We start from the raw sequence: 57,500 nt of genomic DNA on the forward strand, positions 1-57,500 counted from the left end.
ATTTAATGAGGGTGGGGGGGGGGATACCAACCTCCCCCGATTGACAAGACTAGAGGAGAAACTTGATAAGATGATCGAACATTGGGAAGACAGGTTCGGTAACGTAACCAACATTGCGCAGAGAGTTGAAAATTTGGAAGAACCAGAGAAGGCGAACAAAAATTTAACTAATGAAATAGAAGAATTAAAAAGACAGTTAAAAGAAGTAAAAGAGGAGAATGAAGAATTAAAGAGGAATAATAAAGACAATAAAGAGGCCATAGCAAAAGAAGCACAGGGTTGGAAAAAAATCCAGGAAAACAGTAAAGTTGCATTTACTGACATAATTAAACAGCAAATGAAAGAACAAACTGAAGACTCAGTTATCAAAGTGATGAGACAGAAGGAGAATATAGTAAGAGACTTAGCAGATATAAAGAAATGTATAATTATATTGGGAATGGAAGAGAAATATAACCTAGGTAGAACTTCAAGAATCAGTGAGGAAAAAGAAAAAGTAAGCAGCTTACTAGAATTAGTTCAGGAAGATGAACCTGAAATAATGAAACAAATCGAAGAGATGTTTAGGCTCGGAAAATATAGTACAGATAAGACCAGACCAATTAAGATTAAATTCAGGTCACAAACAACAGCAGAGAATATCTTAGCAAAAACAGGGAAACTAGCAGCAAGTAAACAATATAAAAAGGTATGGATAAAAAGAGAAATGAATAAAGAGGAAAGAGAGGAAGAAAAAATGAAAAGGAAAGAAGCTAAAGAAAAAAAAAAACGAGACCAGAACGGAGTCAGAAAAAGAAGAATTCTACTGGAGAGTAGTGAATATGAAATTGAGGAAATGGACCATAACAGAGAGAAAAAAAAAAAAAAAAAAAAAAAACAGAGAATACAATGGAAATAACAGAAAGTTAAGAGTGTCCTACACAAATATAGATGGATTAATAACAGGACTGAATGAACTGAACGAGTATCTGAAGGAAAAAGAACCGGACATAATGGGAATTGTAGAGACAAAATTAAAAGGTCCACTACCACCCAACAGCATAGGACACAATGCATATAATTATTGGATTAGAAACAGAGAGATAAAACAAGGGGGTGGAGTTATGTTCCTGACTAAGAAGGATATAAACGTGAAGAGTGTCACATATGGAAAGAATAGAGTAGAGATGATTATGATAGAAGTAGAAGACAGAGATAAGAAGAGCAGAAAGTTTGTAATAAACTACGTGCCCCCAAAAACAGCCTCGTGGGAAGAGAGTGAACATAAAAGTATGTTAGAAGACACAAGAATAACATTAAACAAGATAATGGAAGATGGAGGAAGAATAGTTATGATGGGCGACTTTAATTGCAAAGAAATCTGCTGGGAAGAGATGACAATAATGGGTGGAGAAGACTCATGGGGAAATGTTCTACTTGAGATGATTATTGACCACACAATGACACAATGGATTCAGGAGAACACTAGGTATAGAAATGAAGAAGAACCATCGAGACTAGACCTAATAATCACATCAGAACCTGAAATAGTGGAAAAGATAGAATACCAGGCACCAATAAGTAAAAGTGACCACATATTGATAGAACTAGAACTAAATGAGAAAAAATACATGAAAAGAAATGAACAATATAGAAAAGGAAGATTGATGTATGATTTTTTTTTTTTTTTTATAAAATAAGAGAATTCTTTCAAAATGAAAACTGGGAAAGAATACACAAAGAAGATACACCAGTAGAAGAGAAATGGAATATTTGAAAAAAAAAAGGAGTGGAAAAGTATGTCCCAAGACAAAAACAAGAAAAAGAATATGTAAAGTGCTGCTACAACAAAAGTTGTAAGGAGTTAAAAGACAAAAGAGACAAAGCTTGGACCAAATAGAAGAAATACAAAAGACCTGAAAAAGCCGTCATAGAAAAATGTAAAGATCAACCAAAACTATTTTACAGATTTGTAAACAATAAACTGAAAAACAAACAAGATTTGGAGAAATTAAGACAAGGAGGAGTTGAATACACAGAGGAAATAGAAATGGCGGAAATTATGAACAGGCATTTTAAATCAGTGTTTACAGGGGAGAATATATAACCGGAAGAGATCGAATGGAAGGAGAAAGTCCCCCCTATGAAAGAAATAGAAGTAACAGAGAATGAAATAATGAAACACTTGAGTAATCTTGATGTTAGAAAATCGCATGGACCAGATAAAATAGCAAACTGGATTTTGAAAGAATGCAGAAATGAACTGGCAGACAAAATGCATAGCATAATAAATAGTTCCTTGAAAGAAGGAAAAATTCCAGAAGATTGGAAAAAAGCAAATATAGTACCTATATATAAAGGGGGAAATAGAAGAAGACCCTACCAACTATAGACAAGTCTCTCCAACAAGTACAATAGCAAAAATTTGTGAAAGAATTATCAAAAGTAAATGGGTAAAATATTGAGAAAAAAAAAAAAAGCGTGCTAAATCCAAGGCAATTTGGATTCAGACAAGGACGATCATGCGTCACTAATTTAATATGTTTCTATTTAAGAAAGAGATGGATGGGCTGATTGTGCATTTCTAGACCTAAAAAAAGCTTTTGACAAAGTACCACATAAGAAGTTGCTTAAGAAATTAGAAACTGAAAGAGGAATACAGGGCAAACTGCTTAAATGGATGGAAGACTTTTTGCAAGAAAGAAAAATGAGAGTAGTGATAAGAGACAAACACTCAAAATGGGATGACGTAATAAGCGGTGTTCTACAAGGAACAGTTCTGGCCCCAATAATGTTTGCTATATATATTAATGATATGGATGAAGAAATTGAAAGTTATATGAGCTTCTTTGCAGATGATGCAAAACTATTAAAAAAAAAGTGAACACGGAAGAAGATTGTGAGTCACTACAGAGTGATCTAAATAAAGTATGGGAATGGAGTAGGAAGTGGGAGATGGAATTCAACACTAAAAAGTGTAGTATAATGGAATTTGGAAAAAGCAAAAACAGAATAACAGGATCATATAAATTGGGAGAAGAAGGGATAAAAAAGGTAGAAAATGAGAAGAACCTGGGAGTCATTGTTATGAATAATATGTCACCTGAGAAACATATAAATAAGATTTTTGGAAAGACTTATAATTTAATAAGAACAATCAAAGTGGCATTTACATACCTAGATGAAGAAATGGTGAAGAAAATTCTAATCACTCTGATAAGACTAAGATTGGAATATGCAGCAACGATGTCGTCACCAAGTACAAAAAAAAAAAAAATTGTATAAAAAACTTGAAAGAATACAAAGAGCAATTACAAGATTGGCACCAGCACTCTCAAAACTATCATATTAAGAGAGACTAGCAAAACTTGAACTACAGACACTAGAGCAAAGAAGAGAGAGAGGAGATTTTATAGCTATTTATAGAATCATGAAAGGCATAGAAATTATTGATAGAGAGAATCTGATAAAATGGGATGATAGAAATACAAGAGGGCACGGAAAGAAAATCAAGAAAGACAGCTATAGAAGAGATGTGAAAAAGAACAGCTTTCCTCACAGAGTAATAGACAGTTGGAACAAGTTAGATGAGAAAGTGGTGTGTACAAAAACAATACATGAATTTGAAAATAGTTTATATAAAATGAGGTATGAAGACGGGACACCACGAGCATAGCTCCCCTTCCCGTAAAATACAACTTGGTAAAATACACACACACACACACACACACACACACACACACACACACACACACACACACACACACACACACACACACTCCCACACACACACACATATATATATACAGTCGAACCTCGAAAGCCCGGACCCTCGCATGACCGGTCGAAATGAACAAAGGGCGGTTATTTCAAGCAACGTTTCCTATTTGTCCGGTAGGTGGCAGCGATGGCCGTATACGTGTACTCAAACCCGGCCCAGTCAAGCCGCCACAAGGGCTGCCGTTTCGTAGAATTTTGTACCAAAACGTAGTAAAATTGCGGCATGTGGCAACTGCACAAGGAAATGAGGAAATTTTTTCTACATAGCGGGCTGTTAAAACATTCAAAAACTCAAACTTTTGTTTAAAGATCATAGAACTAGCTAGCAAATAATAAATGGTACATCAAAATATGATTTTTATTGGTAATTGTGTTACTTATGAAATATTATACCCCAAAAGATACGTTTTTACGGTGTAGAAAAAATTCTACGCTAAAGTTTCAGCTTTCTTTTAGCACCAGGGCTGCCGTTTCGTAGAATTTTGTACCAAAACGTAATAAAATAGTGGCATGTGGCAACTGCACAAGGAGGTAAGGAATTTTTTCTACATATCAGCTGGCTGTTAAAAACATTCAAAAACTCAAACTTTTGTTTAAAAATCATAGAACTAGTTATCAAATAATAAATGGTACATCAAAATATGACTTTTGTTGGTAATTGTGTTACTTATAGAATATTATACCCCAAAAGATGTAAAAACATTCAAAAACTCAAACTTTTGTTTAAAAATCATAGAACCAGTTATCAAATAATAAATGGTACATCAAAATATGACTTTTGTTGGTAATTGTGTTACTTATAAAATATTATACCCCAAAAGATACGTTTTTACGGTGTAGAAAAAAATTCTACGCTAAAGTTTCAGCTTTCTTTTAGCGATCATATAAAAATATATATATATCTTACTGAATATGTTAGGGCATGGGGGCATTATATATATTCAAGAATAATAATAATAAAAAAATAGAACCAACATTTTGTCAAAGTTTGACAAGTATATATCTTGCTATGAAAGTCTGCACACGCCCGAGAAAAATGTATGCCCCGGTATGGCAACACTCCCATTCTACACGGCAGTGTAGAAAACGCGGCAACCCTGGCCGCCACCACTGTCCCGCGTGCATACCTTCCGATATTTACAGTGGACGTAATAAGAAATACAGTACAGTACACTTTATGTACAGTACATTAACATGCCTGTATTACAGTTGTTATTACAGAATTATTATTATTATTATTACAGTATTGTTATTATAACAGTGTTAGAGTATCATTCTTATGTGTTTCTATGCCATATCATACATTACCTATACGTATACCGCTACGAAAATCTACGGATGACAGGGCGACATTTTCAATTACCGGACTTTTGGCATGACCGGACCGCCCTTCCCCCCAATTAGTCCGGGTTTTCGAAGTTCGATATATATATATATATATATATATATATATATATATATATATGTGTGTGTGTGTGTGTGTATATATATTAACAACCATAATGCATTGTAATTCTAGGCCATCAAAGGCCAGTATGCTGAAATTGAAATGTGGTACTGCCCAGGACTCGAACCCGGCATCCTCATGACAAGTGCGACAGTGATATATATATATATATATATATATATATATATATATATATATATATATGTATATATATATTTGTGTTTGTGTGTGTATATGTATTTAACAAGTGTCTTACGGGAAGGGGAGCTGCGCTCGTATTGTCCCGTTTCTGTACCTCGCCATATCTAATTTGCTCTTAAATTCTTGTATTGTTTTGCACACATTATTGTTTCATCTAGTATGTTCCATACATCCACCACTCTGTGGAGAAAGCTGTTTTTTTCGGTCAACTGTCCTTTTTTAGCTCTCTCCCATGTCCTCTTGTGTTTCACTTATCCCAATTTATTAAGTCTTTACTATCAAGGGTTTCCATACCTCTCATAATTCTGTAGATGGTCAACAACTCACCTCCTTCTCTTCTTTGTTCCAGAGTCTGTAATTCTAGTTTTGACAATCTTTCAACATATGTCAGTTTTGATAGTATTGGGGACATCTCCGTAGTTTGTGTTTGTGTACATACAATATACATACATACATACATACATACATACATACATACATACATATATATATATATATATATATATATATATATATTATATATATATATATATATGTATGTATGTATGTATGTATGTATGTATTTATATGTATGTATATATATATAAATATGTATGTATATATATATATAAATATATATACATACATATATATATATATATATATATATATATATATATATATATATATATACTTATGTATATATGTATATATATATATATATATATATATATATATATGCATATATATATAAATATATATATATATATATATATATATATATATATATATATATACACACACACACAAAATTACAAAGGCTATTTTTTCTCTCCGTTTAAATAGACCTCCATTTCTGTGCCGGCGTAGACGACGCGACGCGACGTCGCGCTGTCTGGTCCTTCTTGAGTGGTGTGAAATGGAAAGTTGACCATATAAATACGAGTTTAACCTTTCGCTGATAAATATCAAAATCTGTATCGAGGTCGTAATAATTATATGTTTTTAAATGTAGTTCCTGACAGATATACATAAAATAATTTTTCTTGAGCATATATAATAACATGTTTATATATATTAAGGAGGCAGATCATCATAAATGTATGTATTAGAATATTTTGAAAATTAATCTGTTTTGCTTCTTAAGTTGAAAATTATCCAAAGAAAAATATTTGTTGGTTAAAACACAAACCTGCTTTGTCTACGCTTCGAAAGACACTTTGCACGGTGATGACATTCGGTGCATGGCATACTGGTTGAGAGCGATGTGGGAGTGGTGAAGGACCAAGCTGTGCAAAGTATACATGAGTTTAGTGTTCGTAGAAGTAGTGACAGTTTCTGTTTTGACAACAGACGATATCGTTCGGTTCTAAAGACTGTTTTAACTTGGAGTATACAAGATATAAACAGAAACTTTACTCACAATGACATACCAGCAGTGGGATTTAGTTAAGGAACCCCGTAAAGTGAACATCCCGAACTTCGACAAACTTACTGAACTAGATGGGTTGCTTAAGAGCTTCGAACCTGAAATCAAAAGAAGGTAAAACAAGATCTAGGATATTTAGTACTTGATAGATATATGGCACACATGACATTATCATGACAAAAGTAATATTGCAAGTTGTAATGGAAACCACGACCCAAGTCAAGTTGTTAGTTTTTTTCCATCTTTTAGCTTAGGTTGTTTCTGGAAGATCCAAAAGTTACTTATTATTCTATGTGTGATGAAAGTAGTATCATCATTGCTTTACTTATTAAGTACAAGTTTTAAGTTGTTTTCAAAAACTTCACCAAATATGTAAAGAGTCAGTTTAATTACCAAACTGCAGATGAGGGTGGTTACATTGCAGGTGTTCAAATATTATGGATGATATACAGCTGACCAAATTTTTTTTATTTTATTTTTTTAAACATTCAAAGAGTAATATGGACTGCCCACTTCAGTGAGGACAGAATATGAGTGTTTTCCTTGGGACCAGGAATAGGTAGCTACTTCAATAATTATAATCATAATGTGCTTCTCCTAGTCTAGGTCAACAACATAGGGCCTAGTCTTCCTGCTACCCATAATCAAATTCCTTCAGCTTCCTCATTTCTGTTTGGAGGTACAACCTTGAGGGGTTGACAATCAGTGTTCAGACTTGACCCAAGTCATGGATGTCTTGATTCTTGAAGGGTGCAGCTCAAGAGGGGTTAGTTGCCCACCCAACCCCACCCACCACCCCCTTCCCCTTCCCCCTCCCCCTCCAGTCTTGGGATATTTATGGGTTGTTTGTAAATGTCAGGAGTTGTTTAAAAAATTATTTGTACACTTCATATTTTACAGTACAAGAGATTCGTAAGCGTGTACAATGTTCTTGTAAGAGAAAAAGTCTGAAAACAGATTTGATGTTAAAGTGACAGGTAAATAGTGTACACTTATCTTCTCTCATGAAAAATTCCTTGGACATCCATGGGCCAAGGTCTATCTGTGTCAACTTTGTCTATATTATATCAATCTTTAAATAGAAGGAGAGTTGACAACTGGTAACTGCTCCTTTCCAACTGTCGGCTGGAGATAAAAAAAAAATATGATGCAAGACCGTGAGAAGATTGAAAATCGAAGAGAACTCTCAGCTGTTGCAAAAAGATGTAGATAGTATTATATGCACCAGGATCTATGAGTGGAAAGATTATTTTGATACAAGAAAATGAAAAGTATTGAAATTGGGCAATAGTTTAAAAAGACCATCATTGAATTCTTTGGGGAGAAAGTAAATTGGTTACAAAGGCAAAAGAAAAGAAAGATCTGGGAGTGCTCATTAAAGAAAACTTGTTATCTTACAAATATATCAACAAGATTGTGCGAGAGACCTATGGTTTGCAGGAAAACGTTTGAGTGGCTTTTTGATGCATAGATGGAGATAGTGAAAAAACTATACCCTAAACTGTACAAAACTAGATTATGCTTCAGTGGTATGGTCTTCCCATACTATAGTCAATCAATCTATTGCTCTAGGTTGCTCTTATAAGAGACCTTCAGCCCTAGGCTAGCACTACACAAAGTGAAAGATATAAACAGTATACAATGAATAGCAAATAAATTGGTTGCTCTGTGAATTTTTATACATTACTAATGATTCTTAATATGTATCCATGGCAAACTGCTGTTTGTTTCCAAACATACTAACCTAACTACATCTAACCTTGTTAAAAATGCCAAGGAATCTGAGGGAATTGTGGGAAAGGAGGAGTAAGATGCAAGGCGAATCTTGGCAGTCTGAATATGCATGACGGAGCAAAATGAGCGATAATATATTTTATTGTTTTGATGATTAAGATTCTGTTATTTGTTTGCAGTGATTTTATTATTAGGAACAATTTCCTGAAGAAAAAGAAATAAACATGCATACAGGGAGAAGTGAATGAAATTGTCAGTGCAGATGATTCCAGCAAACTGTCAAGTCCACCAGTGATTACATGTTATCCATAATCTTTTGTCATTCTTTAAGGGTTTCTAGTGTAATTTTGGGTACTTGTGAAGTTTCTTCTTGCCCACTTGCACAGCAATTTGTATATTTTTGCATCTATTGCAACATCTCCAACAACTTTTTCTTAGTAATATTTCTTGCAGAAATTAATATTAAAGGATGGTGAAAAATAATTCCTGCACTCTTTATGCTACCCTCCATTTTGTCTCACCCACTTGCACAGCAATTTATATATTTTTAGCATCTATACTACAAAACTCCAACACCTTTTCTTTGTAATGTTTTCCCCACAAACTAATATTAGGGGATAGTGAAAAAAGGATTCCTGCAACCTTCCCGCTAGGCTACCTGCCCTGAAGCAGCGTCATGGCTGTTGAACTTGCAAGTAGTTTGTCTGCCCAGTATGCATTGTTAGGTTGGGTTAGAAAGTGAGAAAAACATGTTTCACATAAGAATAGTGGGTGGTGCTCTCAACAGAAATGGAGCTTTGGTGCCGGGTAGTGGGAAGGTTGTGGGAATTATTTTTTCATCACCCCTTAATAGTAAGGGGTTGTAATATAGATACAAAAAATATACAAATTGTTATCCGAGCAGGTGAGACAAAACTTAACAAATTCCTAATTTTGCACTGTGGATGAAGCACACCCATGACAATTGATAGGCTTGGCTTCTCATAATCATAGCATTTCAGGAAAGCAGAACATCTTGGCATAATACATCCCTCCCTCTTGAAAGATGTGTGCATCACCTGTGGCAGTCTGCTACCATTTTACTATGCAAAAGATTATGGTAGCAGATTGGACTCTTAATCTTGAGGTCCTAAGATCGAGGTTCCAATTTTGCTGGTTATGATTATTTTTATATTTGTCTACATACTAATAGGCTTCTTCCCCTTGAAGGGAAAGCTAGCCAAAGTTATATGTGTGATTCACCATGGTCTTGGATCATGTGTTGAACTCATGATTGACAGCTATTACCCTCCCAGATGAGAGCTCAGAGCTCGTATGTGTGTGTGTGTGTATTATATATATATATTGTGTGTGTGTGTGTGTTCTAACTTGGCTTATATTTTTCTTACAGATATGGTGTCTTCAAGCACATCTGGAATGACATTGAGAAGAATGAAGGGAGTGTAGATGCCTTCACAAAGGGCTATGAACAGTTTGGATTGCATGTAAATGCAGATAACAGTGTCACCAGTCTTGAATGGGCTCCAGGTGCCACAGCACTTTATTTGAAAGGAGATTTTAGTAAGTGATTCTTTGTGAATTTTTTTAGTAATTACCATTAATATTAGTATTCGTGGATAATAAGATTAATATTAGTGATTAACAAATAACAATTCACCCCTTCCAGGGTGTGTGTATTTACCTAATTGTATATATACAGGAAAGGAACAGCATTTCTTGGATCTTGTCTCCTATTCCCTAATTTTTTTTTATCATACACATACCAAGGGTTTTTTCACCTTACAAGGGAGGTAGCCAAAGTCATATATACACATACCAAGAGTTTTTTCTCCCCTTACAAGGAAAGTGGTCAAAGTCAAAGTATATTCCCATCCATTTCATCCCCATATACTCCACTCCCATTTGCCACCCCACCCACCCTCCCTCTTTTCTTGGCTCCTCCTGCATGATGGGTCATCCCTGCATCTTACTCACTGCCCTGGTTCAGAAGCAATGCAGTAAGACCCAGCACATCCACAGCAAGGCCACTTCATTTCATAGGTGACCCCCCCCTCCTCTTTGTCCCCTCATGCAGGAAAAGAGAAGATGGGGAGCTGTCCCTTTGGACTGCATCAGAATATTCACATATACTTCCTAACCCCCACCACAACCCAATCCCTTCCATGCATTACAGCATCATCCATACACAACCATTTTCCACTCCTATCTTTTGTCTTCTCCCTTCCTCAACAGACATTCCCCTCTTTCTCAATGCCCCTTTTACCCCATCCATCCATCTTATTCCTAGTCATCCCCTCATGTTCACTTCATCCATCTCTGCCTTCCACACTTCTTTTACTAATCTTTCATCACTCCATCTTTCCATATGTCCAAACCATCCCAATACTGTTTCATCAGCCATATCTCTCAGCTCCTTTTCCACCCCAACTCTCCACCTCACCTCCTCATATCTCACTCTATCCAGCCTAGTAATCCCTGCAATGCGTCTCAGGCATTTCATCCCAAGCACAAAATCTTCCTCTCCTCCTCTTTTATGTTCCATGTTTCTGCCCATGCAGTGCTGTTGGCGCAATCACCCCTTCATACAATCTCCTCTTAGCATCCATTCCCAAATGTCTACTTCTCGCTACAATTTTTAATCCCCCAAGGCATTTACTTTTGTCTCTCAAACTGCATTCTACCTCCACTTCTACCTTTCCTGTCACATTCGCCCCCAAGTATCAAAAACCATCCACTTCCTGTAGCCTCGCTCCCTTAATACTCACTTCCAATATGCTGCCATCCTCTCCCCTTGTACATCTCATCACCTTACTTTTACCCACATTTATCTTTAACTTCCTTCTTTCACACACCTTCCCAAATTCTATCACTAACTTCTGTAATCCCTCCTCTGATCCTGCTACAAGCACAGTGTCGTCAGCAAACAACAACTAGCTTATCTTCCATTTTTCTCCATTTCCTTTAACCATCTCCAATCCCCAACCCATTATCCTTGCATTTACCTCTTGCACCACCCCATCCATGTATAAATTGAACAGCCATGGTGATGTGACACATCCCTGGTGAGATCCCACCTTTACCTCAAACCACTCACTCTCTCCATTTCTAATTCTAACACAGGCTCTATTACTCTTGTAAACTCTTGAGTGCTCTTAGCAGCTTTCCACCTATCCCATATACAGTTGAACCTCAAAAGCCCGGACTGATTGGGGGGAAGGGTGGTCTGGTCATGCCAAAAGTCTGGTTATCGAAAATATCCCCCTAACACCCTAGATTTTCATAGCGGTATACGTATAGGTAATGTATGATATGGCATAGAAACACAAGAATAATACTCTAACATTGTAATAATAATAATACTATAATACAGACGCTCTACTTACGTTTGAAGTGATTATAAAACAATTTTTGTATTTTTTTTTTTTTTTTAATTTTTGAGTTTAGCGCGCTCTCCATAGTACGAGACTTTCAAACGATACTTACGCATGACACTGCGTCCATTGTTTACATGGCACAAACGACAGACTGAACGTGCCTTGCCTCCTCCTCCCCCTCCTCCTTCTCCTCCACCCTCACTTTATGTTGCTTGAATTTATTTGAAATTAATGTTATTATTTTACAATGCTATGTTTATAATTAATTATTTAGGGGTGTTTTATAAGATACGGTAATATAATTTATGGATGTATAGTACAGTATGAACGGTCGTACATTACTGGAACGTACAGTAACAACTTACGTTCATTTTCACGTTACGTTCGGCCGTTCGGAATGTAACTAAAACATAAGTTGAGGAGCGTCTGTACTAATAATTCTGTAATAATAACTGTAATACAGGCATGTAAATGTACTGTATATACAGTGTACTGTACTGTACTGTACTGTATTTTTTATTACGTACACTGTAAATATCGGAAGGTATGCACGCGGGACAGTGGTGGCGGGCAGGGTTGCAGCGTTTTCTACTCTGCCGTGTAGAATGGGAGTGTTGCCATACCGGGGCATACATTTTTCTCGGGCGTGTGCAGACTTTCATAGCAAGATATACTTGTCAAACTTTGACAAAATGTTGGTTCTAGTTTTTTTATTCTTGAATGTATATAAGGCCCCCATGCCCTAACATATTCAGTAAGATATAAAAATAATTTTTTTTTATATTATTATCGCTAAAAGAAAGCTGAAACTTTAGCGTAGAATTTTTCTACACGGTAAAAACGTATATTTTATAAGTAACACAATTACCAATAAAAGTCATATTTTGATGTACCATTTATTATTTGATAACTAGTTCTATGATTTTTAAACAAAAGTTTGAGTTTTTGAATGCTTTTAACAGCCTGCTGATATTTTACTACATTTTGGTACAAAATTCTACGAAACAGCAGCCCTGGTGGCGGCTTGACTGGTCCGGGTTTGAGTACACGTGTACGGCCGTCACTGTCACCTACCGGACAAATAGGGAACTTTGCTTGAAAAGTCCGCCCTTTGTTCATTTCGACTGGTCATACGAGGGTTCGGGCATTCGAGGTTCGACTGTATTTGCAATACCTCCCACAGTGCCATCCTGTTTGGTCTGTCATAAGCCTTTTCCAAATACTTAAGGGTCCAAAAAAACATCCTTATCTTTTCCTAAAGCTTTCTCACATCTGCCTTACCACAAAAATCTGATCTACACTACTACCTGTCACCCACACTGTTCCTCATCAATTACTTCCTCTGTTTATCTCCTAATCCTCTCAAAACCCTCCCATAAGCCTTCCCAACTACACTTAACAAACGGATCCCTCTGAAACTACTACATTCACACTTGTCCACTTTTCACATGTAAAGTGGAACTAAACATGCAGTCCTTTGGCACTCTACCCTCTTTTAGACATTAAACAACTTAAACACCATATGAGGACGGAGCCTTTATTTATACAACGTTTCGCTTATTACAGCTTTTTCAAGTACCAAAATGTTGTACAAATAAAGGCTTCGTCCTCATATTGTGTTTAACTCATCAGTCTTGTTGGCAACTGCTACTTTCATAAAAATTAAACAACTTCACCGGCCAGTCCACCATCACTGTACCCTCCTTTTTTACACTCCACATGACACCCATCTAACCCAGGTGCCTTACCTGCTGTCATCTTAATAACTGCTTTCACCTCGTCTTTTCTTATTTCTCCTTCATTTTCCTCATTCATCACTGTCATTTTCTTAGTGCCTCCCACTGCAACTATCTCCTTCCCTATCCTTGTTCACATTTACCAACTTCCTAAAATACTTTGCCCATCATCCTCTTACTGCCATTTCTTCCATTATCATCTCTCCATTAGCACCTTTTACCTTTTCTTCTCTAATTGATTCGCCTCCCCTTCCTCCTAATTTCCTTCCAAAGCATCTTTTTGTTACTTTCATACTCTTCCCCTATTTCACATCTGCTCTCCTTTGCCTCCTTTATCTTACAATTTGCTTCTCTTTTCTTTGTACTTTTCAAATGATTTTCTTGTCCTATTTTGCAACCAATCTGTGAATAATTGTTTCTTCTCTTCTACAAACTCTTTTGCTTCATCATCCCACCTCTCACTACCTTTCCTTCTATTTCCTTATGTCCTCCTTGTCCCACACACCATCATTGCATACTGTGTGACTACCTCCTTAAAACCATCCCCATTCCCCCTCCACTCCTAGTTCTACTCTATCCTTCACTCCCTCCTACTCTTCTCTCAGCTTCTCCTTATACTCCTTTTCTTTCTCATTTAAGCAGTTTACCCTAAGCACCTCCTTACCTTCAGTCCTTTTCCTCTTTCTCCATCTATCCTCCAATTTCATCTTACCTTCCACCAAAAAATTGTCTGATATTCCACCACTCTCCCCTAAGAACTTGTATTTCCAAAATTCTTCCTACTATTTGTCTGGTTACCACTATATAGTCCATTAAAGCCCTATTTACCACCCTTCCATCCACCACCCTCTCCCATGTGTACTTTCTTCCTAAGCACTGTGTTAGCTATCATCAACTCTCTTTCTAGACACATCTCCACCTTCAACTCTCCATTACAATTTTTTCCTGGTTTTCCACACTTCCCAACCACTCTGTTGGTTCATCTCCTACCCTAGCATTGAGATCTCCCGATAGCCAAAGTCAAAAGGCATAATTCTGCTCCCACCCATTTCCTCCCCACCCACTCCCATGTACCACCCTTCCTTCCCGCTTATCTTGGCTCCTCTTAGATGATGGGTCATCCCTGCATCTCACCCATTGCCCTGGGTCAGAAGCAATGCAGCAAGACCAGCACATCCACAGCAAGGGCACTTCATTTAATTGGCAATTTCCCCCCCCACCCTCCTCTCCATTCTCTCATGTAGAAACATTGAAGACCTTCGGGCTGCATCAAAATATCATTCACATAATCACTCTCTAACCCCTCCCCATCCTCCATCCACTCCCTTCCATGCATCACATCATCATCCATACACAACAATTTTCCACTCACCCCTATCTCCTGCCTTCTCCCTTCCTTCGCCAACAGACATCCCCATCTTTCTCAATGTCCCATTTACCCTATCCATCCTTCTCATCCATAGTCAAGTAGAGGAGAAAAGGTAAAAGGTGCTAATGGAGAGATGATAATGGAAGAGACAGCAGTAAGAGGAAGATGGGCAGAGTATTTTTGGGAATAAATGTGAAAGAGGATAGGGAGGGAAGGGTAGTTGCAGTGGGAAGCACTAAGAAAATGACATGGATGATTGAGTAAAATGGAGGAGAAATAAGAAAAGATGAGGTGAAAGCAGTTATTAAAATGATGAGAACAGGTAAGGCACCTGGGTTAGATGGGTGACATGCAGAATGTCTAGAAAAGGTACAGTGATGGTGGACTGGCTGGTGAGTTTGTTTGATGTTTGTCTAAAAGATGATAGAGTGCCAGAGGACTGGAGGAGTGCATGTATATTTCCACTACAAGGGAAAAGGGGACAAGTGTGAGTGTAGTAGTTTCAAAGGGATCAGTTTGTAGCTCCTTGGAAGGATCTCATAGACCATGTGACGGCTCCCACACTCCTTCATCTCCTGAAGAAGGACCTTGTAATTCTGAACAAGTTCCTCTGATCTCACTCTCTCCATTTCATTACTTCCTGTATGAACAATTGTAATTGTGTTCATCCGCCTTTGCTCTGAGATGGTCTGGGTACAATCAGTGCTCCCACGGCCCGGTTGACATAAAAGCTTGCAACGTTGTTTAGTCTTCCGCTGCAGGATGTTGTCATAGCCTTGCACCATGGAGTCCCCCACCACCAAGAACTGATTTTCAGCCACCTCATCCTCTAGCAGAGCAAAACAATTGGCTAGAGCCAGTGGTTGCTTCGCAGGGCACCTGCTTACCAAATGCGGGCTTGACAAATGGGACCCCACGGAGCACCACCCGCTCATGGCAGTGACAGAAGTGGAAGAGGTGGTATGCTCTTTGGGTTGTGGGGAGGATTCACTCTTCTCTCAGAGCGCACTCTTGAGAAGACAAATCTCCTCCTCACACATCCTGAGATGGTCCTCCAGGTTCACACAACCTTCACAAGCCATTTTGCTCCTCCTTTGGCAATACAAATGGCAAAGAGAAAATATAAAACAACAAAAGCAGTCACTAAATAAACTAAATACATGAAGCTTACTCTGCTTACCTTATACTATTACGCCTACCTTTGGAGTACAGTAACAGACTACTGTTTTGATTCTAAATTACGAGAACACTACACTTTATCTTATGCCTATAACTGTGTAGTGCTATATGTATACAATTATAAAAACACAACACAATCACTTGTCACTATTCGAAGATATAAACTTCACAAGATGTACATACATACATATACCAAGGCTTATTCCCCCTTCCAAGGGAGGTAGCCAAAAAGGGAAAGGCATAAAAACACTCCCACCCATTTCATCCCTAAATACACTCCACACCCCTCCCACCCTTCCTCTCATCTGAGCACCTCCTGGATGACGGGTCATCCCTGCACCCTGCCCACCGCCCTGAGTCAGAAGCAGTGTCGCAAGACACAGTACATCCACAGCGAGGCCGCTTCATTTAATCGGCGACCCCCCCTCTCCGTCCCCCTTTGCATATAAGGCGAGGACGGGGAGAAATCCCTTCGGGCTGCGTCAAAATTTACTCACACATACTACCCCACCCCCCACTTCCCCGCCCATTCCTCCTCATGCAGTCACAACATCATCCATATACAACCATTCTCCACTCACCTCTGTCTTCCGTCCTCTCCCTTCCTTCCTCAACAGACATTCCCCTCTTCCCCAAAGCCCCCTTCACCCCATCCATCCACCTCATCCTAGGACGTCCCCTCATGTTCACTCCCTCCACATCTGCCTTCCATACCTCTTTTACTAGTCTTTCTTCACTCATTCTTTCCAAACCATCCTAATATTCTTTCATCAACCCTATCTCCCAAATCCTTTTTCACCCCTGTTCTCCTCCTCACCTCCTCATTTCTCACTCTATCTAGCCTAGTAACCCCCACCATACTTCTCAGACACCTCATCTCAAACACATTCAAACTCCTTCTCTCTTCTCTTATGTTCCACGTTTCTGCCCCATACAGTGCTGTTGGCACAATCACTCCTTCATACAGTCTCCTCTTCGCATCCATTCCCAAATGTCTATTCCTCATTACACTCTTTAACCCATTCAACTCCGATGACAAGATGTCTTGTCATTTGGTCAAATAAAACAAAAAATCATAAAACACCAAAATGTTTGATCAAACATTTTGGTGTTTTATGATTTTTTGTTTTATTTGACCAAATGACAAGACATCTTGTCATCGGAGTTGAATGGGTTAAACCACCAAGGCATTTACTCGCTTCTCTCAATCTACATTCTACCTCCACCTTCACTCCACCTTTTCCTGCTACACTTGCACCCAAGTATCTAAAACTATCCACTTCCTCCAGTCGCTCTCCCTTAATGTTCACTTCCAGTCTACTGCCACTTTCACCCCTTGTACATCTCATCACCTTACTTTCACCCACATTTATCTTTAGCTTTCTTCTATCACATACTCTCCCAAACTCTGCCACCAGCTTCCTCAATCCCTCCTCTGACCCTGCCACAAGCGCAGTGTCGTCCACAAACAACAGCTGGCTCACCTCCCACTTTTCTCCATTTTCTTTAACCATCTCCAATCCCTGACTCACTACCCTAGCATTCACCTCTCGCACCACCCCATCCATGTATAAGTTGAACAGCCAGGGCGACATAACGCATCCTTGACGAAGTCCCACCTTTACTTCAAACCACTCACTCTCTCCATTTCTAATCCTAACACATGCTCTACTACTCTCATAAAAACTCTTGACAGCTCCCAAAAACTTTCCTCCTATCCCATAAATCTGCATAACCTCCCACAGTGCCTTTCTGTCTACCCTATCATAGGCCTTTTCCAGATCCATGAAAGCCCAAAAAACATCCTTCCCCTTTCCTATAGCTTTCTCACATATCTGTCTTACCACAAAGATCTGATCTACACAACCTCTACCCGTCCTAAATCCACACTGTTCCTCACCAATTACTCCCTCTGTTCCTCTCCTAATCCTCTCAATTAAGTACTTCCCATAAGCCTTCCCTACTACACTCAACATTCCCTCTGAAATTACTACATTCACACTTGTCCCCTTTTCCCTTGTAAAGAGGAACTATACAGGTACTACTCCAGTCCTCCGGTACTCTACCCTCTCTCCAGTCACAAGATGTAATAAACTTTAAACAAGAGGTATTCACTAGCTGGTGTCTCGCCAGAAGACGAGTTCTCAAGCCGAGTTCACGGAGTGTTCCAACACGAGCCTGTGTGAACCTCTTTTTTTTTAAATCTTGAAGCATGTATCTTTTGTGAGATGGTATGTATATGGGACAATTGGCCCTGTAATCCCCCAAAAAACTAGGGATATACTGCACCTATAGATGGAGATTTTATACTTCTGATATTTGCAATAGGGATGATAATTTTTATAGAAACTCAGTAACTTGGTAGAGTCAAGGTATAGCAATGTTGTTGGGACCCAGTGTTTACTGTGTTTAGAGCTGGTAGTTACGTATAGTGTCATGGAACCTCTAATGGTGCTGTAAAAATGATACCATATAGGTATTGAAGATCCAAGTTTGGTTGTTATTCAGTATTATGATGTATTGTTTCTCACAAAATTGTTTTTCCTTGATCCCATTCTTTAGATGATTGGAATCCTGAGGAATATCCATATAGCAAGAAAGGATTCAGCAAGTGGGAAGTCACGATTCCTCCCAATAGTGATGGCACCTGTCGCATACCTCACTTATCGAAAGTCAAAGTAAGTTGATATTTTCCATGATTTGAGAATTTTGATTTATTGATTATTGTTTTGGGAGATTTATTGACATTATAAGCAAATTTTATTAATTGTGTGTCTTCTAAACTGAATTTTAATATTTTTGCTCACAAGTATACATTACTAATTACATTTTTGCTTATTTTCTTTTTATGTTTTATTTCTTACCTAATCTTAAATCATGAATACTTATATGAATATTATTTTCTTACAATTTTACATGAAAGTTTATTTACACTAACTGAGTTGAATTTTTTGTTTTAGATTGGTGTTGTTGTAGATGAAGAGAAGGTATATTTCTATTGTTTTAGTAGGTAGATAGTAGATGGGTATTAAAAGGGTTGCTTGGAAGTTGTTAGTGTTGTTTTTGGGTTGTGTGTATGTTAGTAGTTAGCTACGAACAGTATATTATTGTTGAATATTTGTATGACAAAGAATGGTAGTGTTGAAATACAAAGGATACATAGATATACTGAAAGCTCTTTACCCCTTGTAAGGGGGGTAATTGGGTTAAAGCATACACATGCTTAATATACTATTAAGACCCATTTAACACCCCTCCCATCTCAGCATCTTAAGGATGAAGGTGTCTTGTCCTCCACCATACCACTTGGTTGAAACGTAATGCAATGAATTCTTTTACAGGAGGTCCTGACAGCCAGAGCTGGTATACCTCCATCTCTTTATCATATGCCAACCCTCTTCCTCATCCACTTAGAAAGATTTATGAAGCAAATGAACTGATCCCTTTGGGCTGCATCATCCTTTCATCCTCTCCCTCTATTGCACTCTCTTCCCTGTTTATATGAAGCCCCCTTTCACCCTATCTACCTTGTTCTTGGTCTTCCTCTTACGCTCACCCCATCCACTTTTGCTTACTACACTTTTTTTTTTTCTTTCTTTCTCCCTTATGAGGGGTGGTGGTGGTCGCTGAGTCAAAGCACATATCCACTTCATACTCATTAAAACTGTAAGGTCTCCAGCAAGAGAAATCTGGGCCAGTAGATTGCATGACTGCAATTCAGATTTACCCCTCTCCCATCACAGCACATCATGGATGAATCATCATCCCTGTCCCTTGCCACAATGCTTGGGTCAAAGGCAATGTACTGAGACAGCATATGCAGCAGAGCCTGGCAGCTATAGCTGGGTGACCCCCACTGCTTCTTCATATGGTGACCCCCTACCTCCCATACAATCAAAATAAATTACAGAGCAGAGAAAGGCATCCTTTTATACCCTGTCAACTTTTTATCCATTCACAATCTCCCACCAATCACTCCGATCTTCTGCACTCTCTCTCCCCTGCACCAGAAGCATTTCTTCAACATTTCATCTTGGATGCATTCAAACTCCACCTGTCAGCCTCCCTTAAACTCAATAGTTTCTGCTCTATATGCACTGTGTACAGTTGCTCCTTCATACAAGCTTCTCTTTGCATTCATTTCTGAATGCCTATTTCTCATCACATTTTTTTTTTATTCCACCAATGCTCACCTCCACATCTTCTGCTGCCACATGGAACTAATACTTAAAATTCTGTCTTTGATCTCACCCCCTTCAAATACATATCAGACTTGCCACTGTCATCCCTTCTTGTTCATCTCATCACTTTGCTTTTGCCCACATTTACTCTTGACTTTATCTCACACACCCTTCCAAACTCAGTCACCAACTGCTTCAGTGTCTCCTCAGAATCTGCCACAAATGCAGAGACATCTGCTTACAAAAACTGCTCATCCCCTACATCCCTCCACCCTTACTTACCCACTCCTAAACATATGCCCAGCACTTGTTCATTCACCTCTCTCACCACTATGTCTGTATGTTGAACAACCAAGGTGACATCACAAATCCAAACACAGCCTCATATTCACCTTGAACAATTAATTCTATTCCTGATCCTCACATGTACACAGCTAATCATGTCAGAACTTTTGATCACCTTTAAGATGTGTTTTGCTCGGTGCAAATATCACACACTGATCGTTCATCTATCTATATACTTAGGGCTTTTTCCCCTTTACCAGGGAGGTACAGTCAGTACGGATCATATTGCATACTCGGGAAATATGCTTGAAAATTTTTGATATAATCGTTTTAAAAAAATACAAAAAATAATTAAACACTTATGCCATCAATGCTACTTCCTGATGAGGAAGCCCTTGGCTTTGATGACCTGCTGAAGTCTCTTGGGGACAGAATCAGCCAAATTCTGACAGTGGGAAGCAGGAATTTCCTCCCACACCTTCTGGATGGCTATCTCAAGCTTGAGAATTGTAGATGTGTCCTCCTGACGAAGGCACTTCATGATGCCCTGTAAGTTTTCTATGGAGGAAATATCGGGTGACTGACAAGGCCAATCCTCAATGTAGTTGACCTCACTATCACTGAGCCACTTTTTGGCCGCCCTTGAGGTGTGGCTGAAGGATCTCGCATCCAGTTTTTGTGAAACACTCCCCCAAATTCTCCTGCAGAAAGTTAATATAGTGCTCAGAGTTGACATTCTGGCCCTAAGGGAGTATCATAAAGTTCCCCAAACCACCATAGCCAAAGGCACCCCACACCATAGAATAGGACAGGTGCTTAATGCTCATCACCGTCAAGCGTGGCTCACATACTGATGCAGTAGGAGACTTGCACACCTTATTTCCCTTGCACTCATAAAAAAGGTCGCTTCATCAGTCCAAAGGACCTTATGCCACTGAATGAGGTCCCAGTCTTTATGATCCGTCTTCTCCTTTATCCATGGGGGAATTGAGAGGGGGGGTCGCCAATTTAATGAAGCGGCCTTGCTGTGGATGTGCTGTGTCTTGCGACACTGCTTCTGACCCAGGGCAGTGGACAAGGTGCAGGGATGACCCGTCATCCAGGAGGTGCTAAGATGATAGGGAGGGTGGAGGGGTGTGGAGTGTATTCAGGGATGGAATGGGTGGGAATGATTTTATGCCTTTTCCTTTTTGGCTACCTCCCTTGTAAGGGGGAAAAAGCCTTGGTATATGTATGTGCTTTCACTTTCAAGTAATTCAACCACTTCTGAATATTTTCCTGAATTGTCCTGATGAAGACGTCACCGAGAAGCTTAGGGTCCTTTTCCTTTAATTCCTTTGCAGTTGTAGAAGGGTTAAGGTCCAACTGATGTTTTACAAGCCTTAATGCCTTCAGGGAAATCTTTAGGGCCTTGCCCCCAGCATGTTTGTGGAGGGGTATGGTATCAACCCCTCTACCTGCATGCCATTTTGTTAGGAGTCGGGGCACAGTACGCTCAGTCACACCTGTTGCCTTGGCTGTTTCTTGATTATTCTTTCCCACTTTGTGTAGGTCAATCACTTTCACAATGTTATTATGTGCTGTGCGATTTCCAGGCATCACACAAAGGGCAGGGCACACCCCAAAAGTCCATGAACACCATGAGGAAAAGCAAAGAAACTGTGATAACGTGAAAAAAACACTTCCACTGAAGGACAGTCACACACTGACCAGTTTTGTCTCGCATGGCTATTGTGTGGGTGGATGGCTGAAGATTGCCAGTCAGTCACTTTCTCCCACACATTTTTTGTGAATGAGATATCACATGGGTCCCAAAAACATGGACTGTTATGCATACATGAAAATTTTGCAAAATAGTCCACGCTAACTGTAGCCAAGTGAAAAGGCATGTATCCACTCACACCCATTCCACTCGCATCCACCACCCTTTCTCCCTCTCATCTTAACTCCTCAACTCCTCAAGGATAATGGGTCATCCCTGTATTCCACCCACTGCCTTGGGTCAAAAGCAATGTAGCACGACACAGCACATCCACAGCAAGGCCAATCCACTTAATTGGTGACCCCCATCCCCAGCTCCCCTCATGCAGAGAAAGAGAAGACAGGGAGAAATACCTTCAGACTGTGTCAAAATATCATTCACACACAACCACTCCCTAACTCAAACCAACCCCCCATACCTCCTTTCCTTGCATCATGGTATCATCTGTACACAGCCATTTTCCATCCATCCCTATCTCCTGCCTTCTCCCTTCCTTGCTCAACAGACTTTCCCCTCTTGCTCAGTGCCCTTTACACTCCATCCATACACCCCTCAAGTTCACTCCCTCCGCCTCTGCCTTCCACACCTCCTTTAGTAATCTTTCTTCACTCATTCTTTCCATGTGTCCAAACCATGTGATTCATACCCCATTGATAATTGTCAAACAGTTGTTTAGAGGCTATTTTGCTTTGAGCTGCAAGTACGAGGCTGATAATTTTAATCAAACCTACCAACATGTTTACCCAAGTATGATGCCAGGTATGGTGCATGTCACCTTTCATCGGCTGTGGTAGGCTAATAATCACACCGAGCAAAATGTACCTTTAACAGACTACCCACTATTCTATACATCTGCAACACAATCCGCTACACTATCAACCCTTTCATGTGCCTTCTTCAAGTTCATGAAAAGCCTAAATCATCCTTATCCAATGCCAAAAGCTTCTTGCATATACACTTCATCAGCACCTGTTCTTTGTCTCCTAAACCCAATATACTATTCTACAGGTGGTACTTCCTTCATATACCTCTTAGTACTGTCATTCAGCATGCACCTATTTTTATTTATTTATTTATTTATTTATTTTTTTTGTAGTTAACTATGACACCCACCCTTTGCGTGCATCGCAATATAATTCTTCTTTCATAATTAACCTGTGTACCAAATATTAGATTTGTTATTTTATAGAATGGCAACAAATTTCAGGGTAGTTAACTAATATGTTGTTTGCATTTTATTTGTGCCTTGGTAAATAGGAAGCAGGATTGCTTGGGATGGTTCTATATATATTGATGGGTCAAGCATGAACACTGGATGCAGTTCCTTTAATGCAGTTACAATGATTTCAATGTATATATAAGTATAGTTATTACAGTCCTTTTGACCTTATTAATTTTTTTGAGTGTTTTTAGATTTTTTAAATGGTTTTGCTTTTTGTATATGTAGTATGAAAGGTGGACTACATAAAAAGGTGGTAGATATTACAATGTGTATATACTGTATATATATGACTAATTTCATACATTTGGTTTATTTTGAATGTGAACTGGGTTTCAGCTAATGATGAAAGTTGTTCTTGTTATTTTGTTTGGAAGATGTTTAATCAGTTGAACCAATAACTACTTAATCCCGAGAAAACCTTGGATTTCACAATTGTGAAAGTGACTTGTGATTTTTGTTTACATTGTATTGCTTTTCAAATATTCGGTTCCAAACAAATTAGTAATTCAGAGACATATCCCTGTACTTGTCTTACTTTCTTTCATAAGGAAAAAGCTTTAATAACATTGAAGAGGAGCAATTATTTCGTATTTTGGGAAAAGCGGCACAATTTGTAGCATAGCTGTATATAAGGTGGCTTGTTATGGCTTTTTATTTTTTAAGGTGAATTGAATAGTATTTGGAAATCGTGTTAAAACACGAAAAAACTTTTTTCATTTATATTCAATGAACTAGCTTTAGAGTCCCATTTGTTTTATTTTAATTTGATTTCTTTTGTGTGTTAAGTCTTTACGTATGTGTACCATAGTGCTCTAGCACAATTCAGTCAGATATTTGTTGACTTTGAAAATAGAATGACAAACCTTATGAGTACAATGTGCAACAATGTAAAGCATCTTAGTGTGCAAAAGAAATGTTTTTATGCCTTATTTATGTATTTAATAAAATTATTATAATGTATCTATTTATTCAATGCAGGTTCCATTTACTGTCATGTAATTGTATTGTCAGGAGTTTTATTGAGCTTATTTCTATTTATCTCTTTGCTCAAGTAAATTGAATAAAGAATTCACCATTTTGAGTGCATAGCCTAATTAAAAATCTAATAACAGATTAGCGTTCATACAGTGGAGGGGGACAATGGAGATCGTCTAAGCCCCTGGGCAACCTATGTTAAGCAGCCACCTAAGAGCGAAGGTGTTGCATATCAACAGCATTTCTGGAATCCTCCTCCAGAAGAGGTTAGTCTCCTTTTGCTCTCTCTCTCCCTCTCTCTCTCTCTCTCTCTCTCTCTCTCTCTCTCTCTCTCTCTCTCTCTCTCTCTCTCTCTCTCTCTCTCTCTCTCTCTCTCTCTCTCTCTCTCTCTCTCTCTCTCTCTCTCTCTCTCTCTCTCTCTCTCTCTCTCTCTCTCTCTCTCTCTCTCTCTCTCTCTCTCTCTCTCTCTCTCTCTCTCTCTCTCTCTCTCTCTCTCTCTCTCTCTCTCTCTCTCTCTCTCTCTCTCTCTCTCTCTCTCTCTCTCTCTCTCTCTCTCTCTCTCTCTCTCTCTGTATATATATGTATATATATATATATGTGTGTGTATATATATATATATATGTGTGTGTATATATATATGTATATATATATATATATATATATATGTTATATATATATATATATATATATATATATATATATCCACCTCAAGTTTCATCTTCATTTGAAGTTCTGCTTCCCACTTTTTTACTTGTCATTTCTCGCTCATTCTTTCCATATTTCTAAACCATCCATACTTACTGCCCTGTCTAACCTGTCTTTCCACCCCAGGTCTTTGCCCTACCTCCACATTTCTTATTCTATCCTTCATATTCATCTTACTTCAACGAAGAATCCCAAAATGCATTCATATTCAACCATACTTGACTACAGTGTGTGAAAATGAAACCTCCTAATTCTTACCATATTTTATGTTACAGAGATACAAATTCAAACATCCAAGACCACCAGTACAAAAAAGTCTAAAAATTTATGAATGTCATATTGGGATTGCCACCCCACACCCCAAAGTTGGTACATATAAAGAATTTCAGAGGGATGTCATTCCAAGAATTTTGAAGCTGGGTATGTATTTACTTGTTGATTTGTGATTTTGATACCAACATGGGGTACTTTCAAATGGTGGTCATGCAAGACAGGCCTTGAGAGGAATTCATCTCCTGCCTACCCATCTTTGAAATCTGCCAACACCCTAACCTTTATAAAAAAAAAAAAAAAAGACCACATGAAGACGGAGCCTTTATTAGTACGATATTTTGCTTGTAACAGCTTTATTGAGTACTAATAAATATGGAAAATGAAATGGGTGGGAGTGATTTCTATGCCTTTTTCTTTTTGGCTACCCCCCATGTAAGGGGGAAAAAGCCTTTGGTATATGTATGTATGTAATAAAGGCTCCGTCCTTACGTGGTATTCTTTTGATAGACTTGTCGGTAGTTGCCAATTACATCCCCTTACTTCTGTCTCAGGGCTGATACTTGGTCTTTGGATTGGGCCCAAGATTTCCTTTACCATTTCTGACTCCACTGCTTCAGCATAATGATATTCCCAGAGCTAGAACTGCTAGTATTGGCAATAAAATGGAATTCAATATAAAGGGAGTTGTGAACTGGGAACATAGAAAGAAATTTTGTATTAATTAATGATTTCTTTTCAGGTTATAATACTATTCAGATTATGGGAATCATGGAACATGCTTATTATGGTAGCTTTGGATATCAAGTCACCAGCTTCTTTGCTGTTTCCAGGTAAAAAAAAAAATATTTATAATTGTTTTACATGCCAAGATAGGAGGGTGGAGGGGAGTGGAATATATGGGAAATGAAATGGGTGGGAGTGATTTCTATGCCTTTTTCTTTTTGGCTACCCCCCGTGTAAGGGGGAAAAAGCCTTTGGTATATGTATGTACATGCAATTTAGACCCTGGTGGTGGGCAGGAAACCAGGATGACTCCTTGTTCACAAGGAGCCAAGATGACAAGGTAACAAGGGTGATAGATAGGGGTGGAATGGATGGGAGTGGGTGCTTATTTTGACTTTGTGCCTCCCTTATAAGAGGGAAGAAGACCTTCGTACGAGGCGTATATCCAAAAGTAATGCCTCCTATTTTTTTTTATTTTTTTTATTCTTAACTCGAAAGTTGAAGAGGTATGAAGACAAGTGTGGCACCATTAAAACGGGTGGACATTTTTGCTCCAGAATATATTTCTCCACATCATCATCCCCCCCTTCTCAGTGCACTTTTGCCAGCGATGAGCAAGAGCCTGTGCATGGCTGTCTGAAGTGTGGTTTGTCACCTGCATCTCTTTTGCCACTTTAGAATTGATGAACTCATCTCCTAATAGTGCTGACATCAACTGCCTCGGCTCCATAAGTGTTCACCAAGTGTCGACAAATGTTGATTGGTTCCACTTCTGCATGGAGGAATTCAGTAGTGCATCTTTGTCTGTGACACTCATTCATGACAAGGGTTACTTATTAGACCGTTACATTGTAAATATCTGCAACAGAAAGATGAAAATTTCAGGTTATGAGCACAAAGGTCCTGTCATCATAATAATGCCATAAACAATCCTCATGGATCCCTTGGTAAAGAATAAAGAATAGGAGGTTTTACTTTTGGAAGTACCCTGGTATATAGTCAGATAGCAATTTAGAAGACTTCTTATGAAAGGGGTGGCTGAATCAAGGTGTGCACCCATGCTACACTCATCTTACACCTGTTTCTCCTACCATCTTAACACCTCATGGATAAAGGGTCATCTCAGTCCCTAGCTACACTTCTCAGTTCGAAGACCCCACTGCCTCCACAGTGGGGCCTGGTCCATGTATCACATTACCATTCATATTTCATAAGGTCTTTCAAAAAAAGTATCTGACCATTGTTCACTAAAAAGTACTCGTACCCATGTACAACAAACTTACCCTAATGCCCTTCAAAGTAGTTCCCTTGGGTAGCCACATGCTTTTCCCAACAGTCCTGCCACTGTAGGAAGCAATGCTGGAACCCCTCTTTTGGGATGGCACACAGCTGGTCCATTGCATTAAACATAATTTCTTCCCTAGATGATATCTGGTCCCTTTCAGGGGCATTTTCAGCTTTGGGAAAAGCCAGGAGGCACAATGAGCCATGTCAGGAGAGTAGGGGGCCTGATGAAGCATTGTGTTTGGCCAGGAAACTCTTCAAATGTGAAGAATTGGCAGGTGCACTAACATGATGGAGCTGCCAATTGCCAGTTGTCCACAGGTCTGGCCATATGCATTGCACAGCATCAGGAAAGTGATGCAGAACATCTTGTAATGCTCCTTGGTGATAGTTTTACCATGTGGTGCATACTGGTGATGAACTATGCCACTGGAGTTGAAGAAGACTGTCGGCATGACTTTGACATTGCTGCTGACTTGCCTTGCTTTTTTTTTTTTGTCTCAGGAATATTGGATGCTTTCATTGTGATGATTGCAACTTGGTTTCTGGGTCACACCCATAAATGCAGGACTTATCACCAATGATCATTGTGTTGAGGAAGTTGGGATTGCTCAATTATAAGCAGTTTTGGTATGAACTTCACTGAGATTCTCCTGAAGCCTAAATCCTTCATCATAATGGAATGAATGGATCCAGTGCTGATGCCCACCTTGTTTGCAAGTTCTGTGATTGTAATTCGATGATCCTGCATCACCAGGGTCCTCATTTGGTTAATGATGATCTCGTTTCAGTATGTTGAGGGCCTACCAGAGTGTGATTCACTCTCCATTGATGTGCGGCCATCTTTGGAGTGGTTGTACCTCTCCTTTATCTGTGTGGTGCCCATTGCTTTGTCCTTGCAGGCCTGTTGGATCTTGCAGATTGTTTCCACTTGAGAATTGCCATGCTTTACACAAAATTTTATGTAGTAATGTGGTTAAAGTTTTTCTGTCATCTTGTCCCAAAACAAAAATCTGTGCTCTCTTACACATCCTCACTCATCGGCAGTCTGCCATCGACTGACAGCTTTTGCAGGTGGGAAAACATTCACACATACATATACAAAAGGCTCTTTTCCCTCTTAAATGGGAGGTAGCTAAAAGACAAAGGCATAGAAACCACTCCCACCCATTCCATCCCCTACATACTCCACTCCCCTCTACCCTCTTCTTTCCCTTTTATCTTGGCACCTCCTGGATGATGGGTTATCCCTGCATCTTGTCCACTGCTCTGGGTCAGAAGCAGTGTCGCAAGACTTGGCACATCCACAGTAAGGCCGCTTCATTAATTCGGCGACCACCCGCCTCTCCATCCCCTCATGCAGAAAAGGAGAAGACAGGGAGAAATCCCTTTGGACTGTGTCAATTTATTTCTCATGCTCCCTCATCCCCATCCCCCACCCACTCCCCCTCATGCATCACAGCATCATCCATACATGACCTTTCTCCATTCACCCCTGTCCTTCTTCAAGAGACCTTCCCCTCTTTCCCAGTGCCCCTTTTACCCCATCCATCCATCTCATCCTAGGTTGCCCCCTCATGTTCACTCCTTCCACCTCTGCCTTCAACACCTCTTTTACTAATCTTTCTTCACTCATTCTTTCCATGTGTCCAAACCATCCTAATACTCTTTCATCAACCCTATCTCCCTACTCCCTTTCCATCCCTGTTCTCCTCCTCACCTCCTCATTTCTCACTCTATCTAGCCTAGTAACCCTTATCATACATCTCCGGCATTTCATATCAAACACATTCAAACTCCTTCTCTCTTCCTCTCTTATGTTCCATGTTTCTGCCTCGTACATTAGGGTTGTCTACATATGTGCACCAAACCATGTTATTCTAACTTCATTTGTTTACACAGAAAAAATTGAGGTTGGATACTTTTTTAACAGACCTTGTATAACAAAGTAGAAGGAGGTCATCAATTGAACTATATTTTTCTAGAAGTATGTTAATGTGATTGCTTTTATTTTGCAGTCGTTTTGGTACACCAGAGGAGTTGAAGGAATTGGTGGACACAGCTCATGCAAACGGTATCACGGTACTGTTGGATGTAGTACATTCCCATGCTTCAAAAAATGTTCTTGATGGACTGAACCAATTTGATGGCACTGATGCTTGCTACTTTCATGATGGTGCCAGGGGTGTGCATGACCACTGGGATTCAAAACTCTTTAATTATTCAAGGTAAAAAATTTCTTTTGGACTTGTATGCTGTTAATCACAAAGGTGCTGAGGTATAGGAAAAAGATCAAGGATTCCCTAGTTGCTAGGAGTGTGAAGGAAAGAGTCAGAAGGAACTGATGAGGAATTTGAATGGAGTGAAGGGATTGGTCAATCTGTTCTGGGAGTGAATGAATTAAGGTTAAGACTATGAAGGAACCCTGGCAAAGAATTTGAAGACACTGATATAAGCTTGAGGGCACTTAAAGATGTCGGAATGAACTTCAGCAGTCAGTACCTGTTTGATGTTTTTTATGGGAGAACCAAATAGTTAATGCATTTTGCTACACATTTTTCAGGGGGAGAATTCATAAATTAGATAATGATTATTTTTTTTAGATGGAAGTTGATGTAAGAGTACTGGTCCTTTCAGTTATTCCTATGCATCAAAGACACTTGGGATATAGGTTTTGATACCATGTTGATAACGAGTATGTTAAGATGCATATTTAAATGAGTTTCTGCTTCCTATTACAGCTACGAAGTTTTGAGGTTTCTCCTCTCCAACCTCAGGTGGTATTTGGAAGAGTACAAGTTTGATGGCTTCAGGTAAATTCTGTATTTCAAGATGTGAATGAAGTTTGTTTATATATTTTCTCTCTACTACAACTTAGTTTGTATTATATCTAACTTCCTAGATTCATGCTTTTTTTATGTTTTGTACAGATTTGATGGAGTGACATCAATGATTTACCACTCACATGGTTTGGGTGAAGGTTTCTCTGGTGACTACATGGAGTATTTTGGACTTAATGTGGACACAGAGGCATTAGTGTACCTGATGTTGGCCAACCACATGATACATACATTGTATCCCAATGCAATCACAGTATCAGAGGTATATACAGTGGATAGATAGTATTATAAATCATAAGATTTTGTAGATTTTTTTTCTATTTTGTAAGAGAATTGTCATTAAACATTTACCAATTTCAGGATGTATCAGGAATGCCAGCAATGTGTCGACCGGTCGAAGAAGGCGGGATTGGTTTTGACTATCGCTTAGGTATGGCTATTCCTGATAAGTGGATTGAATTGCTCAAAGAACATGAGGATGATGAGTGGAGTATAGGGGACATAGTTCATACTTTAGAAAACAGAAGGTACAAGGAAAAAACCATTGCATATGCTGAATCCCATGACCAGGTAATTCAAAATCATTTAGTCTTGCATGAATGTTTAGAGAGACTATGATAATGACTACAGCATGTGATAATAGTGTGAAGTATGATTTTTTTTTTTTTTCTTATAAGTAATAAGGTGTAATTTAAAACTTAATATTTGATTCTGATATCAGGCACTAGTAGGAGACAAGACCATTGCATTTTGGTTAATGGACAAGGAAATGTACACAAATATGTCTGTGTTCTCGCCTCCATCACTTATTATTGACCGTGGTATTGCACTCCACAAAATGATTCGTCTTGTCACTCATGGTTTAGGTGGTGAGGCTTACCTGAATTTCATTGGTAAGTTTACAATCTTGTGTTGCTGCAATACTGTACTGTATTTGATCCACATAGTGTGGGAAACATTCAACCCACAATTGGAGCAAGCATCAGCACATGGAATGGGAGGGGGATGGGAAGTGCTGTGTAAGAACCTGGTGTGCTACATTTAATTCAATGAAAATAAATAACTTTAAACTGAAAGGGTGATCATTGCTTGAAGTCTTGCTGAAAGTTGATTACTCCGTCAATTGACATTAAAATCCAAGTTTAACTGTTTATGTTTAATGATATCTTTTCAAATAGGATAACTGTCAATTGATATTAAAATCCAAGTTTAACTGTATATGTTTAATGATATCTTTTAAAGTTGGATAACTTGCTGTATTTCTTTACATGGGGATTATTCATTGTTAGTTTTTAAATGTTTTTATTCTTTTCTTGTAAGGCAATGAGTTTGGTCACCCAGAGTGGTTGGATTTTCCAAGAATTGGTAACAATGAGAGCTACCATTATGCTAGAAGGCAGTTTAATCTTGTAGATGACGAGCTTCTCAAATACAAGTATCTAAATAACTTTGATTGTGCTATGAATGGCCTAGAAGAGAAATACGGATGGCTTCATGCTGAACCAGTAAGTATCTTGTGTTGTCAAAGTTTTTTTGGCATAGAAACCTGTCCATTTTACATGCGTAGAATCTATAAAGTTGGAACAAATTATGTCTCGGTGAAAAATAGCTTATTTAGAAAAAAAAAGCTTGGTTCTTCTTGTTTGATGAACAGGCAGAGAGCAGGATCCCGTACCTCATCAATGTTCCACTTTATTACCTTTTATGACTAAGATGAGAAACATGGTGACAGAATTCTTATCCATACTCCTCTTACTACAGAGTATAGAAAGTGGGAGTCACAGAAGTGGTAAATGACAGTTTCAAAGCAACATCATGAATGGGTGACAGTTGTAGAACCAAATTAACATCATTTGTTACTCTATCTATATACCAATAGCTTTTTCCTCTTATAAGGAAAGTAGCCAAGTCAAAAGGACATTCCCACTCCCACCCATTCCACTTCCATCCACCACCCTTTTCTCCCTCTCATCTTAGCCCCTCATGGATGAAGGGTCATCCCTGTATCCTGCCCTCTGCCCTGGGTCAGAAGCAATGCAGCAAGACTTGGTACATCCACAGCGAAGCCACTTCACTTAATCAATTACCCCCCCCTCTCTGTCCCCTCATTTGTCTATGTGTAGAGGTTTAACTCTAACATAGAGCAATGATGTGTGCCTCTAGTCCATAGGAGAGCCCCAAAACAGTCCATAAAGTATTGACTGCATACTACCTTGCTTGTTCTTGCATGATGATATGCAATACATAGATAGCTCAGTTCTTTTTTTTGCTTAAATAAAATGATGTTTACTTTTTATTACAGGGATATACAAGCACCAGACATGAAGGAGATAAGGTCATTGTTTTTGAACGAGCAGGACTTGTTTTCGTTTTCAACTTCCACTCAAATAGAAGTTTCCAAGACTATAAGGTAAGACAGACATTCAGGTTGCTTTATGGGATCTTGAGATATTTGTGTGTCTTAGGTGTTTCCATGTCCAATGTATGTTTGTGTGTGTGGAGGGGGGTCTGTGTTCCTGACCCTGTTACTGACCATCATCTTCAGGGGTTTTGGAGATTATTAGTGAGAGTGAAGGGACATGGAAAGTGAGCCAGTTGTTGTTTGTTGATGATACTCTGTGGTTAGGTCAGAGGAAGGTCTAATGCAGTTAGTGGCCTCTGGCTTCTTGTACAGAAAGAAGACAGCTTAAAGTAAATGTGGGAACAATTTTGTGTTTGTGATATCTAGATACCTGGTGGGAAAGCGAGGAGTGGAGATGGTGGGAAAATGAGGAGTGGAGGTGGAGGTAGAATGTAGATTGAGAGAAGCAAGTAAATGCCTTGGAGGATTAAAAAGTGTAATGAGAAATAGACATTTGGGAATGGATGCTAAGAGGAGATTGTATGAAGGAGTGATTGTGCCAGCAGCACTGTACAGGGCAGAAACATGGAACATAAGAGAGGAGGAGTTTGAATGTATTTGAGATAAGGTGCCTAAGAAATATGACAGGGGTTACTAGGCTGGATAGACTGAGGAATGAGGAGGTGAGGAGGAGAATGGGGTGTGGAAAGGGAGTTGGGAGATAGGGCTGATGAAAGAGTATTGGGATGGTTTGGACACGTGGAAAGACTGAGTGAAGAAAGACTAGTAAAAGAGGTGTGGAAGGCAGACGTGGCAGGAGTGAACATAAGGGGGCAACCTAGGATGAGATGGATGGATGGGGTAAAAGGGGCATTGAGAAAGAGGGGAATGTCTGTTGAGGAAGGATGGGAGAGGACAGAAGGTAGGGGTGAGTGGAGAATGGTTGTGTATGGATGATGCTGTGATGTATGAGGGGGAGTGGGTGGGGGATGGGGGGTGAGGTAGTATGTGTTAGAAATAAATTGACGCAGCATAAAAGGATTTCTCCTATCTTCTCCTTTTCTGCATGAGGGGACAGAGGTGGGTTGCCGATTTAATGAAGCAGCCTTGCTGTGGATGTGCTGTGTCTTGCAACACTGCTTCTGACCCAGGGCAGTGGACAAGATGCAGGGATGACCCAACATCTAGGAAGTGCCAAGATAAGAGAGAAGGAAGGGGGTGGATGGGAGTGGAGAATGTTGGGAATGGAATGGGTGGGAGTGGATTTTAAACCATTGTTTTTTGGCTACCTCCCTCGTAAAGGGGAAAAAGCCTTTGGCATATGTATGTATGTATGATATCTAGGAAGTATTTTTCATTCATGTTTTATGTTTGATTTTTTCTAGATTGGTGTCAGCTGTAGTGGGAAGTACAAAATAGTCTTAGATACTGATGACAGAGAATTTGGTGGATTTCATCGTTTAGATCATTCGACTGATTTTTTCACATCCCCTGAGGGATGGAATGGAAGGTCCTGTTCAACAATGGTGACTATTTTTATGTTTTACAATGTATTTCTTACAATAATTTTGAAAACTTGCAACTTTATTCTAAGGGGAGATACCTCATACCTCTCAACTTTTGGTAACTTCTCATTCAATTTGTTTACTTTCATCACCTCTACCCCCCCATCATTTCCTCCTTTTCTACATTTCCTGCACTCTCAATTTCCCTTCTACCAAAAAATGACTTGACACTCCACCACTCTTCTGAAAACATCAACGTCCAGAACCCTTCCTCTCCTTCCTGTTGGTACCACTACGTAGTTCATTAATGCCCTATTGAGCACGCTTCTGTCCACCACCCTTTCTCATGTATACTTATGATTGTCTCTTCTCTTAAACACTGTTTACTCTCATCAACTTTTTTTCTAAACACATCTCCAACATCATCTCTCCATAAAAATTCTTATGTGGTTTGCCAAACTTCTCTACTACTCCAAAGGATTACAAAGGCGGAGCATGCCGACAGGAGACCTTTTGATCCATATCTAGGTCGGATGCGAAAAAAAAAATCATATTAATAATAAAATAATAAATAAAAACTATAATAATGTAAATAACAAATAAAATACATGAATAAATGTAAATAGTAAATAATAATAAATTGACATATAACTAATAATAAATGAAAATCAGACAGACAAATGATAACAAAACAAAAACAAATGATATAAGATAAATTATAATCATTACAGCATCTTACTTAGGTATTTATCTAAATGATTCTTAAAGCTTCGAACTGAACTACATTGCACTACCTGTGCAGGAAGTTTATTCCATTCATTAACTACACGGTTGGCAAAGTTGTTTCTACCCACTTCCATCAGTATAATTTTCCAACTATTGTTATATACTAAAATGAGGGACCAACATTGGGTATCTGCAAAAAGTTATTTTGTGTCAAGGATGTCAGAAAGTAATTTCTTTGCGGCCTATCTTCAAACCCCATCAGTTTCCTCAGTTTCATTTAGAAGTGCAGGGCTGACACTAGAGCCTTAAAACTAGGCCTAGGGTTTTTATAAAGTTTGTCTGTATTTCCTCCACTTTGAAACACAAGAAGAGATGACAACCTGTGATTGCTCTCCTTGTTATAACTGGTGACAAAGAAACTGTTCCACACTACTACAATGTTGATCTCAGAGAGAGATATATATATATATATATATATATATATATATATACATATACATACATACATACATATATATATATACATATACATACATACATACATACATACAGAGCTGGGCGTGTTCCTCAGTGCGTACCTAGGTGTGTCCCTCAGTGACTATATATGTGCCAGTCAGGACACTGAGGAATGCATCCAGCTCTGTATATATACCAAGATCAATGGGAGAGCTCAAGGACCATTGCCAGGTGCTTTGGGGGTGCAGGTTTCCATTCAGTGAAACTTGGGGCAACAGTTGAATACTAAAATAATATACTGTGTATAACATACAGGCCCCTCATAGTTTGAATTACTTGACTCTTGTAGTGTTATCCTCCTTGATGTAAAATTTAATACGGAATTTGCTGGATATCCTTAATGTCATCTTCTTTTGCAATTTTATCTCTTAATGTTGACAAAGTTTTTCATGCCTCTTACTGATGTCCTTTGAGTTCATGATGTTTGATGTGAAAATTCTTCATTCTTATTTTCAAGTAATATATTTTTTCTTTGCAGATTTACATACCATCAAGAGTTGCTATTGTTTTAGCAAATGTTGGATGAAAGGAAAGTGAACAGGTGGGTACATTCGGTTGGAATGTATAGCGAAGCTTTCACAATGCAAGTAGCACAATTCTAGATTCTAGAAAAAATATATATAATGAGGAGGTGAGGAGGAGAACTGTGGTGGAAAGGGAGTTAGGAGATAAGGTGGATGAAAGAGTATGGGGATGGTTTGGACACATGGAAAGAATGAGTGAAGAAAGACTAGTAAAAGAGGTGTGGAAGGCATATGTGGAAGGAGTGAACATAAGGGGGCAACCTAGGATGAGATGGATGGATGGGGTAAAAGGGGATTGGGAAGGAGAGGAATGTCAGTTGATTAAGGATGGGAGAGGACAAAAGATAGGGGTGAGTGGAGAATGGTTATGTATGGATGATGCTGTGATGTATGAGGGGAAGTGGGTGGGGGATGGGGGGTGAGGTAGTATGTGTGAGAAAAATTTGACGCAGCCCGAAGGGATTTCTCCCAGTCTTCTTTTCTGCATGAGGGGAGAGAGAGGGTGGGGTCACCAATTTAATGAAGCTGCTTTGCTGTGGATGTGCTGTGTCTTGCGACACTGCTTCTGACCTAGGGCAGTGGACAAGATGCAGGGATGACTTGTTATCCAGGAGGTGCCAAGATGGGAGGGAGGGAAGGAGGTGGAGGGGAGTGGAGTGTGATAGGGATGGAATAGGTGGGAGTGGTTTTTGTGCCTTTGATTTTTGGCTACCTCCCTTATAATGGGGAAAAAAACCTTTGGTATATGTATGTGTGTATACATACATACATATACTAAGGCTTTTTCACCCTTACAAGGGAGGTAGCCAAAAAGGAAAATGCATAAAATCATTCCCACCCATTCCATCCCTGAATACACTCCACACCCCTCCACCCTCCCTCATCTTAGCACCTCCTGGATGACGGGTCATCCCTGCACCTTGTCCACTGCCCTGGGTCAGAAGCAGTGTCGCAAGACACAGCACATCTACAGCAAGGCCGCTTCATTAAATCGGCGACCCCCCCCCTCTCCGTCCCCCCATGCATAAAAAAGACAGGGTATATGTGTGTATATATATATCTATATATCTATATATATCTATATATATCTATATATATATATATATATATCTATATATATATATATATATTATATAGATATCTGTATATATATATCATACACTTTATTCAACAATGCTGAAGAACCTTCACTGAATGACCAATGGACTGAACTGGTGGCAGTATTTATTACTCGGGTTGTGGATCTCTTGTCGCAAGACACAGCACATCTACTGCAAGGCCGCTTCATTAAATCGGCGACCCCCCTCTCCGTCCCCCCATGCATAAAGAAGACAGGGTATATGTGTGTATATATATATCTATATATATATATATATATTATATAGATATCTGTATATATATATCATACACTTTATTCAACAATGCTGAAGAACCTTCACTGAATGACCAATGGACTGAACTGGTGGCAGTATTTATTACTCAGGGGTTGTGGATCTCTTGTAAGGAGCACTGGTGTATTAAATGAATTGAAGCTTTATAAAATTCGAATGTTCTTTTATATATGTGAGTAAAGGATATTACATCTTCTTGGGAGAACACTAACTTCTATATTTTGGCTGCCAACTGCAGCCTATTTTCCTGAAGAGGGCTGCAGTAGGCAGCCGAAATATAGATATTACATCATGTTTATCAAAGGAATTGGTTTTCTTAGGTAACTGATATGTTATAGAGGAAGTAAGTAGAGACACCATAGAACAGTGGTAGCATCTCTTAACCTCTCCCCCATTTCCGAGTTAGTACTAAGCATTTGACCAAGCTTCCCTTCCATGGGTTCCCAAATCGTTCATTATAATATCAGATATCAAATTGGGCCAGTGTCTCGTTTCAGTGCTAGTACATGATCAGTCTTACAAAAGAGACTAGGAGCAATATTGATTGATTGATACTTGATCAGAAAGATTGAACTGATTACACTGGTTTGAGATTATGTTCACAACCACGTACATGTAGTTCTCACAATATGAAATATAGTAAGCAATAGTAATGAGGTACAAAAGCCGATATCATTCCCAACATGGTTTCTTACTACTCCTCATTCTTGTTGGTTTGGTGAGATGTTGGTGAAGTAGGTTTTGTTACAAAGTAATTGAACAAATCTGCTCCAACTCAAGTTTTTGTGTTTTTCCCTGATTTAGAAGCTTCTGCAGTCAAACATTTTTGCAGTTGTCCTTGTGGACATATGCAGTTATATGTGTTTGTTTCTCATGCAGCCTTGTTTATCTTTTGGTGTTGAGAATATTTATTTATGGATGATTTGACACAGCTCAATGGAATTTCTCCTCATATCTTCTATTTTTTACATGAGAGCATGAGGAGAGAGGGACAGTTTGTAAATAAAGTGGGTGGCCCCGGCTTTGGTGTGCTGTATCTTACATTGGTTCTGACCTGAGCAATGGGTAGGGGATAGGGATGACCCTTCATCCACGAAGAGCTAAGATAGAAGGGAAACAAATGGGTGATGGATGGGAGTGACATTGGGTGCATGCATGCCTTGAGTGCATGCCTTGTCTGGGTATCTTCCTTGTAAGGTGGAAAATGCCCATGGCATATATATAGATAGCATTCTTTAATTTGTTATCCTTTGTGTGGATAGGAGGTAAAGGGAACACGGGCTGAGGGAAATACTTTTATTCCTGACTAGTTTTGCCAGAGACGCTTCTTCAGAGGAAGAAGCCACTTCGGCGAAACAAATGAGGAATAAAAGTATTTCCCTCAGCCCGTGTTCCCTTTACCTCCTATCCACATTCGTCACAATATTCACACATTTGTCTTATTATCCTCTCTTTTTCAGGTTCACTTGACAACATTTGTTGCTGATGTTTAGTAATGGTTGACTGATGCTAAAGGAAAATGATGTAGTAATGAGGTGGTTATAATGTTTACTGTTGAAAAGGTTGTGTTGTGATACAAGAGAATGTATATATTTATATATAGATAAACAATGTACATGTGTAAATTGAACATCATAGAAGCCTTCAGACAGGTATAATGACTTGGAGAACAGGAGGTAGGACCTCATGAACATTGCTTCTTCCCTGTGTACTACAATTAGGTCACGAGGAAGTGATAAGGAGGGGAGAGGTCAAAGTGACAATAAATATGGGAGGGAGGGAGGTAGAGGTTGAATGAGTTTCTGAAGGGGAAAGGAAGATTATCTTGTATTTTTACCCTTTATTTTTTGGGGGGAAACTTTTACTATTTACTCCCCCCCATTCTTTTGGTTTTGGATACTTCTGTGGAACTACTGGTGATGGCTGTGTTGCCAACTTCTGTTATGGCAAAATATCCCATGGACAGAAAACGAATGCATATGTATGTACACATTCATGTAGCATGTATATTGTATATGTATACTTACCAAAGTCTCTGGAACCAGTGATGGATACCATACCTGTAAGTAGTTGTCTTGTGAGATGGGACATCAAAAGAGATCATCAGCCTGCTGCCCACATTCAAAACTCATGATCTGTTGGCCATTTATAGAATTATGAAAGGCATGGAAGTCTTTGATAAAGAAGACTTATTGAATTGGGATAGAAGAAAAACAAGGGGACATGAAAAGAAACTCAAAAAAGACAGCTATAGAAGAGATCTGAAAAAAGAAAAAATACACACAGAGTGGTGGATATCTGGAACATTGGACAAAACAATAGTGTGTGCAAACACCATACATGAATTTAAGAACAAACTAGATGTTGTGAGATACAAAGATGGGACTCCACGAGCATAGCTCCCCATCCCATAGAATACAACTTGGTAAATACTGCCATCTAGAGGTTCACTCATGAGGGGCTGTCATCCACATGAAAGTGGCAGTTGCCGACAAGTCTGTCAAAATAAACACCACGTGAAATACCTGTAACAAGGGAAACATCGAACTAATAAAGGCTCCGTCCTCACATGGTGATTATTTCAATGGGCTATCGCACTGGGCTCAGTGTCTCAAAAAATTTGAATGTATTTCCTCCACTGGGCTCAGTGTCTCAAAAAATTTGAGATCTGGAATCTGGTGACTGTTCCCATCCTTATACAGTGAGACCTCTCATTAACGGATGTTAATTAGCTGTGTTTTCGGTGTTTTGGAGTGGTTTTTGGGTGGCATAGTGATTGCACGCACTAAACAACAGCACCAAAAACACAGCGAAAACACCACAAACACAGCTAATTAACGTCCGTTAATGAGAGGTCTCACTGTACTACTATAATCCAGTGACAAAGTCCCAGACTGATGCAACAAACAACAGTTCAACATTTCTTCCTATAGAGAACTATAAGAGAGCTTGAGGACTGTTGGCAGCAGTAATGGGGCTGCAGGTTTCCAGTCAGTGAAAAAGATGACAGGTATTATTATTATTGTTATTACTTAAGGCATTCTTCCCCTAATAAGGGGAGTAACTGAGTCAAAACATATATCCTCATCGTAAACAAATAAGAGCCATTCATCCAACCCTCCCACCTCAATGCCTTGGGGCTGAAGGTTCATCCTGTCCTTTACTTTCACATATTGGTCAAAAGCAATGCAGTGAAGAACACGTCTTCCACAGGAGGGCCCATTAGCCAGAGCTGGCTTACCCCTGTTGTTTCACTATTTTTAATTCCCTCCTTATCCACTCAAAAATCAATTATGAAACAGGTGAGAACATCACCTTTTTGAGTTGTCATTTCACCATCCATTCACACACTCCATCTATTCACTCCCATTTTTTGCCCACTGTCTTTCTGCTCATTGGACATACCTTGTGCATCCAGAGTCCCCTTCACCCCATGCATCCATCTTGTTCTCCATCTTCTCGAGCATACTCCATCCACGTTTGCTTTCCATACTCTGGTAGTCTTTCTTCATTCATTGTTTCTCATTCTCAAAACACCTCAGCGCTCTCAATTCTATTCACTTTGACAGCTTTTCTCCCCATTCCTATTCTGTGTCTCGCCACCACATTTCTTGCTTAATCCATTCTTGTAACATCCAGCATGTTCCTGAAACGTCTAGTCTTGAAAACACATGATCTTCTTCTTTCTGCCATCTTTATTTTCCAAGTCTTTGCTCTACATAGCAGTATGTGCAATAAAGAGAATCCCCGGTATATGAAATTCTGATATACTATGATTCAAAGATACAAATAGGAAATGGTGAGGACAATTTTCTCTGTATAAAAGGGACATGGCTCAATAATATAAAAAAGTATGAAAAAATTATGAAAATATTGTATACAACTAAGTCTACTGCATGGTCAATGACAGTACCTGCCTCGCTTCAATATATGAATTATCGATGTACAAAAGTCTTGAAAAGTATGTATCCCTATTGTATAATGGGGATTTCCTGTACATACAAACTAGGCATGTGCATAATGGAATGTAAAATTAACTAGGCGTGGGATGGGAACAGAGAACCGCAAAAAGAAACATAGTCATGGGGAGATAGATGAAAAAGTGGAAAAGAACCAGAAGTATTTGGCTACAAAATGTTTTGGTATTTTTGTGCTATTTGTAACCATTATTCATGAGGAGAAATGTTCTGGCTGGAAAAGTGAACGTATATATCATAACTAGATAATCTATCCAATACCAGTCTAGCTTATCAGGTGCCTGAAAAATTGGGTTTGTATACTTGTATGTATATTAGGGTATTTTTTCTCTGTCTCTTATCTCGGTCTCTCTCTGTCACTCACTATCTCTGTGTCTTTCTCTGTCACTCATTCTCTGTGTCTCTCCTCTCTCTCTCGTATATATATATATATATATATGTCCATATAGACTTCAGCCTTGGGCAGAGTGTACCTTAAATTTTGTATCTAATTTGGGAAAGCGGCAACCTAGACATTTGAAATGTTGAAGGAGGCCTATGGCAACAAGGCAGTATAAATAATGACATGTTTGGGGAGCATCCATGTTTCCAAAGGAAGAACACTGGAAGATGACAAGATCAGGGCATGTAGCTTTCACTGGGTGCTTTATTAAATATTTGGAGGTGGAAGGAAAAAATGCATGTGTAATCTGACATCAGGAATGCATGCATGATGTGGAACAAGCAGTCAATCTTTTGCCTTGGGGTATCTCTTGGAAGGACCTATAACACTCAGGTAGCCATGGCATGGAACAAAAGAAGTGTAATTACCCAGAAAGTATTGTATAACTATGCAACAAAACTTTTTGATATTTAAAATTTACAAATTGCTATGCTAATGATGGAAGATATACCTCTAACAGAAACCAAGTTCATGGGAAAGCTTTGCATAAATATTTTATTGTTAGCACAATTTGATTTTCATATATATTACTTTTAGAATAGAATGAGTTTTTCTTTAATTTTTTTTGTCTGATTAGTTGCTAGTTATGTAGCACAAAATATAGCAATATTGATGTAACGTGCACATGGATAGGTATAAACTTCTGTCTGGAGAGATATTGCAAGTAGAGGTCCTCAGGGTTCTGTTCCAGGACCATTTCTTTTCGTAGTACACGTCAGTGATGCGGAATGTGGACTTCAATTTAGTGTCTCTAAATTCACTGATGATTTTAAGCTGTGTGGAGTAGTAAATGATTACATTAATGAATTGGATATTCAAGGAGATTTAGGCAAACTACAACATTGATCTCAAAAGTAGCTAATGAGATTTAGTCCAAGTAATTGTAAAGTTGTGCACATAGGTCTGTGTATGTACATATCAAAAGGCTTCTTTCCCCTGTACAAGAAGGTGGCCAGCCAAGTTATGCACCCACCCTCCACCTATCTCATACTTATCCATGCCCACTTGTATCTCTTTTAGAAAATCTCTTGGCTCATTGAAGTGCAAGGAGCACATAGATGAAAATGCTAAATATGATTACAAGTTGTCTGAAAAAAAAAACAAAAAAAACTGTGGAGAACTAAAAATTGACCCATCTTATAAGGGGGAAGAGGCCTTTTGGTATGTAGATAGGAGAATAAAAAAGAACTGTTTTCTACTACTTTCTTGAAATCTTGTCCTTACCATTTCCATGACACCTTTTTTGTGCGATGTTATTCCCAAGGATAGAGTCTTTATTTATTGCCAACAAAATACAAATACAATCATGCCCTTGTCACAGGAGCACAAGAAAAAGAAAAGTTGGTGTCCTGGGAGTGGTACAGGAGAGTGTAAAGTAGAACAATAGAAATGAGGAATTTTGAAAATTATTAAGTGGCACAGTATTCCTCAGGGAGTGAGGATTTGTTTCCAAACATAAAAGAATGGTGGCACAATATAGTTTTACAAAGATTACTATTTTGTTAGAACCAAATAATTTCTTTGTGTATAATTAGCAACCAGTGCTGCACTGATGAAATGAAGTGTATACGAGTTTTAATCACGTACAGGCAGATTGATCAATCCTGTGAAATTGAATGTTGTGAAATATTATAGCCTGTATATATTCAAGACTACAATGTCTTTATGTAGATTTTAACATGGCAGAATAAGCAATACTATATTTGTTAATAATTTTTCATGGAACACCGATGCTATTTTGCTTTACAGTTTCCCATTACTCATCACACTATGTTTCAGCATTACCCCTTTTGATAGCTACTGCTAATAAGTCTTAAGTTTCTTTTACTTCTGACTATTGTATATCAACACATGGTGGAGGTTACTCTAAACATATTCCAGCATTTTGCATTATAGGTGTTTAAGGGTGAGAAAGATTGCAATTTTCTGATCTTTTGTGATAGACAGTTGGGCCGAATAATTGATTAAACTGGAAGACCAGACACTATATATTGTACATATATGAATATGCATTCACATAGTTGTGTTTGGTAAAATTGAGTCAGATTTTTCATATTCTGTACGAGGAATATTGAAGAGGAGTAAGTGTACGGGATAGGGTAGTAAAGGATTAATTGAAGGAAGGTGGCAAGAGATAAAAGAATGAATAGCAGAAGTTGAATATGGGTCAGCATTTCTTTATGATTGAAGAGTCTCCATCCTCAAGAAGAGTGCTGTCACAAAATTCCCGATGGAATTGACTGCACAAAATTTGTTCAGTAATTACCTCTTAACAGGATACAAATAAACAAAAGCTGTGATAAAGTTAAGTCTTACACTTCTATATTAATGACTGTGTAAAGATTGTGCAGTAATTACCCCCCCCAGACAAGATATGAATTTAAGGAAAGACTGTGATAAAATGAAAAACTTTGAAGTATTATATTTATGAAAACGACTCCAGATTTGAGTTGCATTCTTCACAAAAGGGCAAAGTGAGTGCCCCATTCTGAACCAGCATTTGTTGAGTTAAAGTAATTTTAGAGCTTGCATAAGACACATCATTTGATATATTTTCATCCATTACTTAAGTAAACACATGTATTTATATACTGATGCATGTGTGACCAATTGAACATAAAAATATGTAAAATTATTTGAGTTAACATCAGGCAATCCAAGCCGAGTGATAACTCAGAAACTGAAGGGAGTGTGAACTGATTGATTGCATTTAACTGGGACCACCTTAGCTCACCCTACATCTAAGTATTACATTGAGGAGAATGTAATTCATAAAATATACAACTTTGAAGGGTTGGAAAGAAGATAAATATATGCATGCACATAGACATTCACGGACAGAATTGAAAAAGATCTCTGGGTTTGAGATGGGAAGTTGTCATGGGAATTGGTTGAAAAAGACTATGAAGTAGTGGCCCCAAACTTTTGTAAATTCTGGGCCACTTCCCTCATTGTAAATACAATGGTGGATATCAAAGAAAAAAAAAAAATGCGCACACAGTTCTCCAGATAACCATACATTAATATAAAAATCCCTCTGGTGAACCCTCACAGGCACCATGATAGAGCTCTGAGGGTGCCATGGTGCCCATGAGCCACAGTTTGGGGATCACTGGTATAAAGGATACATTATCAAGAAATGTTTTTTTTGTACAGAAGCGACAACTCCTGGAATAACCTACATGTAGATGATGATGTAACCCAAGCAAAAGTCATAAACAGAATTAAGGTTTGGAGAAAAATATATGGGACCTCAAGGGCATTGCTTCTTTCCTGCATACTGTACTATAATTAGGCAAATACATGCATACGTGTTTCTTTTTTCTTCCACTGAATACTACAGTGAAAATATTTCTTGTGCCATATTTTGTGAAGGACCACGTTGTAATTAATATTGATAATCAACATAACTTGTTGAATGTTTTAGTTAGCATTTTATGTAGAGGAAAGACAATATTAACAAAGGGCATTTAAAGTATGTGAGAACTGGTGTTTTGGTTGTCTTTATACACCATGACCAAGATGAAAAGGAGTTGAGAACTAGCAAATTGGTTTACAGGTTCTGTTATTTTGGGATGTGCTAAAGTATTTTGGTTGTTGTTCAGTCTGTCTAATGTACATGATTCAGGGATGAACAAAGGGACATCAGTGTCGGAGAAAAGGATGGATGATAGATACAAATACATAAAGTCCCACAGGAAATAAGAGGTTATAAGATTGGTTGTACTGATAGAAATTTGTTACATTAACTATACAGCATATGTATTCATGTGCATGGATATAAGAACATACATGTACTACTGTATATAAAATAGTATAGCTAATTGATCAAAGTGAATATAGATATACGCATATGTATGAGAATAGATATGCAAGTTTAAGTAAAGAGTGATCTGCAAAAAGCTTTTATTATCTTCCCTCATTCAATAAATGTAAATGTCACTTCGATGCAACACTGATATGCTTATCATCTCGCACGTGCCCATCTCATGACTTATTATGACCCTCCAACATGTACATAGTTACCTCCTTATTACAACACGCATCCTACTAGAATGATCTACCTGCACAACCCCTCATAACATCCACAGTAACACCCCTAATGCAACCCTATGTTTTCCTCAAACTGTAGGAGAGAGGCCAAACGCAGGGTATGGGATCCAATGTAATGTTTTGCCCAGCAGGGCTTCTTCAGAAGAAGCCCTGCTGGGCGAAATATTAATTACATTGGATCCCATACTCTGCATTTGGCCTCTCTCCTACAGTGCTGTTGCAGTCATTGCTGCTTTTACTTTACCTCAAACTATTTGTTTTTCTTTGCCAACCCTCACACATGCCCTACTACACATCTAAGATACCTGCTAGTGGTGGACCTGCAAGATGGATGGTAGAGAGAATAATCTCCCTTCTGCCCATTTTTATAACCCATTAATCCCAGCACCTTCTGAAGGTGACACTTGGTTTCTAGACTGGCTCAAAATATCTGTTAACTTGAGCTGAATTTCCTTCATTTTATCACATGTAGAGCTGACAACTGGTGACTGCTCCCTCGGTACTACTTTCAGCCAGTGACATAATCTCAAATTAATACAAGACAAATAACAGCTCAGAGTTTCTTCCCAGAGAGATCTGTGGGAGAGCCCAAGGACTGTTGACAGCCTCTGTGGGGCTCTTGGTATCCAGTCAAAGATGGAAGGGGTAACAAAGAGGTTTTTGAATGGGTGTAGTGTGGATTTGTACTTGAATACATGACTTGGCCACCCCACATATAAGGGGGAAAAGGAATTTTGGTGTATATATTAATATTGTTGCTACTATAGTTAGTATTGTTATTTTTATACATACATATACATACCCCCCTTACATGGGGGGTAGTCAAAAAGAAAAAGGCATAGAAACCACTCCCACCCAATCCATTTCCTATATATTCCACTCTCCTCCTCCCTCCTTATCTTGGCACCTCCTGGATGATGGGTCATCCCTGCATCCTGTCCACTGCCCTGGGTCAGAAGCAGTGTTGCAAGACAGCACATCCACAGCAAGGCCGCTTCATAAATTCGGCGACTCTCCGTCCCCCCATACAGAAAAGGAAAAGATGGGGAGAAATCCCTTCGGGCTGCATCAAATTTTTTCTCATACATACTTCCTCATCACCCATCCCCCACCCACTCCCCCTCATACATCACAGCATCATCTATACACAACCCTTCTCCATTCACCCCTATCTTCTGTCCTCTCCTGTCTTTCCTCCATAGACATTCCTCTCTTTTGTAATGCCCCTTTCACCCCATCCATCCATCTCATCCTAGGACGCCCACTCGTATTCACTCCTTCCACCTCTGCCTTCCACCTTTCTTTTACTAATCTTTCTTCACTCATTCTTTCCATGTGTCCAAACCATCCTAATACTCTTTCATCAACCCTATCTCCCAGCTCCCTTTCCACCCCTGTTCTCCTCCTCACCTCCTCATTTCTCACTATCTAGCCTAGTAACCCCTATCATACTTCTCAGACATTTCATCTCGAACACATTCAAACTCCTCTCTTCCTCTCTCATGTTCCATGTTTCTGCCCTGTACAGTGCTGTTGGCACAATCACTCCTTCATATAACCTCCTCTTAGCATCCATTCCCAGATGTCTATTTCTCATTACACTTTTTAATCCACCAAGGCATTTACTCGCTTCTCTCAATCTACATTCTGCCTCCACCCCCACTCCTCCCTTTCCTGCCACATTCGCACCCAAGTATCTAAAACTATTTTTATAGTATTAGTATTACTATAATTGTAGTTAGTATTATTATAATTGTAGTTATTGGTGAATCACAATGGCAAAAGCCGACAGACTGTGAGAATAAACACCTTGTGAGATCGAAACCTTTATTGGTACTACGTTTCGCTTGTTACTACCTCATAGGTTTCTACCTCAGAGCTCTCAGAATATGTAGCCCTGAATTCTTAGAGGACGAGTTTAGGCACATAAAGGAGGTTTTTCAGAAATTAAAATATCCAGAGTGCATCATCCACCAGTGTAAGAAAAAGGCACTCAAAATAATGGAAGGGCGGGAACCAACAAAAGATCCAGCTAGGAGGCTTATCCTTCCAGCCAGCAGCGTCACCGCCACCCTCACCCGGACACTTGGGCGTTGCAACATTCAGGTAGTGGGCCAGTCCAGCAGAACTATCAAAGAGCTCTCAAGAAGGAGTGACAGCCAGGACGAGATGTGGGGAAAAAACGCTGGTGTCTACCGCATACCCTGTGCTGGATGTGATAAAGTATACATCGGCGAGACCTCCCGTGACCTGAAGACCCGGATCCGGGAGCATCGCTACGATTCCCGGAACAACATCACCACCAACGCCTGTGTTATCCACCGGAACACCAACGACCACCTGATGGATTGGGATAACGCAGAACTTCTGTTTAGTGAACCAGACAGGGTGAGAAGAAAATGCCTCGAAGCGGCCGCCATTCAAAGCTTCAAAACCATTGAGCAGAACAGAGGCATGTTTAACATCGCCCCCCCTATCATCCATCTGTTACCCGCATTAAATAAATGTATGAAATGTCCCCCTTAGTCCACTTCAACAAACTGTCCGAAATGTCCTCCTTTGTCTCCACCAAGTCCCACCCGTCCCCCTCCTCCCCCTCCACCTACCACCCACCCCTCCCTGATAACCTCTCCCAGTTCCTTCCCTGTTGGCTTATATGTGCTCAGAGTGTGTGTCATGTCTGTACTTGAAAAAGCTGTAACAAGCGAAACGTAGTACCAATAAAGGTTTCGATCTCACAAGGTGTTTATTCTCACAGTAGTTATTGGTATTGAATTTGTTTTGGAGAGGTTCTATTCTGAAATTGAATCCCTATAGGCTTTACTGTATTGAAATGTGGAGGACTTGGAAACAAGTCTGTAGGAAGAAAGACTTAAAGGAAGATATTTGTTCATGGGAAGACCAGAGTGCAAGACAAAACACCCCCAGATGAAACACAACCGGGCAAAACACACCTTGACGAAACACCACCTCTGGGCAAAACATCCCCCAGACAAAACACCCCCTAATATATTTAACCAGTTTGGTTACCAGTAAAAGTATATCATAGATGTAGCAGGAAAGAATAACATGTATGTTAGGAAGAGTGCCCTCTTTCATTCCTTGTCTCTGTCCCGTCCTACGACTTTTGACCTAGGAGGCTCCCAAGGAAATAGCTCATGGGCCCAGCCGCGTGAATCGCGTGTCGGTTGGCCGTGTGACTCGACCGAAACGTCCTTGAGGCCCACGGGTAGGACAAAACCTTGAGGAACTCACGTGCAGTGCCAGCATCAGTCCCAGCGATGACTCATCCAGAGTCTCGCCTGATCACGTGATGATGAACACTGAACTCTTTGATGAACTCACGTGCTGTCCCAACCCCCATGCACCTCTGTCTCCGAGTCAGCAGCGTAAGAACGTTTTGCGTCCGTCTTCCCACGCATCACACTTTGACCTCTCGCCAATTAGGAGCACGGGCCCATGTATATAAAACCGGACGAGCGCCGAAGCTCCAGATCTCCTAGTTTTCTCACCATCATCCACCCCTCTCTCCCGTAGATTGACCGCCTTGGGACACGACTTGAAACGCACAGTCGTCACCTCCCTCGCTGTCACTTCCCTTTACCCTTTCTCGCCTTCGAGCGAGCCATATGCCTATGACACCCAACTTCATTGCTAATAAAACCAATACTCTCTCCATCACAGTTTGCCTTCAAGCCAGCCTAACAACGTATTAACTACGTAACGATTACCACTTGGTTTCAAAGGTTGTCAATATTTCTAACATCTTCACATCATTTGCTCATCACCACCTGGACCACACTGCCATATCACCTTAACCATAAACATCACCACATCACATAACCGTCACCATAACTATAAACATCATCACCACATCACTACCACCATAATATCAACATCACATAATCATCATCATAAATTATGAACAACACCATCACTACCACCACCACCACCAATCATCATCATCACCATCATCATACCACTGCCATCACCATCAGAACCACCACCATTCTTACCATCACCACCGTCACGTCACCACCACATCACATCACCACCATCTCATCACGAACAGAATATATTAGGGGGTGTTTTGTCCGGAAGCGAAAGACCAGGCCTGGCATGAAGATGATAAACAAGTGAGAAGAAGAAGAAAAAAAAGTGATAATAATAATAGAGATGAAGTGGTGGCAGAAGAGGCGTATGTCAATAAAACAGAATCTGCTGACGACTTGCCAATGTAAATATGAAACCAAGGAAAGTAAAAAAAAAAAAAAAAAGACTGTGTTGCTGTGAAGATGGTTAGGTGTGTTCTTGATCAAATCGTCCACACAGTCTAACCTAATCTAATCTAAACCAAATTAAATCAACGTAACCTAATATAATTTAGACACTTTTTGCAGTGGACGTTTTAGGATAAAAAATGTAGATGTTTTGGAAATCGAAGTCGGGGACCGAAAGGGTGGGGTTGGTGGGACGCCAGAAGGACGCAAGCAAGAGAAGACTGCTGGCAAGGTGAAAGCTCCAACGATTCGATGCTATTTACGTTTTATACATCCCTTCGATTTCACACGTACCCTCCTCCTTCATTTCTTCCTCTTCCTCCTCCATTCCCTCTTCCTCCACCTCCATTCCCTCCTCTTCTTTCTCCTCATCTATTTCCTTCTCTTTATCCTACTTCTCTTCCTCGTTTTCCATCTAATCTCTATCTCTTCTTATTCCATCTTCTTCGTCTTTTCTACTCCATCTCTTTCTCTTCCACTTCATTTCTTTCATTTTTCCATCTCATCCAACTCCCTCTTCCATCTTATACACCTTCATATTCTTCATGCACTCGTTCTTTCCCTCCCCACCCAGCTCTTTCCCTCTTTATATACAGTATATATGTATATATATATATATATATATATATATATATATATATATATATACATGTATATATATATATATATATATATATATATATATGTATATATATATATATATATATATATAATATGTGTGTGTGTGTATACATATATATATATATATATATATATAATATACATATGTATATACATAATACATATCTATATATATATACATATATATATATATATATATATACACACACACACACACACACACACACACATATATATATATATATATATATATATATATATATATATATATATATATATATATATATATATATACTATGATAAATTAGTAGCCTCTGTCTGTTTGTTTGTTCACGAACTCCTAGGGTTTTGGAGACAGGCCCCCATAACCATACATATTCTGATACTCTATCACTGCAGGTACTTGGATAACTATATTTCATAAAAAAGAAAGAAAAAATGGCTAAGGTCAAGGGTTAAAGGAAGTATGGTGTGGTAACACGCCACAACTGTATTTTCCCCTTGACGCGCGCAGCATTTTTGTGACAAAAAATTACTATGATTAAACAAACCATTGTATGTGTTCATACATATTATTTATATTTGTGAAATTAATGTTTCCACAAACTATGATAGCCTTTGTAAGGAGAAAGCATGTGAATATAAAATGATTGGATAATTTTACCAAATGTTTGAATATTGATTATTTTTATTTTACTTTTTCGCGGGCGGTAATACCCTCGAGTTCAAAAGACTATAAAGATAACCGAGCAAGTGGGTGTGCCCCACACCTATCATAACTCCACCTTCCTTCCATTTCCTTCTTTCCTTCTACTAAACCTCTAAATCTCCCCCTCCCTCCCTCTCCCCCATCTTATCTATCCTGCCCTCTAACTACTACTTAATTGAGCATGTAAAAGAGCCCACAAGATATGGAAACTTACTCGATCTATTGATCACTAGCCGCGAAAGCATGGTAACTGATGTAGAAGTCGGTGAAATTGTTGCAAATAGCGATCACAACTTAGATTCAAACTCCTAATTTTTTTTAGAATAGATACTTGTGTTTCTAAAATACCCGATTTCAGTAAAGCTCAGTTCATAGGACTACGTCAGGAGCTTCAGCTTACAGATTGGGAGGAAAATTAAACGAAAGACCTGTAGATCAGATGTGGGAAATATTTCAAAATACGCTCACTAAGATGATTCATACTTACATTCCTTTTAAGGACAGACGTCCCCCCAAACCAGGTTCGCCCAAAGTGGCTCGACAAAGAAACCGAAAAAAGTATTGCTAAAAAGAGACAGGCTTATAAGAAATATAAGTGTTCGGGTGCATCTAATGACTATGAAAGCTATGTATCAATACAGAGAGATTTAAAAAAGGACAATAAGAAAAAGAAAACGACAATACGAAATGAACATCGCTGATAAATCCAAAGAGAATCCCAAAGAATTCTATAGTTACATTAGAGATAAAAAGGTTGTTAGAAATCACATTGGTCCACTATTATCTGCTGACGGTCAACTTGAATATTCAAATGAAGGAATGTGTAATATCTTAAACAATTATTTTAGCTCGGTATTCGTAAACGAAACACCTCATAGTGAACTCCAAACTGAAACCTGTGAAAAGTCTAGGGTAAACTTACTACGGTAAATATAACAAAAGAAAAAATTAAAAGGTGTATAGATAAGCTCAAAGTTAATAAAACACCAGGGCCTGACGGTTGGCATCCAAGAATCTTAAAGGAAATGAAAAATGAGATTGTTGTTCCATTAGAAATTATTTTCAAGAAATCCATCATATCCGGAGATGTCCCAAGAGAATGGAAGCTAGCTAACGTTACTCCCATATTAAAAAAAGGTGACAAAAAGAAGCCAAATAACTATAGGCCTATAAGTTTGACTTCAATCGTAGGAAAAATAATGGAAACTATCATCAGAGATGCTATCGAACATCATTTAGAAAGTAACCGTTTGATAAATGATAGCCAGCATGGTTTCAGACGGAAACGATCTTGCGTGACTAACTTACTCGAATTCTACAACACAGTTATCTCGAATTTTGACAAAAGAAACAATATAGATTTGATATATCTAGACTTTGCAAAAGCTTTTGTTACCGTCCCATACGAAAGACTACTTACTAAATTAGCTTTACACGGAATAAGTGGTAGCCTATTAAGTTGGACTAGTAATTGGTTGAATGATCGAAAACAGAGAGTTGTTTTAAATGGAAAAACTTCTAGATGGAAATTTTTTACAAGTGGAGTTCCTCAGGGTTCCGTTCTTGGGCCACTTCTATTCATAGTATATATATATATGATATAAACCATGGACTAAAATCTACTGTTTCCAAATTTGCTGATGATACAAAACTGTGCGGAATGGCAAATGATCACTTAAACCAATTAGATATTCAAGAAGATTTAGATAAATTACAGCAATGGTCTGAAAAGTGGCTAATGAAATTTAACACAAGTAAATGCAAGGTAATGCACATAGGTAAAAATAACAATAAGTACGATTACAAGTTATTTGGAAATTCGTTAACAAAAGTGGATAGTGAAAAAGATCTCGGTGTAATTATCAGTAACGACCTCAAATCATCCAAGCAGTGTATTTCAGCCTCTGAGAAAGCAAATAAGATTCTAGGACTCATTGCGCGATCTTTTGATTTCAAAAGTCCATCTCTCATTAACAAGCTATATAAATCGTTAGTTCGTCCACATTTGGAATATGCTGTTTCCGTATGGTCACCGAATCTCATTAAAGACATTGACAGACTGGAAAAAGTACAATGGCGAGGCACAAAACTGATTCCAAATATAAAAAATAAATCATACGAAAATCGACTAAAACATATGAATCTGTTTTCCCTAAAAAAGCGTACTCTCAGAGGTGACTTGATACAGGTCTTTAAAATTCTAAAGGGAATTGACAACATCAAAAGTGACAAAATTTTCACATTGAATGAGAATCAGACAAGAAGCAATGGTCTCAAACTGTCCGGAAATAGATTCAATTTGTTAATGTAGTTAATGAATGGAATAAACTTCCTTCACAGTGCAATGTAGTTCAGTTCGAAGTTTTAAGAATCATTTAGATAAACAACTAAGCAAGATGTTGTAATGATTATAATTTATTTCATATTATTTGTTTTTGTTTTATTATCATTTGTCTGTTTGGTTTTCATTTATTATTAGTTATATGTCAATTTATTATCATTTCCTATTTACCTGTTTGTTTATTATGTAACTATACCTATGCATTTATTCATGTATTTTATTTGTTATTTACATTATCATAGTTCTTATTTATTATTTTATTATTATTATGATTTTTTTTTCTCGCATCCGACCTAGATATGGACCAAAAGATCTCCTTTCGGCATGCTCCGCCTTTGTAATCCTTTGTAATCCTTTGTAAACTCGAGTTCAAAGATAAAGGTTGGTTCAATTCTTCTCTTACGGCCGAGTATATCTTATTTCCAAAGGGGGTCTCCGTCCTCAAATTGATTTTTTTCTTACTTTCTTAACTTAACGCGCGGGGTAATTTGGCTAGTGTGTGTGTATATATATATTATATATATATATATATATATATATATATATATATTATATATATGTATATATATATACATATATTTATATATATATCTACATATTTATATATATATATATACATATATTTATATATATATATATATACATATATATATTTATATATATATATGTGTGTGTGTGTGTATTTACCTAGTTGTATTTACCTAGTTGTATTTTACGGGAAGGGGAGCTATGCTCGTGAGGTCCCGTCTTCATTTCTCATTTTATCTAAACAATTTTTAAATTCATGTATTGTTTTTGCACACACCACTTTCTCATCTAACTTGTTCCAACTGTCTATTACTCTGTGTGGAAAGCTGTTCTTTTTCAAATCTCTTCTATAGCTGTCTTTTTTTATTTTCTTTCCGTGTCCTCTTGTATTTCTGTCATCCCATTTTATCAGATTCTCTCTATCAGTAATTTCTATGCCTTTCATGATTCTGTAAATAGCTATCAAATCTCCTCTCTCTCTTCTTTGCTCTAGTGTCTGTAGTTCAAGTTTTTGTAGTCTCTCTTCATATGATAGTTTTGAGAGTGTTGGTGCCAGTTTTGTAATTGCTCTTTGTATTCTTTCAAGTTTTTTTATACATTTTTTTTTACTTGGTGACCATATCGTTGCTGCATATTCTAATCTTGGTCTTATCAGGGTGATTAGGATTTTCCTCACCATTTCTTCATCCAGGTATGTAAATACCACTTTGATTGTTCTTATTAAATTATAAGTTTCTCCAAAAATCTTATTTATATGTTTCTCAGGTGACATATTATTCATAACAATGACTCCCAGGTCCTTCTCATTTTCTACTTTTTTTATTCCTTCTTCTCCCAAATTATATGATCCTGTTATTCTGTTTTTGCTTTTTCCAAATTCCATTATACTACACTTTTTTGTATTGAACTCCATCTCCCACTTCCTACTCCATTCCTGTACTTTATTTAGATCTCTCTGTAGTGATTCACAATCTTCTTCAGTTTTCACTCTTTTCAGTAGTTTTGCATCGTCTGCAAAGAAGCTCATATAGCTTTCAATTCCTTCATCCATATCATTAATATATATAGCAAACATTATTGGGGCCAGGACTGTTCCCTGCGGGACACCGCTTATTACTTCATTCCATTTTGAGTGCTGGTTTCTTATCACTACTCTCATTTTTCTTTCTTGCAAAAAGTCTTCCATCCAATTTAGCAATTTACCTTGTATTCCTCCTTCAGATTCTAGTTTCTTAAGCAACTTCTTATGTGGTACTTTGTCAAAAGCTTTTTTTAGGTCTAGAAATGCACAATCAGCCCATCCATCTCTTTCTTGTATTATATCTATTAGCCTTGAATAGAAACATATTAAATTGGTGACGCATGATCGTCCTTGTCTGAATCCAAATTGCCTTGGATTTAGTACGTTGTTTTTTTCCAAGTATTTTACCCATCTATTTTTGATAATTCTTTCACAAATTTTTGCTATTGTACTTGTTAGAGAGACTGGTCTATAGTTGGTAGGTTCTTCTTTATTTCCTCCTTTATATATAGGTACTATATTTGCTTTTTTCCAATCTTCTGGAACTTTTCCTTCTTTCAAGGAACTGCTTATTATGCTATGTATTTTGTCTGCCAGTTCATTCCTGCATTCTTTCAGAATCAAGTTTGCTATTTCATCTGGTCCATGCGATTTTCTGACATCAAGATTACTCAAGTGTATCAATATTTCATTCTTTGATACTTCTATTTTTTCTATAGGGGGGACTTTCTCTTTCCATTCAATCTCTTCAGGTTGTATGTTCTCCCTTGTAAACACTGATTTAAAATGTTTGTTCATAATTTCCGCCATTTCCATTTCCTCAGTGTATTCAACTCCCCCTTGTCTTAATTTCTCCAAGTCCTGTTTGTTTTTCAGTTTATTGTTTACAAATCTGTAGAATAGTTTTGGTTGATCTTTACATTTTTCTATGACGTCTTTTTCATATTTTCTCTTTTCCTCTCTGCACGTTTGTACATATTCATTTCTATAACTGGTATATATTTTCCATTTTTCAGGTCTTCTGTCTTTTTTTCCATCTGGTCCAGGCTTTGTCTCTTTTGTCTTTTAACTCCCTACAACTTTTGTTGTACCAGCATTTTACATATTCTTTTTCTTGTTTTTGTCTTGGGACATACTTTTCCACTCCTTTTTTGTAAATTTTTGTCAAAATATTCCATTTCTTTTCCACTGATGTTTCTTCTTTGTATATTTCTTCCCAGTTTTCTTGTTGAAAGAATTCTCTTATTTTATCAAAGTTTGTTTTTTCATACATCTTTCTTCCTTTTCTATATTGTTCATTTCTTTTCATATATTTTTCTTCATTAAGTTCCAGTTCAATCAATATGTGGTCACTTTTACCTATTGGTGTTTTATATTCAATCTTGTCCTCTATTCTAGGTTCAGATGTAATTAATAAGTCTAGTCTCGATGGTTCTTCTTCATTTCTATACCTAGTGTTCTCCTGTATCCATTGTGTCATTGTGTGGTCAATAATCATCTCAAGTAGAGCGTTTCCCCATGAGTCGTCTCCACCCTTTACTGTCATTTCTTCCCAGCAGATTTCTTTGCAATTAAAGTCGCCCATCATAACTATTCTTCCTCCATCTTCCATTATTTTATTTAATGTTATCTTTGTGTCCTCTAACATACTTTTATGTTCACTCTCCTCCCATGAGGCTGTTTTTGGAGGCACATAATTTATCACAAATTTTCTGCTCTTCTTATCTCTGTCTTCCACCTCTATCATAATCATCTCTACTGTATTCTTTCCATATATGACACCTTTCACGTTTATATCCTTCTTAGTCAGGAACATAACTCCACCCCCTTGCTTTTTCTCTCTGTTTCTAATCCAATAATTGTATGCATCATGTCCTACACTGTTGGGTGGTAGTGGGCCTTTTAATTTTGTTTCTACAATTCCCATTATGTCCGGTTCTTTTTCCTTCAAATAATCATTCAGCTCATTCAATCCTGTTATTAATCCATCTATATTTGTGTAAGACACTCTTAGTTTTCTGCCACTTCCATTGTGTTCTCTGTTTCCCTTATGTTTTTCTTTTGTATG

The 57,500-nt window shown here is 38.4% G+C and overlaps 1 protein-coding gene across 2 annotated transcripts; it reads left to right on the plus strand.

Moving 5' to 3' along the window:
* Positions 1-6,596: 6,596 nt before the first annotated feature.
* Positions 6,597-43,608, plus strand: AGBE (1,4-alpha-glucan-branching enzyme). 2 transcript variants are annotated; one of them, XM_076198792.1, is made up of 17 exons: positions 6,597-6,929; positions 9,940-10,109; positions 18,770-18,885; positions 19,168-19,194; positions 24,770-24,898; positions 25,613-25,757; positions 26,350-26,440; positions 29,636-29,845; positions 30,359-30,430; positions 30,548-30,719; positions 30,818-31,027; positions 31,179-31,350; positions 31,778-31,962; positions 32,760-32,867; positions 34,184-34,324; positions 36,024-36,086; positions 38,921-43,608. In XM_076198792.1, exons 1-16 carry the CDS (start codon positions 6,811-6,813, stop codon positions 36,069-36,071), a joined length of 2,115 nt encoding a protein of 704 aa, XP_076054907.1. In that variant the 5' UTR covers positions 6,597-6,810; the 3' UTR covers positions 36,072-36,086; positions 38,921-43,608. The 2 variants fall into 2 exon arrangements, with proteins under 2 accessions (XP_076054907.1, XP_076054908.1); XM_076198793.1 differs by lacking the exon at positions 19,168-19,194 and having other exon boundaries at positions 6,598-6,929.
* The last annotated feature ends 13,892 nt before the right edge of the window (positions 43,609-57,500 follow it).

This window comes from Oratosquilla oratoria, chromosome 15 (assembly GCF_046742065.1).
Source record: "Oratosquilla oratoria isolate Oo_2021 chromosome 15, ASM4674206v1, whole genome shotgun sequence".
Classification (NCBI taxonomy): Eukaryota; Metazoa; Arthropoda; class Malacostraca; order Stomatopoda; family Squillidae; genus Oratosquilla; species Oratosquilla oratoria.

Bases quoted from the DNA above. Each gene is read 5' to 3' on its own strand.
- AGBE (XM_076198792.1), top strand. From the start codon at position 6,811: ATGACATACCAGCAGTGGGATTTAGTTAAGGAACCCCGTAAAGTGAAC. The intron at 6,930-9,939 runs GTAAAACAAGAT...TTTTTCTTACAG, and splicing joins GAACCTGAAATCAAAAGAAG to ATATGGTGTCTTCAAGCACA. The intron at 31,963-32,759 runs GTAAGTATCTTG...TTTTTATTACAG, and splicing joins GATGGCTTCATGCTGAACCA to GGATATACAAGCACCAGACA.